We start from the raw sequence: 72089 nt of genomic DNA, 5'->3' as shown, positions 1-72089 counted from the left end.
TTGAGCATAATTATTAAGCATGAATCTTGGTATGATATATCGGTATCCATGAGTATGTTAATTGATACTTGAGCATGAGAGCATACGTGTATCCATGAGCATGTTATGATAATGATATAATATTGGTATTATTCTTGCTATTGGTATCCATGAGCACTTACATGAAATAAATTAATATTCGAAGCATGGCATAAAAGCATAATTGGTATCTTCATAATACATAGTTTTTACTTCAAATAAAAGTCTGAATTTATTGAATGTGAAATACATTTCATTTAGGGGGAGTTAGACTTAATAAGTAATAATATCATGATTTATGTTCATTACTGAAAATCATTGAAAATTCTGATAAATCTTTTGTATTTTCTTGTACTACTTTGAAAATTTTTTAATCTTATTATGCATGTTGAATGCAAAAAATTTGTTTTAAACCTTTACTAGATCTATACTTTTGCTTATGGTTGCTCATTGCCTTAGTATTAATACGTTTTTCTTGATATCTTACTCTTTTTGATTGATGTCAAAAGGGGAAGAAATTTTGGACAAAAATTGAGCATAATACTGCATACTTAAGTTGATATATTGGTATTTGATCTTGAAAGATGTGATTTTGATATATGACCATGATATTGAAATTAATATTGAACTTGATCTTCATATTACAAATATTGTTAAGTTGATGCTTATTATAAGGCGGAGTCTTTTTAAAACTTACTTAATTTTTTACTCCTTGTTTGTCATCATCAAAAAGAGAGATATTGGTGGCCTTACAAGGTTTAAAATATTGTTTTAATGATATCAAATTAGAGGAACTTAACATATTTGGTTAAATAATGATGTGACAGGACTCAAGAAAGAGAATGCAAGGTCAAGTGCTCACAAAGATCAATGAAAGCTTATAATCCAAAGAAAGATGATCAAATGAAACTTAAAAGGCATGGATTCAAAGATGATCTAATAAAACTTGAAGATACATGAGAGCATGAACGAGAACTTGCTAAAGCGTATTGAAGCTTGGAGATAAGATGGAGCCAAAGCAAAAATATCATGGAAGACTTCAAAGCTTAGAGTTGTAGGCTTTAAGAAGTATTATGTAAGTACTTCATGTTTTAAATATCTTATGGAAATATGTTGAAAGCTCTTTTAGGGTTAATTATGGACTTAAAGACCTTATTTCAAAATCACGGAAAATGTTTTATGAGAAATCAAAGTAAGAAAGCAAAAAAGATTTTTGAAAACTAAAATGAAAAATCTGAATTTAGTCTGGCTAGACGACTGAGGTGCACCCTCATAAAACTGAAGATGTACCTCAGAAGACTGAAGTTTTACTTCAGTCTACTAAAGAATTAGTTCAGTCTACTGAAGATTTTTCTGAATGAATATAGAAGAGACTATACACCCTCAAAAGATTGAACCCTCAATTCAATCGTCTAATCTGGAACTTCAGAAGGCTGAACCCTCAGTTCAATCGTCTAATCCTATGTCCAGTTCAAATTTTTCAGTGTGTTAAGGAACATCAAAAGACTGAACCCAATACTTCAGTCATCTGAATACTATTAACAGCTAAATTTTTTAAATGTTTTAAATTTCAAATAAAGGTTTCTTGTGCCCCAAATTTTCCAAAAACTTGGAAGACACTCCAAGTAATCTTGGGTAACATGAAATTACTTTTCTAAGCCTATAAATACATGGTCTTGTAAATCAAATTAAATCAAGAATTGAAATTTTTGTTTCAAATCTAAAAGCACACTTGCTCACTCATTGCAAAATTTGATTTGTTGAGAATACTGAAGTGTTGATCCATCCTACTCTGATTTCTACTGCTGATCCTCATATAGAGAAGGATATTGGTGAAATCTTACTAAAGTTTCAATCTTATTTCAATTTGATATTTAAATATTGAAGTATCTAGTATTTGAAATTGTACTAATCTGTTCTATGTGAGAGTGTCATTGTATGGAGAGATTATCTATTGTTTCTTGTAGTGATTGACGATTCCAGGTTGTTGGATCGTTAGACCAAGCGTGGGGTATCGCTTGGAGAGGCATTGTTCTAGCCTATTGAAGGAGTGACCGAGCGTGGGGTATCGCTTGGAGAGACGTTACTTTATCCTATTGAAAGAGTGTCTAAGCATGGGGTATCGCTTGTAACGGTTTGTTCCACTCGAAAAAGAACAGTATAGTGGAATCCTTAGGTGGTATTGGCCTAAGACGAGGAAGTAGGCTGGGGATAAGTCGAACCTCGTAAAAAACGTGGTGTCACTCTCTTTCCTTACTCTTTTTAAATTCCAGCATATATTAACTGTGTGGTTGAATTTAATTTTTGATCATATACACTGCGTGGATTGGATATTAAATAAACTAAACATTAATTTGATTTTAGGATTTTCGGAAACCGAAAGGAATTACGTTGGTTGATCAATACAAATTACGAAAACCATAACGGAGTACATTAATTGGTTAACACCCAAGACTCATTAACTGAAAGTTTATTTAAAGTCCAAGCTCTTGGAAGGAGTGTTGGATTTCATATTGTGCATCATATTAAGAAATCAATTTCATTCAATACAGGGCTTGAAACAAACTCATATATTCACAGGGCTATAAAAGCTTAAACTTGTCAAGAAGCTGCATACCATATCTTAATTTGGTATTTTATGGTTGATTACTTTAATTGAAAATTGGTTGGTTGAATTTTTAAGTTGTGTTTACTTGTGGTGTGTTAAGTATTGGTTTGTGGATTGATTAAGTGATTAAATAGCTTTGTTGTGTGTTTGTTAAAGTAACAAGTGGTTAAGAACTCATAAAAGGTATTAAAAGAAATTTTAATAACCCAATTCACCCCCCTCTTGGGACTACACCTCAATTTTCATAAAGAAAATGAGTTGACTATGAAGAACATTATAAAATGAGATAATTCTAAAAAAAAAAGGAATATAGATAAAAAATATACTATAATAAGTGTGGGCATTAAAATTGTTGGGATCTATTTATGTTAAAGGAGTACTTCAAGCATTTGATAGTATATATTAGCAAGATTTTGGGGGGCAAGTATTAGGAAATGTTCGTAAACTCAGACTTGACTTGGGATGGGTATCAATAGTTGATAGGAAGATTTTTTAAAAGACCCTTTAATATATCAATTCAACCAACCCTATACAAATATATTTGGCCATGGTGCTATTTTATCCCTCTTTCTCTATCTATTTCTTTTAATATTCTTTGTCTTTGACCTTAGTCTTTTTATGTTTCCCTATCTCCTCTAATTTGAGTCTGTTCATCTCCTTTATTCTCCCTCCTACTATTTTATACAACTTCTTTGATTTTGAATCTCCTATTTATAGGGCAATCCACTATGCAATAGGACAACTCTCACACACCTTTAACAAGGACATACATAAGATCCCCATATCACATTCAATTTTACTAATTACCCTCACATTCCACATCTAAAAAGTATTTGCAGCTATTTTACACAAATAGTATATTGTTGTCTCTAAATTTCATTCCTTTCACATTGCCCTAATTGCCTTCCTTCAGCAAAAAAATGTGAATTACCACTACTACTACACATGCAAATTTTTTGCCTACATAGGTGCTAAAAAGAATTCAAAGAGCTAGATACTAGACTTTAACTTTTAATTGATGTTTTAGTTGTGCAACCATGTGAGCCACTTTAGGTTAAAAAAAAGTAAAAAAAAAATATCTTTCATGTCTTGTTAATTACCCTTAATTTTAGGATTGGGTATTTTGCAAAACTCTTTAGTGGCCTTTGAATACCAAGGATAGTCAATCCTAGAGACTTGCATTAGCTAAATTAGTTTATTCTCGCTATTAGCCTTTCGATTATGGATAAGAATTCCATCATGATTCACAGTGTAGCATGATTAGATTCACACCAAAACATAGATCTTATATGAATTTTAGCCTCAATCCCATAGAATTGAAACCCCATTCTAGAAAGGAATAAGGCAAAGGAAAAGGAGGAGGGGAGAGAGGCTTAAGAGAAGGCTTATGTTTCTTTCTCCTACTTTTTCATTACAAGTGTTTAATCTAAACATTATTCCAAGGCCACAAGGACAGTAGAATAGCTAAAAGAGAAGGTTTGCCAAAATCCATTATGTATGCCCCCAATTAAAAGGGTTCACCAAATGATATTACCTCCTATATAGTACTTGGGGAGACCCACAATAACCCAACTCATTCTTAACGTAGTGCCAAGGCATGCCAAGCTAATAATAATTAAGCAGCAAAGGCTTTGCATTCTTTTGAGTGGTTTGAAGCAACAACAAAGAATCTTTGAATTCAATAAACATCCTTGCACATTGCTTATGAGCAAAAGGGCTTCAATTTTGTTAGGGCAATACATACCCCTCCACAAAAAGTACGTTTTTAAATTCTATTCTCTCTTTACTTAGAGATTTTTGTTGTTAATCTGCCACAAAAGTTGAATTTCTCAATGAATTTGCCCTCTCCTTCCTTATATGGAAAGGATCCACAATAGTTAAACCAACAATTTCTTCAATTGAATTTCCCAAATGAATCATTTGCTCCTTCATTTGAACTTCTTCCAAACCGAACAGTCCATTTTGACTTTACAGTTGGATGAGTATATGTTTTTAAAGCTAGAAACATATAGTGAATTGCATTGTAAGAGGCCTACCTATAATTCAATAGTCCCTTAAAATTTAAAGAATGTAAGACTTTCTACAAATAAATTCAAACTCTCTCGTGTCATTTTTCATTAATTAAAATTCCCTTGCTCTTGATATGAGATATTATTTTCCATAGGCTTGATGAGTTTTCCCAATCTCTTGTGCCAAGATGACTCCACAACCTATATTGTATTTACCACAATTTTATTTCTCTAGAAAGATTTTTTTTTTTTTTTCTTTATCAAACTTCCACCATGAACCATCTCAAAACTAGTCAGAATTTCTATTTTCCAAGTTTCCCATTCCTAATCCTCCTACTCTTTTTTTCCCACTTAAAAATTTGCCTTTTTCAATTTTAGGGCATTGAAAAGCGGCATTAATATAAAGGGAGCTTTCAAAAGGAAACCCTAACAAGCATGATCGTATATGATATTGTGAAGTATCCTTTTTCTAGGAAACCTATTTCCTCTTCACTCAACCTCTGCCAAACTCCAAATTTAGTGACCTTGAATTCACACTCAAATTAAGGGAGGCCCAAACAAGAGATTTCAGCTATAGTGCATGTCATCTACAAATTGAAAATGTGATATATGTATGTCTCCACCTTACCCTAAATGTGGTTGCGCTTAGCATAAAAATATGAATTCCTTTAGCCAAGAAAATTGTTGGCCTAGATGCATAATTGTGTTGGGAAGCATTGAGAGAGCTAGGTACTAGCCCTTATTACCTTTTTTCATTGGCAAGTTTGCCATGAAACCATGTGAACCACTTTAGGTTGAAAAAGTAAAACATCTTTCATTTCTTTTCATCCTTAATTTAAGGATTGAATGCCTAATAAAACTCTTCAATGGCCTTTAAGTACCAAGAATATCAATCCTAGCCAAGAAATCATAATTAGATTAATTGATTATCATTTTTAGCCTTAATTTGGATTATAAGAGTTTCCTCATGATATATTTGCATTGTGCACCATAATCAAGTTTGCACAAAACCTTCAAACCTTTTTGACTTCTAGCCTCACCCCTTTTAGTCAAAATGCCCTTCAAGCCTATTTTTTTAGGGGAAAAAAGGCTAAAATTTAATCTAATTTGGCGTCAACATAAAATATACATACACGTTACAATGTCAATGCATACATGTATTGATACATGAAAATTCATGTGAACATGCAATTTTATATGATATATCATATAATGTACAAAATTATAGACTTATACAACATATGCACATACAGCATAATTTAAAACCATATTGATGTTGCTTCTTGTATTCAATTATATTCTAATTTGCAACAATAATATTTTTGGTTTGATTTTTTTGTCAAATTAAATGTGAGAGAGGATCCACTAATTCATTTGTGTTTGTAGTCATGAACACATTTCTAACTCTAGTGTTCGTTTGATCACTTGGCGCTAACTAACTTTCAGAACTAATATTTTAACTTTGAATCAAAAGATTATGTACAATGTTGTTAAGAGCCAAAAGGGTCTCAATTTACTAGTCTCTTAATCGAAGTAACATAGAAAAGTTCAAATACCCCACCATTACCTATATATGAACTTCCCTTTTCTCATACATTTTTTTCCCAAATTATAATTATTTATTTATTTTGATCCATTAGAAGTTGATGGTCTAGGGCTAAATAAGAAAGATCACTCACCCTCAACCCAGGCCAATAATATGGAAATCTCATGCTCTAATCATTAGGAGGATGTTCCTTAGATAGAATAATAAATTGGGCTATTATTACTACAAGTCATTAATCAAAATATGTTGTATAATATACATCAAATTGGAACAATAAGATCCACTTGAAATAATTTCCTTAATGCATATACAATATACTCATTTTTTTTTCTTTTTAGTTAATTGGAATGACTCCTCCTGTGGTCTACATGATAAAAGATTACTTACAAATTCTCCAAGCTAATAAATCCTCTCCTCACTTTTTTTTCCCCATAATTTGAAATTGAAACCTCCAATAGAATACCTCTTGAGATGTATTATTATTATTATTATTATTATTGCACTAGGAAGCATTTCAAAAATAGGCAGGCAGTATTGTAGCCCTAATTTCCTTTAGTTTTAGCATAAATTTTCAGAGAAGACAAGGGCATAACGGCAACTTCGCATCATATCCCGAGGACGTACATCAGCATTAATTCCTTCCCTTTCGATGCTATAAAAGTCATCCCATAGCTATCACAGAAATCAAATCTTACTTACCATTCAGAGAGAGATAGAGGGAGGGAGAGAGAGATGGCGGCTAATGCTGCGCGAAGGAGAAAGATTTTGCAAAGAAAGCTTCATATGCTACGAACACCGCCCACCATCTCCAAATCTGTAACACAAAATTTCATCATTCTTTCTATTTTTCTTTGTTCTTCATGCCCCCTCTTTTTAAGTCTGCAAATTCAACTATCAATTAAGTTCATGTTGACATATATAATTAAGTCTTCTTGTTTGTGCAGGAGAACAGCTCCATCACCATGGATGCTTCTCTCGATATTTTCCATCTGAAACTCCAACTAGAGGCCATCAGAACACAATACTTAAACCTTTTGAAACATCTGCATGTGCCTAAGGTTAGCTTCCCCATAAATCTCAATCTCTCTCTCTCTCTCTCTCTCTCTCTCTCTCTCTCTCTCTCTCTCTCTCTCGGCACTGATTGTGTGTTACTGTTCGTTACTGTGCATGGGATTGATCAGGAAGATGAGGTGAAAGTGGAGAAGATGGGGAATGGATTTTCAGTCAAGGTTACCAGTGGCAAAGGAAGAGATTTGCTGGTTCCAATCTTGGAGGCCTTTGAAGAACTGGGACTGAATGTTCTACATGCTAATGTTTCGTGCGATTATTCTTTTGTCATGGAAGCTGTGGTCGAAGCTCAAAACCAGGCTTTGGATGTGAGGGAGGTGACTACTGCTGTTCTTGAAGCCGTTGGAGACCCTTAAAAGCTTGCTACCTCTCAAAACATCTCAAGCTAGAGCTTATAACAGCTGAAGGTAATTACTCATGTGTTCTGACGAGCTGGCTATATGTGTAACTGATCAGAACACTAATGTTGAAACGAGATGAAATGTTTCAAGATCCAAAAATTAAAAAAATGTAGAAGGGCTGTGCATCTAGATCATGACCATTAGTTGTCATTTTCATTGCAAGGGAAAAAAATGGCTGAGGATGGAAAGGAGTGATGTTTCTTTCCCCTTTTTCTTTTTTCTTTTTTTTTTTTTTTTTGAATAATCATTTTTTTTCAGCTCAGAAAATGATTATTAAAACAAGAAGAAGAAAAAAAAATCACGGTTTTAATTTTTAAACAAAAAAAGATAATAGGGTATGTGTGTGGGTGTGCGTATATATAATTTGTACCTGTCTGTCATGTCTGATACATAGAGAGCATATAAGGTCGAATGGGTGGGTTCCACAATTAAAACTTACCCAGAGTCATGAAAGTCAATTCTGAAAATCTTGAAATCTAAACCTATATGACGAGTTAAACCTGGAAAGCTGGAACCCAAGCCAACCTATAAGTCCCGCATTCATTCCATATGTTACCCTAAAACCATGTAAATCCAAGAGATCAAGCTTGGTCTATCCATAGCCATATCTCTCTCTTTTCTTTTCTTTTTTCCTTTTTTTTTTTTTTTTGTGTTTTATATGATGGTTGCAAGAGCCTTTGAACACTTAGAGCCCGAGATAATTGATATCTACCTTTTGTTTTTCTCCATCTAAACACTACTTCTATATTTTGAGAGACTTTAAATTTAGAATTATATTGGATTTGAATAAAATGAAATATATAATTATATTGAAAATATTTTAAATTTACTTAAATCTAAATTTAAGGTTCAAAATTCATACTCCCAAACACAGCATAAAGTACAACACAAATCCAAATAAAGTCTTAAATCCATGTTGGTAAGATTTGATCTCAACCAGAAAATCATAACATCTAACTAAGAAAACTTTGGATTAAATATATTTTTAGTTGTTTTTTTAAAAAATTTATGATATAATTATTTACATAATACAATACAATAAGAGGGTCCGACCCCGTGAGGTACACGGATGTCCTATACACATACACATATACATTCATACTCATCAGTTATGCAACGAAAAAAATCCCTCGGGATCTCCTCATCGACGAGATACTGAATTTCGTCGCCGAGAACAGAAGAGACTTCGTTGACGAACTCTGGCTTCGTTAACGAAGCTTGCCCAAATTACCACTTTACCCTTCTTTCAAATATTAAATTCATTTATCACGGGTCGGGTTCTTACATTAAAGTTATTCAAATTTGAGTAGAATCAAGTCAAATTGAGTTATAAAGCGAGTTAAACCCAAGAAACTTATGAGTAGGTTTGGCTCTGACCTTTGTTATATCCCTGGCATTTCCAAGTTTCCAACTTCACAAGATATATATCCATGAGGGAGAGGCATAAGCAACTGTTCCATGTGTATTAGAGATAGGAAAAAAGACTAGATAGAAGTGGAGAATGAGTAGCTATGGAGGAGCAAATGAGTGACATCCAGCTCCTTTTTGTAAAAAAGATAGCAATGGATTGCTAAAGACCAGCGCCTCTTGAGATTACTTAATATTACAAAATTGTTCCTAATCCTAACTACATATCAACACAAAGAAGCAAACTTTGGACGGAACTCAGAATTAATCTTTTTTGAGAAACCAATTATAGACTCAACAATTAATGCGTGAAGTATGGTATTCTAAAATATGAAAATGCATTGATTTCACAATGTATATGCCTTTCTATGACTAAGGTATCACCAATTCTTTTCTCTTATGCTTTCAAAATAGACTGCCCATCTAAAGAATGCGAATCTCTCTAGGATTTCTACTGAAAGTTGGATTCCATACATAAATGTAGCCTTTTTAGGTGAAACAAGAACAAAAAGCTATTTGAATCTACAGTGAAAGGAGAAGCAAGCTACCAAATGTGACATTCCAAAATGAAACAATGTAGCCTAACCCTACTTTGATAAATGTTGAGTCACTGTGTCTCTTTTAATAAAAATTTTCCTATAAGAGGTTTGTGACTACTAAGCTACGTATATCCTTTGGGGATCAAGAATCTTGACAATCGGAAATCATAAACATGTTTCAAACATACATCTATTCAAAAGAGGCTTTTATAATCAAATGAATAAATGCTAATCATGATCTTCATTTAAACAAAATGAATCTTAAATATGCTTCAATTCTTATAACAACTAATTCATAGAAATTGTACCCTAGTAACAACAAAAAATCCTAATCATGCTTCTTGCTAATTTATTCATGCAAATAAATTAAAAGAAGCAATATATTATTAAGCAAATAAGAACATCCCAAACATATGCTTAATCATGCACATTAGTCAGAATAAATTAGGCAATCAAAAAGTATACTAGCTATCGGAAGTGAAGAAAGTCCTAAGAGTAAGGGAAGGATCCAACCAAGAAAACTAGTGAAAAATAAGTCTCACAAAGTTACACATGAACGCTTCAAGAAAAAACAAGCATGCATTTTGGTAGTCCTTCCATGTGTGCATATATAAACAACGCTTTAGTATATAGGGCTCTAGCTTTTAAGGATAGTCTTTCTCCTAGGAAACTTACCATCTAATGGCCAATGATTATCTTGGGTTTAATAGTAGGGAATTTAAATGGGAACACAAATGTTAGATCATAATATGACAACAATGAAAATTAAAGTAAAAAAGAGAAAGAAAAACTAGCAAGCAAAGGGTGCCTGATGAGCACTTTGGCATGCCATGGCACCATGGTTGTCTAGGGCGCCCAAGGTAGTGGCTAAGGGTGCCGACCGTATGCTCCTCTTACCTAAACACCTTTTTTTCTCTTTCCTACTTTTTTGTGCTTCTAACCTATTTTTTAACTTCTTTATATTGTGATAAAATTTTTGAAAGAGTGTCCTAATTAATTACAAGAAAAAAAATGCACTTCTCTTCTCCAAAATAACCCCAAGTTATTCTAAATGCATGGAATCTTGTTACTATGTTTTGCCAAGTCACTCTTATGTAGAGTGGAGGAATGAAATGGTCTTCTTATTAGACTTCCTCGCCTCATCTGGGAAGGATAAAATTTTGTCATTACACTACAACTAGTGACACTTATTTTGAGTAAATGAATGCATAGGATATTTTACCTTAATTTGGCTCGTGATTTGCATTAATTAGAAATGGGTGGAGTCTTGTCACCAATCATTGGTTAGTGATTCTAATCTAAAGTAAAGGAAAGGGTATATAGGATCTTATTAACTTGCTAAGGCTATATGATCCTCATCTAGGATGGATGGAGTATTACCAAACTTTGGCTAGCAACTCTCACCTAGAGCAAACCCCATAACCTCCTTGATATAAACTTTTAGTAGCAACTCTTGAAAGACCAAGAGGAATAGGAGTAGCCTTGGTGCTCAAACCTTGCCTAGCTAAAGGAAACGACCCTATGTATACTTTTTGGTTGGCAATCCTTAATTAGTGTTACCACACTTTAGCTAGTAAATCTCACCTAAAGCATAACCTTGTAAATTTGCCTTGGTGTTTAAATTTATCTAGTTGTTCTTGTAGGAATAAAAAGTGGATAAAATTTTGTTGGTACCTTGGTGTCAAAACCTTGGCTAGTAGAAAAAGAAGACCTTGTTAATGCTCATTGGCTAGCAATCCTTATTTAGAATAAAATGAGTCGACAATCCGTATTTATAATAAGTGGAGTGTTACTCGTCTAGAGTAAAACCTTGTAACTACCTTAATGTTTAGTAGAAAAATTTGCAAAGAGAAAAATGATAGAATTTTTTTCATTGCTTTGGTGTCTAAACCATGGCTAATTGAAAGGTATAACCCTGTTACTTTCTTTGGCTAGTGATCCTAGTCTTAAATTGTTGGATTCTCACTATTTCCCTTTGCTGACAACTATAATAATCTAGGTATGCATTTGTAGAGAATGAGTCAAGATTGGAGGATGAAAACATGGGATGTAGGTTGATGAGCATCTCACGACCAAGTCAAGGTCTAAGGTTGACCTAATGTTGGAATTAAGATGACAAATAGATCAAGGGGTTTATGGCTATCTCACAATTGCAACAAGTTTTGAGGTTGGCCCAAAACATGAGTATTGGGTCAATGTTGATGGATCTCAAAATCTAGTCAAGGTCAATGGCTTAGTACCTTAAGATTTAGACCAAGTCAAGGTCAATGGGTACACCTCATAATGTAATCAAGGTTTCAACTTGTCTTAGTGTCAAAACATGATAACTGGGTTAATTAAGGTCATCACTAGGTGTCATCTTCTGGTTATAGGCCAATCTTTGAACTTAAACCCAGACATAAGACACTCATTGATCTTGACCCATAGCCTAAGGTCTATAGGTTTATAACATCATGTCAAAGTTCAAGGTTGCTGTAGACGGCCTATTTTGTGCGAGACTTATATAGCAGAATTTGAGTTTTTTAGATTTAATTTTAGTACCCATTTGGGTCTTTTTCTAGTCCAATTTGAATTTGTATATGGGTGTACAAATATTCATTAATACAATGAAAATGGAAAAATACATTAAAAAAATTTTTTTTTTTTAAATTGAATACATGGAAATGAAAAAAATAATTGAATACATGGAAAATGGAAAAATAAAAAATAAAAAAATAGAAAAAACAAGTTCAGTGGACCAACTTCTTCATGCCTGCACCTATACACACACGCAAGAGTTTCAATTAGAATAAAAAGAAACTAATTGGTTTTAAATTTGATTGAACAAGTAAAAATTGATTAATCAAATGGGTTTAATATTAATAAATTAGTTTGAAGTTTGGTTGATAGATTTGAAACTGATTAATCAATAAAATTTAAATGGAGGTTCTTTTCTTAGCCTATAAATAAAGAAATTTAGAGAGTTGTGGAGGAGAGGAAATTTTGGGAGAGAAGAGCTAGTTATTGAAATGCAAGGGAAATTAGAGAAGGAATTTGATATTAAACAAGTGAGAAGAGGAAGATATTGAGTGAGTGAGATCAAAAGGAGAAGGACTAAAAACTAAAGGATTCGAATTGCAAAAACTGGAAAGGGTTTGGCAAGTGGAGACCTAAGAGAGTTTGGGTGATGAAAGAGTAAGTTTGCAAATTGGGGAATTTAGAAACAGAGGTTGATTCTTAGTTTTTTTATTAATTATTTAATTCTATTTCATTTTCTAGCATGTTTAAAAATTGCTAAATTTTAAATTCAAGATTCTATAATTGGAGTATAAATTGGGACAAAACCTTGAACAAAATTCAAATTTGACCCAATTAACCAAGAATTCTTGCCAAATAAACTCGGGTATTTGACTTGGATCCAAAAGCCTAGACCTAAAATTTGGATCTGAAAATCTCATGTCTAAATACCCATATCCAGTAGTCGAAGTCTAAATACCCTAGGCTCAACCCCGATCTAAGACCATTGGCTCGAAAACCCAATACCCAGGTTAACTTTGACTTGGGTCCATTGACCTATTGACCCAAACCCATTAGGCCTTAGAATCCATTAGACCCTAGAATTGGGCTCAAACCAAATAGAGCCCACGTTGAATTGACTCATTAGCCCGTTCACTGAATTCCATGGGATCCAGCCCAATTAACCAAGCCCAATTCCCCAAATTGAGCTCAGCCCAGTTAAATTAGATTAAAAATAAGCCTAGTTAGGTCAAACCCAATTAATCCAAACAAGGCCCAAAACTTAATGTAATTCCTTGCCCAATTGGACCTAGCCCAATCTGACTCAATTTGGCCTTGGCCCAATCATCCTAGCCTAACCAAACCAAATTGAGCTCAATCCACACAACCTAGCTTAAGTCCAACTCAACCTACCAACCTGCCCTAACCTAGAACCCGACTTGGACTAATTCCAAATTTTTAACCCCAACCAACTACCAAGTCCAAACTTGACCATAGTCAAACCTTGGTCAACCTTAGCCCCCTCAAGAACAGCTAGCCAATCTTCAAAGCAATCTCAGAAAAATGTAAAGGAAAACAAAAAACAAAATAAATAGAAATAAAGAAATCAAAAAGGACTACCTGCAAATATTTGATTGGAAGGGTGTGGTGGAGTGCTCAAAACTCTGCCATGGCAAATTCATGTCCCCATCTGCAAAGCAAAAAATGAAAATCAGAAGGTGAAATGAGAGAGAGAGAGAGAGAGAAGAGAGAGGGAATTCAGTGAAGAATGAAGAGAGAAAAGGAAAAGAAAAGAAAGGGAATAAAAATTTAAATGCATATTACTTTTTCAAAACATAAAGTAAGTGGCTTTTTATTTAAGTTTGATGAATTTGCTTGATCATTTCATGTATTTATTATGTGATGCGTGTGTCCAGTCTAAATGATTAAACAAATGGTAAAGAGATATTTTAGACCTCACCTATATTAAGTTTTGAGAGGATTATCTAATAAAATCCTCTCCTTTGGAGGTCTTATTATACCTTCCTAAATCACACCTTATTTTACGTTTTCTTTTAAAATTTTCAATACTCATTTGTTTATTAACGAGCTAATTAAGACCCATTTAATTTAATTTGGGGATAGTTTATAATTAAATAAGTATCATTTATATAACAAGTGTGTAGGAGGTGCTAATACCTTTCTCTCACATAACTATACTCTCGATCCCAACTTTGGTAAAAGCAAACGGAGACTACTAGTTCTTTGGTCTTAGAATTAGTCTAAATATCAACCAATCAACGAGTAGTAATTAGGTGAACTAACTGCACCTAGATAAATAATAGGTTAGTGGCAACTCAATCGAACCTTCAATATATTATCACCCCTTGTCATTTCGCAACCTTCTTTGTGATGTTGCGACAACTGGATTAGGGTTGGATGATAGTGATTAGTTCTGCATCCATGGGTGCCTCAAAAGTCACTCAAGGTCATAGATTGGCTCAAGACTAGAAGACGACAAACTAGGTCAAGGTCGAAGTAAATTGGCTTAGAACTAAAAGATAATGAAGAGTTGAAGGAAAACAAATCTCACCATTGAGTTAGCATCCAAGATTGGCCTTTTTAACATATTATGCATAGCATCGTGGTCTCAATTATTATGTCTATGGCATCAATGTATATACTAATATTTTATGGAAGAAGAAGCTCTTATGAAACATGGATTCAACTATGTCAATGTTATATACATACATTGAATGTTACCATGACTATATAACATATCCAAACTAATATCCAAGTGGCATTGTGGCAAATGAGTGAGTATAATTCTTCAAACATGCTAATGTTTCCTCATTCTAGAGTGAGAATACACAACAAACTCTTTACTATAGTAGAACACCTAATGAGCTTCATTCTTACCATGCACCTCACTGCCACGACAGAACAAGAGCAAAATGGTGAGCTCTTGACATCCATGATGCTTTCATGTGAGATTTAGAGCCCTAGGGACAATAACATAGAGTAATGCGTGCACAAATCGAGTAATGTATGCATCACTTTTGGGTAGAGATTGAGACGTGCAATTGCTATGTCCCTAAGATTTCCATCATATGGTGTCGTCATCTACTAATTAAGCTATCAAAGGGGATCAAACCTTCATATATATGTCTATCTCAAATGGTGTAAAATGTTGTTTCAAGAATAGCTTGGCTTATAGATGTTTAGTTGCATTTATAAACAATATGATTGACAAGGCACTCAATACTTGTACATGGGACATAAGTACAACACCATTATCCTCCAAGGTATGCTTTATTGGTATTTCAGTTAGGACGTGTGTTTTTATACATACTATACCTAATTGTCGAACTATGCAATTTATTCAATGAGCTTGGTTGAACAAGACTTGGTATAGTCACATCGTCTCATAGGTGTGCTTCCGTAGAATATTTAGCAAGGAAAGATAAAGACAATTTTTATGGTTGTAGGACTCTACCAACCTAGTGACATATGTAGGGAAAGTGAATCAAGCTTACTAATGATCTACTCAAACTCAACTTGCACCTAACTTGATTAGACTCAATTCTACTTGAATTTGAGCTACTCAAATATCTTTAACAGGACAATTTCAAGTTCAGTAATAGTACTCGAATCAAATTTCAAGCCTAATCTAGCTTTTTAATCTTATTATTTTTATATTAATGTATGTCATATAATGTATATTTTAAAAATATATTTAATATTATATGTACAATATACATTTATATATACTTAATATTAATTTATAATCGATTTAATCTCGAGTGTTATAAACTTACAACTAACTAAAATTTGAGTCTAACAATTATGAAATCAATCAAGTTCAAGTCGAGTTTTGATCTTAACATTTTTCAGTTGAGTCTAATTCAAGTATTTCATTTTTGACTCGACTCGACTTGAATACCCCCTAAACACATGGCCCACGCAAGTAATTACTTAGCCAAGCAACCAATGACACTACTCAGTCATGCTTATTTTTATCAAGTATACATATATTATATTTATATTGTACAGTTTTTTGTTTTTTTTTTTTTTTTTTGATTGACTTGATTCATTGTGCATTAATTCAAGATGAATGCATCCCACTCGTGCATAAAAAATATCTAGTTTTGTTATTTCATACTTCTGATTTGAGTAATCTCTTATTTACTAAATAAATAAACTGGTATTTAATCTAATTCGTTTTACAGCCTAAGCATATTTGTGTTGTTTTTTCTACCAACATTACATTCCATTGCCTTCTAAATTATGCTGTACAACATATTTATAGGTGAAAAGAGCTGTTTTTTAAAAAGAAAATAATAAATTCATCCTAAAATTAGTTTGTATTTACAAATTATACATTATCAATCGTTTTTCAGAGTGCCTCCATTTATGATACCATATTTATATGTTTTATCAATAGAAATAATTTATAATTAAATTGAAATATACAAAGCTAAACATGGCCTAATAGAATTAAGGCCAATTTGTGAACAATTCAACATAAAATGCAAGCTGAAACTCCCATGTTTTTGTCAAATTACTAACTAATACCCAAAAAACATTCCAAAGAAAATGCATCAGCAACCCAGCAAGAAGGAATTCATATAGGTTGTTTTCAACACTGATGCAACTGCTATGACATAAATTTCAAGCAAATTCATGTCCCATCCACTATCCAGAAGAAAGCAACGGCGCAACAAATTCTCTGATCAACCTCTCTACCAACTAGCAATAGTTGTCGCCGTATAGAAATAGACAACAAAAGGAAAATAATCCTTGCCCATCTCCTAGTGCAGCCGTATTCTGAGAAGATTTTACACAATTAAGGTTTATCCAGAAACAGATGAAGCAAAAACAAACCAGCCACACCTCATTAAGATGAATCAAAATTTACCTCGTAACCCTAATTTGAGCAGCACCCCACACTCTTCATAGCAGACACATCTTTTCCGACGTCAATTTTTTCCCCTTTGGAGGGAATAGCTGCAGCTGCACCATCATCACCAGTTTCCATAGCTTTTTTGCTCACAATATGGTAGATCTGGGTGAGAACTTCAGAAAATGCATTGTCCACATTTGTTGCTTCCAGTGCAGAGGTTTCCATGAAGTAGAGAGATTCCCTCTCCGCAAAAGATTTCCCATCAGCAGTTGAAACAGCCACAAGGTGACGAAGATCTGATTTGTTACCAATGAGCATAACCACTATGTTTGGATCTGTGTGATCCCTTAACTCCCTTAACCACCTCTCAACATTCTCAAACGTGGAGTGCCTAGTGACATCATACACAAGTAGTGCACCTACAGCCCCTCGATAGTAAGCACTCGTAATTGCACGGTACCTGTAAACTCAAAGAAAAAGCAAAAGCATATTAGTAAACCCAACTGGGCAATTTGGTAATGGGAGCCAGATGTAAACACAGCAGTGAAAATGCATCATATGCAAAAGAAATCCATATTATCAGTCTATGTTACAGTAACAGTAACAGAGTAATCAAGCCTCTTATTAGACAGCAAACTCATTACACATGCTAACATGTTAAAGCATCACCATTTTCATCACAGAATTTTTTACGTTACTGCAAGGATCTTAAGTACAATGACATGCCTATTCATAATGTCGAACATGTAAATGTCAACAGATCAATGTCAGTTAAATGTAATGACAGCAATAGTAAATGAAAGCACAACCCATTCAAACAGCCAAACTGTTTAATGGAATCAATGAAGGTAGGGACCTAACATCACCCGGGGAAAAAAAATCCTGAAACAGCACTCTAAATTCTTATAAATGCTAGCATCAACAAGCATATGTTTGCCAATCCCTCCCCTTTTGACATGCTCCAAATATGAAAAAAGTAGATGACATTTAATGCTAAAACTAGTCTGTCTAGTCTGTCTCACAAAGCTACTGCGTCATAGTTCTCAGCATCACCCCAGTTAACATCAAAATGGATGTAACAGGAGTGGATACAAGTCACACAAACCAAGAAATCAAGATTACCCACCAACTCTATATTAATAGCCCATAGAACACCAATTTGGAAAACCTCCCTCTACTAATTATGCGTCTTCTATATTTTATCCAGACAACTATAAATGAACAAATAAATGAAGCAACTCTTTAAAACAAACAAGCAAAAGAAAAGCAAGCAGGGAAAAATAATAATAATAATATTCCAACTGTAATTGCATAAAATTACCCCTCTGCACTAGCAGTTTGTTGAATTGATCAATTTCAACTTGTATGTACATATTAAAGTTAGTATTAGTTATATTATATCGGAATTCTTGCAGGAGATCAACATTAACCTGTGCCAAGATCGGCCATAGAGACATTTGATGGGGACTCTACCAGTCCTAGTCTTGGGATGTTCTCAGGGGTCTAGCTCGGTGGACTCGAGTCAGGGTTTGCTCAAGGGTTCCCTATCCCTTAGCCATTTCTTAAGTTGCAAAAGCGTCTGTATCATTTGGGACATGTTCCTTTTTTTTATTCCTTCTCATCTGAACCATGTTACCGGATTTGCTCAAAGATTCATCTTCTACAATAATTGAAACATGATGTGTAAACTAATTATTGGAAGATAACACTTTACAACATTTTGTCTCTACCCAATAAAAACCGCTTAATTATTCCTCCTAATTACACATGTTCCTTTTTTTTTTTTTATTCCTTCTCATCTGAACCATGTTACCGGATTTCCTCAAAGATTCATCTTCTACATTAATTGAAACATGATGTGTAAACTAATTATTGGAAGATGACAACTTACAACATGTTGTCTCTACCGAATAAAAACCCCCTGATGTGTAAAAGATAACACCTTACAACATTTTGTCTCTAACCAACATTTTGTCTCTCACACCGACCCATTCACTTGCTTCTCATAGAGGCTGTAAGTACACAGTGACCCACAACTATTCATAGTATAGTGGGGTTGAAACAAAAGAGTGCCCCGCCCTTTCTTTCAAGTAGGCCACTTCACTTGACTTTTTGTTTTTCCCTTCTCCTGCCCCTTGGGGAAATCTAGAAATCGCTCAATTCCACTAGTTCAAGTAATCCCCTCTCTCTCTCTCTCTGGATTTCCACTAGTTCAAGTAATCCCCTTCAGCCATTACAATACCTTCACCTGCCACAATCCATGCTCAAGCTCCTTGGGCATTGCCTCTCTCTCTCTCAATTCCACTAGTTCAAGTAATCCCCTCTCTCTCTCTCTCTGGATTTCCACTAGTTCAAGTAATCCCCTTCAGCCATTACAAGACCTTCACCTGCCACAACCCATGCTCAAGCTTTTTGGGCATTGCCTAGCTCTCCTCTCTGCCCCCTCTCTAGAACATCCATTACTTGCATGCAACAAAACTCTTCTCCCTTCTCAAGAACCCCCTCCATACCAACATACTTGCGAACACCAAAACCTCTATCTGGGGAATTTCTTCTCCTATGAAATCCATCCCTTCACTATGTGCAAAATTAAAAATCAAATACAAAAAAATCATGTACCAACTCCAGCTCCCAATCTTGTGCACTACCCTAATAAATTTTGGATCATAATTTCCCTCAACTGCAAATCAGTCTTAAAATCAACTTCCAAAGTACATACCCACACCAAAGGTGCAACCAAAAGAGGATTTTATTCCCACCCAAGTATGCAAATTTCTCAACCCACTTCACCATACTCACCAAACACCACCCATCTCAACAAGCTCACTTTCTCTATCTGCACAACCATTCCCCATAAAATCCCAATTAGAGAACCCAAATTCCAATGTCCAAACCACTTCAATGGATGGAAAAACGCATCAAAATCTAGTAAATGAAATCTCCCTCTCCCATCTAAGGCCAGAGAGACGGCCAATAAAACAAGTAAAACACTAACGTTATCTCAATCGCTCCACATTTAATTCCATTAAAAGCAATATTATCATGTACAAACAAGAGAAATGATAGGCAATCCACCCCTCCAAGGGATCCAAACCTGAAATTCTAACATTTTAAGAATACTCTCCACTGCCACCCTTCTCATTTTTTGTCTAACTAGTTGCCTTGGGAACCAATCATCAGCCTCCATCACCATAGTGAAGATAAAGCTGGAAGGGAATAAAGAACATTCATTAAAAAAAAAATAAAAAAGAGCCCTAACTAGGAACTCAAGAACTTAAGACAAGAGTGCCTCAGCCATGTTTTTTCATTTGTCTCCAAAAGATATATTTATGAATCATAAGTAAAAACCTTCATCTAAAAGACCTATTTATGAATGAATCCTAACCGGATCACATGTTCATTTTTTTTTTTTAATTTTACTAGATGATTTAGTTTTTCCTCTAGCTTCTTCCAATTGATGATTGCGTAGCTGGAGGGCACCTTTTTTTTTATAAAATAAGAAATTAAGGAGAAGAGGGAAAAACAAAACAATACAAAAAAAGCGGATAAGACATCCTCCTAACCACCAACAACCAAGAAAGAGAACAACAAAACAATTAGCAGAACACAATGTTTTAAAAGGCTCAATTGAGGCATGCCTAAAACACCTTGAGACTTAGTCTAAAATACCAAACCCCAAAGGCCCAAAGCCTCACACACCAATTCTTACACATTTGTACAAAAAAACATGCCTTTTGCGCCTTTTTAGTTGAGGATTATGCATTTTGGGTGTGAAAATTTCAAGTTAGATTTTGTTAGAAAAATTTAACTGCATGTCTACATGGAAGGAATGTCATAATATGAGTTGGTATCTAAAAATCTTGAACCTCAACCTTTCAAAAACAATAGTGTTGCATCCCAAATATTGATAACAACTAGGGACTTCATGAAGTTTAGGCTATCTCTTGGCATGATTTACTTAATGAATTCAACTATTTTTTGGATGGCTAACAAGCAATTTACAAATTATATTTACTTTTTAAACATTTTATTTGTAATGTTCTTAACTTTTTATTCCAAAAATTATACATAATTTTTTCATATTTTTATCTAAAAATAAAATTCTCAAAAGGCTTGCCCAAACACCTTAAGGCTCACATCTCGCCTCTTAAGGGTTAAAACACCTCACCTTAAGTCTTCGCCTTTTAAAACATAGGTAGAACAAAGCATTCCAATCCCACTGAATATCAGTTAAGTGCATTGCTTCAAAAATCTCAACAAAAAAAGTGCACAAAGTAGCAAGAAAAAATTGTCCTATCCCAAAGCAAGCTTAAAGGCAAATATTGTCCCTTGAAGATCTAACCATTCCTCTCAAATAAAATATACAAACTCACAGCAAACACAACTCAACTCCACAAAATTCTAACCTGCTTCTCCCTCCCAAAACCCCTAACAGAACCAATGCCCTCCAAACAAACCAAAGATTCCATCCCACATACACAATGCAGCAGTGCAGTGCAGGAAAACATAAGAGTAAAATTCACCACCATTTGGATATATCAAACAACTATTTCAAGATGATGCCTCCTTCTAAGGCCATCAAACCAACAAAAGATGCTAGTGTTAGCTCTAAGTTATGGACAAAAAACCAAAATAAAGCCGTCACCTCATAAGAAATCTTAGGGTTCTGGAAATAGTTTTATTTTCCATTTCCAGTTTCCTAAAGTACTACAAAAAATGCATAGAAAGTTGGAAAACATCTTTTCATTGATTTCTAGGTTTCCTTTACAAAGTCTGTAAAACTGGAAAACAAGGTAAAATTTTTGTAATTCTTTAAAAAACTGGAAATGGAAAATAATAACTGTTTTTCCACAACTAAACAGACCCATAGCTTTCCAAATATGATTCACTAAATAGAGAATTAGGAGACTGACTAATATGAGAATAGAAATCTTTGCAAGCATATATGCGATAACTATCCAAAGTCTAAATCCTACTAACAACCCTAAAATGCTGTTGAAAAGAACTCAACACAATAAGAAGCAAAGTGCCCGCCTACCTGTCTATCATTAGGATCCCTGAAAAGAGAGGAGCTTTGTACTTAAAACTAACAAATTTAAGAGTTCTTTGTATTGATAGATCTAATCATAGGCTTGCTTGATTTTTCAGTTCATTTAAACTACATGTAGTTTTTTTCCCCAAATTTCTGTCATTTGAAAATATATGTTAAATGAAAGAAATTAAAAAGTAACACATTTCACAGAATAGAACAATTTTATTTGATGAAAACTAATTTATTAATTTTAAAAATTAAAAAGGGCATAGAGTGAGATCGTTGTATTTATTTGCTTCTATTATGTTGATTCTAGCTTGCTAAATAAACCATTTTCAAAAACCTAATACACATTATATGCGCATAAATAACTTTTTCAACACTAAGCATTATAATTAGCATACATGAATTTTAAACCATTAGGATTATAAATGAAATAAGCCAGGCCAGAGCTTAAGTGTCCAACTCAACTCATTCAGCTTTGAGGGGGATCAAGCTGAGCTTGATTCATGCACATAAAGGGCAGGTCATCTAGGTTTTTCCAATCTCAGGTTCGATTTAAGCTTGGCTTAGCTTGGTTAATATAAACAAACTAAATTACACAGCTCAGTTCATTTCTAAAAGAAGTGCTCAATTCATGCTCAGATCATTTACAAACAAGCTGTGTTCTACTCAGCTCACTTACGTAAACAATTCAAACTCATTATCTTGCTTTGACACATTTAGCTGAGAAATCAAACAATTAGAATCATTCAATATCTTGACCATTAGATGTAACTCTCATTAATGACTAAAATGGATCTGTGAAATTATAAGGCCTGATACAAAGCCCTTTACACAATTGAGTTCAAAAGCTTTCATGACTATGTACGCAAATAAAACCAAGGCTCATGCTCATTAAAAAGGTTGAGGCGCCCTGTACATATATAAGAGTTCCCAACATGCAAGAAGGGAGAGTTCCCCACCAAATCCTATGCTGCCTAACTCTGTCTAAAGGTCAGAACATCAGTTCCTCTATGTGAATTGTTAAGTCTATAAATGCTCCAAAATTGGGATGTCATTTAACTTTTAGTGTATTCAAATATAGACACGTACAAATACTAATTGAAGTTATTATTATGCGGAAATTTTAAGATTTATTATAGCAGTCATTGTCGTCATTGTGGTTACTGATTGCGATTCTGATGTTAAACATGGATTATTAATAGATAAGGAATTATAACAGTAGGATAAGAGAACAAAAAGAAGCTGAGACACATACAAAGATAACATTTAAGGAGTATTTAGAGATTTCATCGAGAGCTTACCAAGTGGTATTCATAGGCCAACCATGACTATTTTACTTCACAAATAGATATTTATATCGATGAAGATATAAATACTCCTTAAATGTTACTGATTGCGATTCTGATGTTAAACATGGATTATTAATAGATAAGGAATTATAACAGTAGGATAAGAGAACAAAAAGAAGCTGAGACACATACAAAGATAACATTTAAGGAGTATTTAGAGATTTCATCGAGAGCTTACCAAGTGGTATTCATAGGCCAACCATGACTATTTTACTTCACAAATAGATATTTATATCGATGAAGATATACAGGTGTGGATACAGACTACAAGTAGTCTGGACACTTGGATATTTAAGAAATTACACAAATTTTTACATTAAAATTCACTTTTCAAAGCTATACAGATCAAAACAACAACAAAAACCAAGTCAACTACATAAATCCATTTCTGCCATTCCACACGATCTAAGGCAATATCCTCCAAGAGTTGGAGTGTGTCAAATCCTTAATCGCCATCCAAATCCATGTTAATCTAGGCCTTTCTACCCCATAATACTCCCACTAGCATTAACTAGTTTGCTCCTCCTCATTACTAGTGCATCATTTCGCCTACGTTGCAAGTCCCCAATTAATGCCCTTCCCTTATACTCTACAGGTGCTATGCATCACTTATCACATGTGTTCATTCCTTTATATGAGTCAAAATTTTATTCAAAAAGTATTCCAACACTTACTTAAAAAATTTCAACAATATAGCAGTATTCAATTGTTCAACATCAAATACAAAGGGTGGGTGTTTGAGTTTTAGGCACTATATTATAAATAAATAAAGAAGCTTAGAAATTCAAAATAACTAGGTAAAAACCCACACAATGTGCGGGTATCGCTTATAATACACTGCATTTGGATGAGAATAATTTTGAATTTTGCAATGAGACAGAAGAAGTTATAAAATGCAACAACTAGTGCACAAAACTCCTAAGCCAGACATGCGAAAGACCATGTGCCCCTAGTCGTTACACACAAGCTTAACCAGTCAGCCAAAACTAAACCGCATACTCACCACAGAAATATGCTTTTCACAGGTATCAATACAGAATACATGCTAAGCAGTATGCAAGCATGAAGTAAGCATAACAGCCAAGCACTGAATAGTAAAGCAACACACATCATCTCAATACACTTCCGTAGGCAACAAGTGTTTAGGGAGGGCGCAAGTAGGCTAAAAACATTTACAATTGCTAGTGAGCTATACAAAGGCTAAAGAATACTCACCCTCACATAAAGGACCTTCTATGCAAATCTAGCTTTGGCACTACAAAACATCACTATGACCAAGGAGTTATACTCTTTTTTTTTCTTTCCTCTAAGGCATTACTATAGTCAAAGAATAAATCTTACACTATTTAACATGATCCTTACCCATCCAATGTGCACAAGCAGTCACTAGCAAGCATAAGGCCCTCAACAAGCTTGGCTCATGACAAAGGGTTAGGGAAGGAATTGATGTACACAACCTTACCTCCACATTTGGAGAGGTTGTTTCTCCAACTGAACTAGTGACCTTTAAGTTTGCATGTAAAGTTTGGATGTAACACCCTTACTACTAGGCCAAGGCTTGCACTCCATTAAAATCATATCATAAGAATGACAAAGCTAATGCAAATTTAAAATTCATAGAACCTCTCAAACAAATTCATACTAAAGGTTTATTCATTTGTTGATTGAGATTACAAATGTGGAAAGTAGATCTCTAAATAAAGAAGCGTTCAGGCAATTGACTAAAATTCTAAAGAACCTTCGTCAATTGATCTCATTAGTCAGGCACAGTGTACACAATAAATGTAACAGACTGCAATATAAGAGGTGTGCTCCAGTGTCATGCTTGTTGATTGCAAACCAAGGCTCAACCACTCAAAGTGTCATATGTCAATAGCTTGTTCAAACTAAAATAACAAACTGAAGACAAGTAAGATTCCATGAGAAACGTACAGCAAATTGGGAACAATGTATGTTGCCTTAACCCCACGAGTGGAGTGGATGTTTCAATTACTTGAACCCAACATTCAAGTTTGGCTTTGGGTGTGACTAACCATTAACCACTTGCCCTTGTGTGTGTGTGTGAGTTTGTGTGCGCGCATGCACGGATGCATGTGTGCATCTGTGTGTATGTGCATGTGTGTGAGAGAGAGAGAAAGAGAGAGAAGTGAGACAAACATGCAAAATTCAATGCATATTAAATAGTAAAAGAGAGAGGAGAGGAAGAAAGATACTAAGAGGGGTATGTTGTAGCAAATAGGAAAAGGAAATAAGGGGAGAGAGAGAGAGAGAGAGAGAGAGAGAGAGAGATAATTAAAGAAGTTTGCGTGTGCATGTGTGTGGGAGAGAGAGAGAGAGAGAGAGAGAGAGAGAGAGAAGGATTTTACTGGTATTTGAGTGGTGTTTAATTGGAATGTGCAAATGTCAAAATACATAAAGCGTGGCTAAGGGTAGAATAATGCGTCAATGTTTCATACATTAAAGTAGATTTGTAACTTTCAAAGGATGCTTAGTCCATAAAATAATTTGTGAACCGTTGTACATATTGTATAGGCAAGTATATGAAACCAAATGATGCTATGAAGACCCTTTATATGAGCTTGTTTGTGAGCTAATACGTGAACATATTCACAAGTCTATCCACAAGCTTATACAAGAGACAGCTCACGAGCTTATAAACAATGCTATTCCAAGTCAACAAACAAGCCACCTTAAAAGCCTCTAAATAAGCTCAAGTTAAACTAGATCAAGCTTTACTCCTCTTCAAAGCGAGCTTCAAAAGCTTCAAAATTCGCTCAAGTTAGGCTAATCTACCCTAATGAGCAAGCTTCAGCAAATTGACAAGTGGTTCACTAATTTGCAACTCTAAGCTTGTGCAACATCAAGGTCATCCGTCATCAGAGATGATCCTACATAGAAAATCTATTTAGAATCATTGCTGGTGCACATATCACATGTATTAATCTAACATTCCTAAACTACAAAAAGATAATAACCTTTTCAACATGTTTTTTCCTATTTAGTGTTGAGGTATATCTATGATAAACCTCTTCCCTTTAATTGGATGTGTGCAAATAACTGAAAGAAAACCCAGAATTTATGTAGGGTAGCCTCAGCTTAACTGCATATAATGATATACAATCTAATTTAATCAATAAATAAGGCACAACTTGTACTGGCAACTTAGAAGGATGAGGTGGTGGGAAGCAATGTTCTTAGTGGCAAGAACATGGCAGTATGGGAGTAGTGTGACATGAAGGTGAAAAGCATAATGGGTGGAATTGACAAGGTAACACTTCCAACTATTGATGGGATCTTAATGGTTGTGCAATGACAATGGTGGTTGCAGCATTAATTACATTTTAGCCAAATTACAACTAAAAAGGCTTTACAATGTAGTAAAAACCAAAATTTGGGTGACAACTAAAATAACCACATTGCACAGAAGTAGATATTGAGTCGCAACAGAAAACTTTTGAATCATTGATATTATCAAAAAGAATCTTTTGAGTGGAACAAATTGCAATTAAATAATAAAAATTATTTTGCTCTTTACACAATCTCTTGAGAAAAAATATTTCAATATTTTCATGAATTTCCTATTAACTTTGTTCAATCAATACTTATAGAACTTTCAACAGCTTTTTGTAGGCACCAAACCATGCATATTGCCGTCAACAATGACCAATTCCATCAAAAATAGAAAATTGTAATGCGGAATGGAAGAGTAAATTTTGTTAGAAAATGTACACTGTACACTAAAAAACACATGGTGACATCTATGACTATAAATCACCCCATATGCTAGCACATACCAATTACAGTAAGAACAATGATAAGGAATATAACATTCCTTTTAACATCCCACCATTTTAACAAGAGATTACCTATACTGCTATACAGTATGAAAAGGAAACTTGGAAGCCAGCTCAAACCTTCTTTCCAATAATGTCCATATTTAAAAAGTAACCCTTATACATAATGAGTGCAATAGTGATTTCAGTAAACTTGACAATTGCTATATTATCAACCTTCTCAATAGTAATTTCAATAAAACATAAACTGTACACCATCCACTGACACCATCACTTTTGCTATCCACAACAAGCTATCACCACTGCAGCCCAACACAATGTAGTGAAAATACCAGCCCAGAAATAAAATCAAATATGAGATGACATATTCAGCTTTCCGTTAGTAATTTTAATAGAACCATTTCTATATCCACTACACTGCATACTACCACAACAACCATGCTACTGCCACCATTGCCACCACCTTCTTTGTAAATTGTTATAATCTGACTAATGCCATGTTCTTATATCGCCAATAAGATTACGATGAACAGATAACCAAGCCCAAGGTACAGCAGACAAAACAAAAAATTGTATAGATCCATGCTAAACATATAACAATATGACATAAAAACATTATTCATTGGTTGATCCAATGTTGTTTTTTTTTTTTTTATATATATTTTGGATAGGAAAAAGAAAATCATTAAGAGAGAATTATAAATAGCAGATAAAATATCCTCTAAAAACAAACAAAATAATCGTCACAATAAAGCCGCTCTCCGATCCTTCTGAAGTTTAGACAGAAAAAACTACCCAAAAGAACCCCACAGAATGAGCCAAAAGGAAGCAAAGAAAATAACTCTATTCCCATAATAAATGCGAGGATGTTATATATTGTTTGATCAAATGTGTATAAAAAGATGAAGATATACTTATATAATGCAAGGTGTTTTAACCCTAACAAGACAAAGCATATGCTTTTCGAAAATTTTATTTTATATATATATTAGATACATATTGAGGAAACAATGATAATTGAGGGAAATTATAAATAAAATAGGGGAAAAAATACAAATGGGATTTGAAACCAATTGTTGGTCATTCTGAGCATACAAATTCCAATTCATTCAAGCCACCCTCATGCTAAAAGATAATCATAGTAGCACAAGGTCCAAATCTAATAATGTATAACTAATTACAAGAGCTCATATGACCATCCCCTATTCCTACCATGTGCAAATATCCTAAAATTTCCTTTTTTTTTCAACTTTTATGCCTTTTTCCTTCTACACATTCCCTCCTCTACTACACATTCAGTCTATTCTCCTTATTCTAGGCTTTCTGTCTTTAATTGTACCCTTTATCACCTAGTCTCTTCATTTCAATCTTATCTTCTCCAGCTCTCAATCTCCATATCCATTCTTCCTAATTTTCCTATTGTTCCACATCTCATCACTATAGCAAAGAAGTGGGCACTCCTCTCTCCTTCGTCTAAAGTCTTGGTAGTTTTGTAAAAACATAGCTCTAATGGGTAAATGATTGTGGTCTTTTATCATTGAAAATTAATTCTCTTTTGCATACAGCAATCAAGAGTTAATTTGTATTCCAATAAAATGAATTGGATGCCAATAATGGAATTAAGAGTTACTCATGAACACCCAGGGAAATTCCTTTCATTGGTACATGCCCTTTTCCTTCCTTCAATTAAATTTTAAGTGGCAGATGGTTGTCAACTTCATGGAATTTGACTTGGGGATTAGGATAAACAACGAGCTAATATGAGTTTTACCATGTCCAAGCTTGTTCATTAAATTTTTAACTAAGCTCATACCATGCTTAACTATACTAATTTAAACTTTTTTATTAAGAAAGTATTACCCGAGTTCAAACTAAACCAACCCGTGCTTTAACATGTTCAAGCTTGTTCATTGAAGTTTTAACCAAGCTTGATTTTCAGTAAAGCTTAAACCAAACTTGAATAAACTTGTTCAAACTTGTTCACTAAAGTATCAAGTGATTTCGAGCTAAGCTTGACCTCACTACTGACCTTTAATTAGTTTATAATTTGAAGACAAGCTTATTTGATAAATTTAAGAAACAGGCATATATAATCATAAACATGGAGTGGTGTGATGATGGTGGTGTTCATGCGTTGACATCCTCTTGTCCTATGGGCAATAGTAAGTTCTTAGGGTGAATGAGCTCACACCTCGTCTCTTGGGTCATGCAAGTCGAAAAAAGAGTTAGCATTAGGTTTTTCAAATTGGGAATTCTGGAAATAGGGAAACTGCGAAAGATAAAAACCGAAAGAGTAAGACTAAATGGGTCGCAAATTGACATCCTTATCACCACTCATAGTCGGACATTTGAATAAGCTTTGCTAGTGAGCTTGGGTATAATTTGAGCCCAAACGAGCTTGAAAAATGGACTATCCACAAGCCTAAATGGAACAAAGTGGCCTTCTTCAAACTTGAAATGTTTATTAAACAATATTTAAAAATAAGCCCCAAAAAATCACTCATTTATGAAAATGAGGAGCCTAAACGAGCTCTTGCCTAGCAACAACCAAGAAGTTCACAAATGTCTTTGTTCAATTGTAGCGCGACGTGGGGATCAATGATTTTCTATTGCTTTTCCGTCTTTTTTTTGCTTTCATTTCGTCATGGTGCACCTATGTTTCAAAATTGTGATAGTGATCTTAATTTTTGGGACTCCTATTCTCGTTGAAAACTGTAACAAAATCAAAAGGATTCTTGTGGTTAAGCTCTTTGGGGCATTGAAGAAAAACTAAACCATGCAAATAATTGCACTCAATTCTTCTAATTGACATTGAAAAAATGGTGCAAGTACTCATCTAGTAACCTAGTAAATCTCTCCATTTAGCCATCAGTGTGATACCTCAAGGAGACCTCAAACTACAAACCAAAGATTCTAAAATGTTCCGACTGGAACTTTCATGTGAATCTTATGTTTTGACTATTGACGATATTTTGAGAACAATCCAATACTGGATGATGTGATTGAAGAAAGTGTGCTATCTCCTCTACTCAATTCTTGGTGTTGGTATAAAATTTCCACACTTCAAAAACTTGTCTATAACCACTGGTGCAGACCCTATGTCTCGACTCTAGGTAAGTCAGTGATGAAGTCAAGGAGGACACTCCTCCACATTCTCATTGGCACTTGAAAGGGCTCCAACAATTGTACACTCTTCTCCTCGTCTTGATAGCAAGAGAGACAAGTCCAATACTCAACCACCTCATTTTACATGTGTGGCCAGCAACACCTCCTTCAACCATGCCAAAGTCCAATGCCATCTTGGCTAACCTGCCTATATGGTGTCGTGACACTCCTGCAACAACATCTTCTTGAGGTAAAAAGAGTTGGTTTCCATGTGTCTCAATAAGTCAACCTCTAACCATTACTAGCACACTTTGCCTCTTCCATCAACTCCATAAGGTTTTGAGCAACTAGATCTTTGACTAAGTTCTCCTTGATGCACTCTCACATCATCATGGTACCTTGTGTGTCAAGTGTATTACCTTAACCACTAGGCTGCTAAGCTCATTGTTCAATGCATCAACAACTTGAGTCCTTCCCCTGTCTTGCACTTGAAGAAGAAATCAAATTCTTCTAAGTATTCTTGTCAATGAGCTTGATTAGGGGTACTTAGGATGTGCAAGGAAATGGCTAACAAGAAGTTATCCATCTTAACCATGAACTTCGACCTAAGAAGATAATGTTACCATGCTCGACGACAATGAATCGCTACCGACATCTCCTTTTCTTACAATGTATACAAGTTCAATTTCACTAAGCTTATGACTCTCATACACAACAGAATGTCCTTCTAACTGAAACTCAAATTAGGGCATGGTTAGATGTATTTTTCTCTACCTCAAAAGGTTTCATCATATTGAGCAAGTACCAAATCCATCAACATGGCTTCCTTTAAGTTGTCAAAGGCTCACTACTTCATTCATGACCCTTCTTCAACAATTTGATTAACAAGATAGTCCTCCTCAAGCACCCTCAATGAATCTGTAATAGTAGTTAGAAAGTCCAAAAAAGGAATTTGGCTTCTTCCATTGGAATCTTCCAATTTTGAATAGCTCTCGCCTTTTCCATAACGATGACAAGAAACTTGATACTCTTCTAAGCAAAAGAGAATTTCTCCTCCTTCACATATATGTTGTTCTCCCTTAGCCTCCTATCGAATAACTTTCTGCACACATTAATGTTTTCAAGATATACTAAGACAAACTAGTTTTTTTTATCAAAATAGGTATATATAAAAATTAAAATACTATAAGAGGGTAGATTGCAAACTGTTTACAAAGTTAGGGCTGCATGCATCTTGACAATGTCCAAGCCCACAACTAGCACAAATGGTCTCTAAGCATTAAATGCAAATTTTGGTTTGCAATCATTGTCAATCAAAAATTTGGTCTCCAAGCATTAAATGCAAAGAGCTAAGCCTATTTACTGCTTTACTTTTCCAAATTTTTAAAAAATACATAAATGCTCTGTTTATCCATGGTCAGTCTCATATTCACATGCAAAATATGTTTGACCAGTGTTCTAGAACTATGTTGCATCCATACCCATTCCCCAGCTACCTTTCCTTAATTATGTCCTAGTTCAATTAAAAAAGGCCAATATTAAATCAAAAAAACATAATTTGATTTATAAATAATATTATCTTAGTTATTTCTAAAAGTATATCTTACAATTATTAGGAATTAAATTACTAAATGCCATTTTTTAGGTAAAAGATACTAACTTCTCTCATGGTTTGGAGGAAGAAAAAAAAAAGACGCAGTTTTTCCTTAAGTTTCATAAACTAAAATTTAAAAATTTGTGAAAGGATCTTAAAATTTACAATAGTTACGGGAAAAACATCTAAGTTTTTGTTATGGATTATTCTAATAAAAACAATATAATTAAATAATCATAATTTTTATTTATCTCATAAATTGATTCAATAATTATTAGTGGTCATTGAAAATTAGTACTCAACTGTTAATAGCAGTTACAAAAAAAGATATTAATCATCTATTTAATTATTTTAAAAAATAATCCATCAATTATTAAGGATTATATAAATTGTTAGTTCACTATAAAAATAAGAAATAAAAATTATTTGTTTGAATTCGGCCGTGACTGCAAATTGTGCCCCTTTACTCCACAAGCCCCACATCTCTATTCTCACCCTATCTCTCTCCAATCCATTTCGTTGTTCAGGCATGTAGATTTTGGGCAAACTTTACACACAAGAATCAAGGTTTAGGAGCGCTCGAACATTAGGTTCGCATAGAATTGGCTAAAATTGTGGCTAATAACACCCATACTGTTGTGCCAACTTGTAACAAAGGTTAATGTATTGTCCCTAGTCGAGGACAGCCTTTCACATGCAGCCATCATACGTTACGTAGTAACTAATATGACTTTCATTTGTTGCATGTGCAAGTGTATTACCCAGGCTAACAATCTACAAATTAATCCCTTTATTCATGTTTCGAGACCGACATGTTGTTTCCACATGAAATATGCCTGATGGTCAGTCAAACATAATGATTTTATAGGCACTTGTGCTCTTTTGCTAGTGTTGAGAATCTCGTAGCTTTGGGCATCCACATGCTCTTCCTTTGTCAAATAGTAGCTTCAACAGTGTTATGTTGATGGTCAAAGTAGTACAAATTTCGATCGAACGTTAGCTAAGCTAGTGTCATGATTAGGAGATGGTGAGCACCCTTTAGAACAATGTTCAACAATAACCATAATGGTTTCTAGTATGCACGCCATGAGTGCTTGCCATCATGACACATAGTCCACATCTCCAACGCAATCATGTTCAACAATAACAATGCATCTGCATTGGCATTGGCATTACCAATTTTCTCCATGATTTTGTTAATTTTTTGCAATTGATGTCACTAGATCAGCCATGTTCAATTCTGTCTTTTGGGCTTTCAGCCCATCTATAAGGGTGGTTCCAACACTATATGCATGTCATCACAATCGATGCAATGCATATCTAGAGGAAAAAGTGCAAGGGTAAGATGTTAATCAACAACAAGGTCAACAACAATAAGCAAATATTCCCATTAGCCTTTGCGATTATAGAGAAAGAACAAGGACAATTGGGGTTGGTCTTTGTCATGCATTCAAGAGCACGTGAACATCGGACCTAGCATATGCTTAATATCAAATCAACAAAAAAAAATATAAATAATATCAATAGCCAATAATCCACATGCATATGATTGGCATCTTTCGAATGCCCATGGTTGGTTTTACATTCAAAGCATGGAAAACACTAATACAAAACTAAAGTTTAGTCATGTAACATCAAAATACGTGCCTTCAAAATTAAGACAAGAAAATTGGAACAAAAGTTGATAACAGACAAAGTAAATATCCTCTTATTCAATTTCCTTGAAAGTAGATTTAATCAGGAGATGGTGAGAACCCTTTAGAACAATGCTCAACAATAACCATATTGGTTGTTAGTATGCACACCTTATGTGTGCCTGCCATCATGACACGTTGTCCACATCTCCAATGCAATGTTCAACAATAACAATGCATCTGCATTGGCATTACCAATTTTCTCCATGATTTTGCTAAATGTTTGCAATTGATGTCACTAGATCAGCCATGTTCAATTGTATCTTTTGGGCTTTTTGCCTATCTATAAAGGTGGTTCCAACACTATATGCATGTCCTCACAATCGATGCAATGCATACATAGAGGAAAAAGTGCAAGGGTAAGGTGTTAATCACCAACAAGGTCAACAACAATAAGCAAATATTCCCATTAGCCTTTGTGATTATAGAAAAAGTCCAAGGAAAATTGGGGCTGGTCTTTGTCATGCATTCAAGAGCAAGTGACCATTGGGCCTAGCATATGCTTAATATCAAATCAACAAAAAAAGAATAATATCAATAGCCAATAATCAACATGCATATGATTGGCATCCTTCGAATGCCCATGGTTGGATTCACGTTCAAAACGTGGCAAACACTAATACAGAACTAAAGAATTTGGTCATGTAACAACAAAATTCGTGCCTTCAAAATTACGACAAGAAAATTGGAACAAATAATTGATAACATACAAAGTAAATATCCTCTTATTCGATCTCCTTGAAAGTAGATTTACCGATTTAAGGGCTCAAGAAGCATGCTCCTAAATGAGGCGACGGTGGATCTTCCGAACGGTCAATTTGAAAATTTGTAGAAGATATATTTGTTTAATCTTTGATTTATTTTATAAGATCTGCTGATTTGAGGACCCTTGGAGCATCTTCCCAAATGAAGCAATAATGGATTTTCCGGAAAATGAATTTGACAATCTAAAGATGTTTGATCTTTGATTTATTTGATATGATTTGTAGATTTGACAAAATTGACAAGTCACCTAAATATAGATAATATCCAATCTTCATGGGCACAAACTTGATCAAGGGTGATGAATGTCCAATTGAAGAATCGATCACACAAGATTGATCAGAAATTTGAATGCTCTTTGATCTCCGAGATTGTCGAAGAATGAAAAATTGATTGTTGATTTTGTTGCTTGTTCTTTTCTCCAAGCAAGCCCCCCTTTGGAAAGGTTATTGAGTGTAAACATAAATTAAGATTATGTGAAACTCTAGAAGCTTGCATATCTTGATATGTGTCCTCTGTGTAGAACTTACAGAATGGGCCAATTGCATTTTGCTACAAGCCCAAAGCTCTTCCTTCTTAATTAAGCCCATCAATTTTTTATTGAGCTAATTAAAATAATTATCCAAATTTATTTTATTTTGATTAATTAAATTACTTTTGGAGAACTATATTTTGATTGGTTAAGCCCATATATTTTATTAAGCCCACAATTTTCTTCATAAATAAAAACCCAATAAGGGATACATTAAAATATTAGTCAAATAAATTTATATTTTATTTTGACTAATAGATTAAATTTAGACATTTATTTGTTTTTTCAATGTCTACAATCATCAAGTCAAGTTTTACAACTCCAAAGAAAATTTGACAAAATCTTGGAGAGAATTGACAATTCCAATGTGGATCAATGCATTGCAATGGTTGAATAGGATTCTAGTAGAGGTGCGTATGATGGTTGGCACAACTATGGTATGACAACTTATGGTTAAGTTATTTAACAGTGTTCTAAGGGGGGCTCGCCAACTCCAGATCACTCCACTAGCTCAAATAACGTTCTATAAGATTATGACTACTTCGATCATTGGCATAACACAGCTGAAGCAACTATCAAATATGAGAAGAGCATGTGGACATCCCATGCCACGAGGCTACAACACAAAATAGTGCAAGTGCCAATAAAGTCGATAAACTTGACCAACCATCGAGTGTATTTCATGTGAAGAACAGCATGTGACCTTAAAACATGAAGAGAATAATTTCCAAAGTGTCAACTTGAGCAAGTGCACCTACACATGCAACAAATGGCAATCATTTATGTTACCCTATTCAAGTACAATGTCTGCATGTGGAGACTACGTTGACCCTAGTTACAAGTTGGCACAACAGTTAAGTATTACAACCACAACTCCAGCCAATACTGTACAAAGATTACTCTTGTGAACCTATTGTCCCAGCTTTGTATCCCAACCCTTGACTACTACACGCAAAAGGTTGTCCAAAGTAAAGGCACCAGGCCAATGAAATGGACTGGAGAGGGGCATCAAGAAAACAAACATGTGGAGCATGTAAAGTGGGGATAACAAATCATGCCCGAATTCAAATAAATGAATTTTATTACGATTTTATAACTAAATGAACAATTTCTATAATTGTTAACAACAAATGAGATAATTTATAAAAATAATAAAAAATATTATTCATATTTTTTTCAACTGCTACAAACAACTGAAGTAATAATTCTGATAACCATTAATAATAATTAAATTAATTTATAATAATAAATAAAAAGTATAATTACTAAATTATTTTATTTCGTGTTAAACTATCCATGATAAAAATTTTGATGTCATTCCACAACTATTATAAAGTTTTAAAAGTCCTATCATAATTTTTTAAAATTTTTAAATTTTAATTTTTGAAAAAAGAGATCTGCATCTTCTACCAAGCCTTGGGAGAGGTAATTGTCTTTTATACCTTAAAAAACTATAACATTTAGTAATTTAATTACTAATTATTTTAAGATAGAATTTTAAAAAAAAATTAAGATAATATTATTTATAAATTAAATTATGTTTTGTTGATTTAATATAGTTGGGACATCATTCAGGCAAGGTGACTTGGAATGGGGCTGAAGCAGCCTATTTCAAAAACACTAGTCAAACATATTACTGACCATGGGTAGGCCAAGAATTTCATTTATAAAATAAATAAGCAAATGAGCGGATTGATAGCAAACAAAGAGATTTCATTAATAGGAGAAAAATTTATAGAAAGGAGAATTAAGATATCTTCTTGAAAAAATTATGGAACAAACCAAAAGGAAAAAACTAAAAAACAGCAAAGAAAGAAGTGAAAAAATAAAGTCAAAAGATCCCCCCAAGCTAAACTTCCGAAAAAAGCTAACTCCCTTAAAAGACCCAAAATTAACACATCAAAAAGAGGCCAAGTAGCATATCCTTAAATCAGCTGCCAATTCAATTTTTTTTTCCCCAAAAAGATCCCTGCATTATGCCCCAACCATATCCCCCACAACACAGCAAAATACCACATTTCCATAACAAAGCCCTATATTTCCTCCTTCCAAAACCCTCAAATAAAGTAGCCAACAATTCCTCCACTGATGCAGGACACCACCCAATTTCTCCCAGAACATCAAATAAATTAATGCTTGGAGACCAAATTTTGCATTTAATGCTTGGAGATCATTTGTGCTAGCTGTGGCCCCTACTTTGTAAATAGCTTGCAATTCACCCTGCTTTAATATCTTAATTTTCGAATATACATGTTCTAATAATAATTTTAAAAAAACACCAAAAAACTAGATGAGGTAGTCTTGAAACATCTTCTTCATCATGGTGCAAAAAAACAACGCCGCATTCGCTAACTCGGCATCACCATTAGCTTTATTCTGCGTCACACAAGTTGTCTTTGGTTCGTCACCTTCTATTGCCCTTACCCAATAGTAGCCTGACCATAAGTCAAGTTTAGTGAAGCACTTGACACAACTTAGCCGATCAAACAAATTACCAATGAGTGCAATAAGATAATTATGCACAATAACTTTCTTAAGTGCATGTAATCCACGCATAAACACATGCTCCCATCATATTTCTTCTGAAACAGCACTAGTGCTCAAAATGGTGCTTTGGAGAGTCATACATAACCTACTTCCAATAAATCAACCTTCTTTCATATTTCTGCAAACACTAGAGGCACCATCTAGTATATGTAGTAAGGGCTTCACCCTAGTAACAACTCAATCTCATGTTCTACACTTCATCATGGAGGGAATTTGTTCAATAGCTTATCTGACATTATAATCAAATACACTTTCAACACATAATGGATGATAGTAGGCCCTAGCTCTCACCCTATGTCTTCATCCACAATCAACTAGACAAGATAAGTTTGGTCACTCTTCTCAAAAGTTGAATGGCAAAGAGGAACTTCTTATTGTCTCCTTTCTTCCCCACAACTTCAACTATGCAAGAATGATCACCCATTAACAAAAGGATTCAATGAACGCATTGAAATTCCAGTCTCCCATAAGAATTCCATCCCAAGTATCACTAAAAAAACATCCATCGAAACAGCAATGAAATTTGCATGTCCCTCCAACAGATCAAGCTTCACACACCAACTTGGCTACTTCCAGTGTAGGGTATGCTGTGGAGTTGATCACTTCCATGCATCATGAGTATTTTTCCAGCTTCATTGAGTTTCTGCATTTTACTTTGTGAGACAAAGTAGTAGGTAGGCCTAGCATCCCTCGTATAGAGGGTGCTTTTCGCATTAATTCATATATCCACAAGTATTAATCCTTGAGCTTGGGAAACTTTGTCTCTTTCCTCTGCTTCACTGATGTATTGAGTAATCGCATTGCATGCATGCTCGAGGTTTCCTCATCATCCTCATCATGTCCTTGTCAGCCCTCAGCAATGCTAGGCATTAGCAATGTCTTGTGAGGGCAATTAGCAACTCAATAAGGGCCTCAACATAAAAAGCACACAATATTTTCCTTACCATCAGATGTGGTGGATGTCTGAGACAAGGACAACTCCTTTCAAGATGAATTTTAGTAATGGTATCGGCCCCCTAACTCCTTTCAAGATGATGCTTTAGTATGGTATTTGCCCTACTTCAAAGACTTTCAATTGTGCCCACCAACAAGCCACTTTTCTTAGGCATAGAGGAATTTTCTCCAACATACTTAGTCAAGTGTTTAGCAACAGCATGTGCAGTAGGCAAGTCTTAAAATTATTTTCAATGAAGTTCAGCACCTGTCAACAATTTCAAAACTTCAAGGAAATAGAATAGCTTGTCTTTCTCTACCATGTCCATATCCAAAATCAAAGCAAAGAAGTGTTTCACATATTGTTTTCTTGTCCCAATGTGGAAAAGATCTCATAGTTTGCGCCCAACTCAACATTATCAGGAAAGACTTAGGCATTGAACTCTCTTCCTAAGTATCAATTGTACACCTAACATTCTAAATCTGATCATACTTGGTACGCAATCACAACTTCGGATCCCCACTCCAATTCATAATAGCCATGGACATTTTCATCTGGTCTAAGTCAGCCCTAACAACACGGAAGTACTATTCATGTCGAACAAGAACTTCTCCAATTTCTTAGCATCATAAGCATTACCAAATGCCCTTGGTTCTAATACCCTCACACTACCATATTCTACTCCCATAGAATTGGCATCCCTAAAGCATGAACCATAAGACTGGCCATAGCAATAAACTCTCCTATCCCATGTTGTAGAGCTTCCACCAAACCACAAAAATCTTTTGACAAACTATCAAATGTTTTTGGGATCATTATCATACATTAACTGGCATGTAATTGGACCACCTCTATGTCCACTTGGTTGACGGTCTCGACCTACACCTTAGCACATGGAGTCTCTTTGTCTCTTAATTGATGCTTCACAAGCACCATAGTCTGAAGACAAATAGTCATGAAGTAATTAACCAAAGCTCTAAGACCAAGTGTCATAAGGCAAATGCTTCAAACAATGTAGGGGCCATGTGGCACTAGTTGTAGCAGACAAGCTAAACTAGTAAGTCAAAAGCAAATTGCAAAGTCGCTACACAAACATGTAGTAAACCCAAAAGTCAAGTGATAAATGGTAAAGCAACGCAATCCATCTTATTACACTTCCATATGCAACGTGTGTTTAGCGAGGGAGACAAGTAAGCTAAACATGTTTAAAATAGACACTAAGTTATAAATGAACACACACCCTCCACTAAAGAGTTTTTTATGCAAATCTAACCCTGGCACAAGGAAACATCACTATGACCGACGAATCATACCCCCTTTTTCACTAGGGCATTACTTCCAAAATATACCCTATAGTACTACATACATGATGGTTAACCACTCAATACACTCAAGACAAGCATATGCAAATAAGCATAAAGCCCTAAACAAGCTTTGCTCATGACTGGTGAGACACATGCTTATGTCATTCTTCATTAGCTCTTGTGGCTTTGTTCTTATCGAACAAGCTTTTTGGTTTGAAGAGTGTTGGGTGTGCACTAGTTCCTTAAAAGATTTTCTAATAATTGCATCTAGAGGGTTTGGGTGGTACAAGATTGTGTGGAACTTTAGCAACATGCAATTTTTCTGTTTTATAGGTGCTTTGGGCAATGCTCTTTTTTTTTCTTTTTTTTTTTTTTGATAAGTTTTCATCCATTGATGTGATCTAGGACTGGATTGTCTTTTTTGCTTTGCTATGGATTTATTCATTAGGTTACTTTGATAGTACGGGATTTTACAATATGCAATGAGATTGGTTGGCCTTGTTAGCTTTTTAAAAAAAAAAAAAAATTTAAGATAAATAAAGGAATATTTATTAAAAAGGCATCAAGGGGATGCCAGCCTGTAATACAAAAATTCAACCACCCTTAAGGGTGTCACAAAGATCAAATATTGCATTATAATCATTTAGAACAGTCCCACTACACCAGCTACTGACTGCAGTAAATCACTGCTCTTTGCTGATCTGGAGTGCTGAGGTTGAATTATAAAACGTTCTCCTATTCCTCCTTCTAAAGGCACCAAAAAATTGGGAGAGGAATGAAAGATGTAGCCTTTCTCTTCTCTTTTGTTGCCCAAATCTCTTTCGAGGCCCAGAGTTCCCCACCCACAGAGTTCACAATAACCTGCGTTGTCTAATCAAAGTCAGCACCATATTCCAAAGATTCCTCGTCCAATTGCAATGAAGGAGGATGTGCTCTACGGAGCAAAGGGGACATCTGTTGGCGGCAGAATCCCCCTTTATTGCAAGTTATCCAAAGTCAAAATTTTATCATGTGTTGCTTCCCAGGCAAGAAAGGCAGTTTTTGTGAGGGCAGCTGTCTTCCAAATCTGAGTCCAAGAGAAATTATAGCTGTTGAGACTCCAAAGGAAAGAGCTTCCTGTAGAAGGATTTAACAGAAAAGACCCCCTTTCATCTAATGTCCAAACTAGATGATTAATTCTATTTTGATGTTGGAAGTTGTATAGAAAGCTGTAGAAGTCTGTGAGCTGGCTGAGTTCCCAATCTTCCACATTTCTAAGGGGATGTTCCAAAATAGCCCCTGATGCAGGCATCTTGTTGGAGGCCAAGTTGTAAATGGCTAGAAATAAGACACTGAGGGCCTCTTGATTGCACCACACATCATCCCAAAAATAAATATTGTCCCCATTCCCCACTTGGAATCTAAAACAAAACAAAAAAAACAAAAAACAAAAAAAACCATTCCAGCCTTTCCTGATGAAATTCCTCACCCCTACACCTTGTGGTCCTCTGCTAGCCTGGGAGATCCAATCATTATGTCCATGCCCATATTTCACACCCCGCCAAATGATATCTTTCTCAATCATGAATCTCTACAACCATTTCCCTAGAAGGGATTTATTGAAAATGTGGAGGGACTTCAAAACGAAGCCTCTTTTTATTATTTTTCATTGATTTTTATTTTCCATTTTGATCAACTCTTTTGTTTAGGAGGAATTTTTTATTCTCTTTGTACTTTCTTTCTTCCCTTAGTTTTCTTTTTCCATTAAAAAACATTAATACACATGACAATGGCAACTAGCACAAAATAATTGTAGAAGCAGATAAGAGAATAAATATATGAGTTGTCCATATAATGAACTATAAGACTTTCTTTGCCATCTTAGGGTCGTTTATCCACTTCTTCCGGTATAAACTGATCTTCTATACCAAATAATGGAAATGATTTTTTCAGTTTTAGTACTAAATGTACATCCAGACTACCCCATGTTTTAATATTTTGAACTGAGATCACAAGTCCACTTGTTTTAATACTTTGAATTGAGGCTATGGTCTATTTTGAATTCTCGGAGGCTCCAGATATAGATTTGAACATCTGCAAGTCAGATCCCCTACTCACCATTTAACCTAGAAAAAGTTGCCAATAGTCTAACACATAAATTAGAAAATTTTTAATTAATGAAATATAACATAAAAAATGCACCCTGGTGATATTCAGGCTGCAGTATCCAAGTATGCTATAAACATGTGACTTTGGGGTATATGAAAAGATCATCAGCATCATACAGGAAAACGGCAGAGTGTGATGAGTTGAGCAAAATGAAGGGTAAACATGAAAAAAATATTATATGATCAGATGGCTGCCCTCTCCACCCTTTACTTTCTCTCATCGCTCTTAAGTATGCTGCCACTTGGAATGACAAAGATTCTCCAAAAAACAGTTCAGATACAAGGAAAATCCTTCTTTACCTAAGACTGGACTCACCAGAGAGGGTAGGAGGCAATTTTGTTTGTTTGTTGGAGAGAACCCATGTTGAAGTCAATGGAATAGGGTTTCTCTGCAGATAGCAAGACGGATCTATCATTGCTTCGATGGTGTAGGGATTTGGATGTAAAATTTCATTTGGCAAAGGAAGTTTGAGAGTATTTGGCATTGACCAGTGACTAGGTCCATGGAAGTGGGAAGATTTTTGGAAATAGGATAAAGTTTGAGAGGAACAAATTTTGTGATTTTCAGCCATAGGGCATGAATGAAAGGGGTCTGTTGATACTTTGTGAGTGATTTTGGACAGGGGTCAGAGATGCAGGTCAAAAGTTCAAATGATAAGTGTCGCCAATAGAATGACGCAGTAAAAGGGAGGTGTTGATTGGAAGATTCTAGGGTCAATGACATTGAATGCCTTTGCTCAAGTCATTGCCCCAGTTGTAATGGCACTCCAGCTCCAGTAGATGGGCAGGTGTTGATTGGAAGATTCTAGGGTTGATAACGTTGAAAGCCTTTGCTCAAATCATTGACCCAGTTGTAATGGATGCTCAAGCTCCAGTGGCTGGACAGCTTCACAGGTGAAGCATGTGTAGTCGCATGCACTGGTGCGGTTGTTCAATGAAGCATACCTAGTCTAATTAACATATCACTGAACTTGGGCTAGCTAAGTAGAACTTTTAGCCATTTGCTAAGTAGTGGAGGATTGCCAACAAGTATCAAATAAATTGTCATTGGTGTTCAATATTACAAAGCTCAAAATTATGCTGCAACCAAAAATTTTACAGCTCAAGGTACTTTTGTGGCACAAAATTGACCGCTATTTCTGCAATTAATGGCGATTCATCTCTCGTCAGATCAGTTGGAACAGGTTTCTCAGCAGCAGGATTTGGATTATTCTTCTCCAGAAAAGGAAAAATTGCAAGCAAGGTACAACCTGAATTCAAAAGAGCAGGAAGAGAGGAAGATCGTGGCAACCCAAGCTGGATCTCAAGGAAGTCTACAACTCTACGCAAGGGTTTTGAGTCATTCCATGAATTTAGATGCTCGATCTAAGGAGGATTTTGCTCATGAAAAGGCAGTGAAATATGGATCTGAGATGCAAAAGATCTTTGAGAATCAAAAAAATCTTCATCGATAATTACAAACAACAAAGATGCCCAGAAGGAATTTTGATGAGAGTTTCTCCTTGGTGGAGAGTTAGCTGCAAGTGAGTGGCTTCGGAGACACAGCTAAGATGGATGAAGTTCAGATAGGGAAAAAAAACTGGGGAGATGTTTCAGATGAAGATAATGCTTATGATACCTTATCTTAATGTGATGAAGGCATAAAGACTAGTACATGGATTCAAGTGTTTCAAAAAACCAGTATGGTGTGTTAGAAGGGGTTCTAATTTTTAATAATGGGGCAATATTTTACATGTAAGTATTGATCAAGGGACAATGGCACAAAACACATATTTCAAAAGAGCAGGTATTTTACAAACTCACTTCACTGCGGATCTTGAAAGGTTGCATTAATTATAATGGAAGGGGTTGAAGAAGGATTTTTGAAGAGGGTACCTTAATCTTTTTCTGTTTTAGTTTACCTTAGTGGTTTTGAGGACTGCTAGTCCTGTATCTCTTGCATTCTTCCTAAGGGGTTGTTAAGGTTCATGACATCAAAAATATTCCAATGGAATGACACATCAAAAATATTCCAATGGAATGACAATCCCAGGAATCTCATTCCTGGGAATGGGATGCCTGCCTCATGAAAATGTTTTTATTTGGTTCGTGCTGTAAGATTCTTAGGAACATACATGGATGCCCAAGTTAGTGTTTGGCTCAACATCAGAATCCTGGCAAGCATTTCAAGAAGATAACCATATACCCTTTGATATATGTATAAACAATGTATGAAGAATAATAATACTTTCAAAACAAAAACCTACTGTGGATATATACCCAATTAAATTCATGTCCTAAAACTTCTAGTAACCATAAATTAAAAAAGTTCAACATTTACTAATCCAATTATCCAAAATAATTGCAGGTGATATGATCTCGAAATTTTAACCATTATCTTATATTAGTATAACATAATAACACTTTCTTTTTTATTAATAATTACTTTAAATATAGTAATAATGTGTAATAGTAGTATGCCCATGTTTTTTGTAAGAATCCTTCCTTTCCAGGAATGTTAAGATTCTCGCCACATCAGATTCTGGTACCCAAACAAATGTGGGATGATATACTATGAGCATCACACTCCCAAGAATGTTGAAACATGCTGCAAACCAAATGCTTCCCAAGTAAATTCCTTTTGCTAAAATTTTTTTGACAAAAAAGGCAGCTTATACCCCCAACTGTTAGAGACATGATACATGAGTCCTATTTCTGCATTTAGCAAGATTTAGCTCTATTTGTAGAGTTAAATTAGATTCCTACAAGATATTCCTCTAACATGCAGACAAAAACTAAATAACACCAATAATAATAATTGATGTCACCTTCACACCTCTGAGGTTCCCTCTCAATGTCCATTTCACACTTCAAAGCTTTCATTGAGGTCATGTGTCTCAATTACAACCAAACCAATAAAATAAAGACTCCTAAAAATTAGAACTCTCAAAATCTGAAATCCTAGGATTGAAATTTTAATGAATTCCAGAGTACTAACTGAGAAAGCAAAAAGACATATTCTTAGGCCAAACTACAAGTTGCATCCCTCAAAGATTCAGATGCCTAAGATGCAAACTTCAAGCTATACACTTGCACACTGTGTACTAAACCTGAAGTACATCACAAGACACCAAAATCAACACTAAAACTCAGGGATATAATGTATCACCAACATACAAGTCCACAAAATGCCAAGCTAACAATTTTCTCCAAAAAAGTGCAACTTTTTTGCATGAAACTTCCATAAGCATCACCCTCACAGTCTTAGAGCCTGTTTGGTATTGCTATTGTGAGTTGCAGTTGCTATTGCAAGTCACAGATATTATTGTTTCGATTGGAACTCTTGTGGAGATCGCATTTTGTAGTGGTGGAAAAAACTACAATTTAGAGTTTGCCAACAAATAATTTTTGAGATTTTATTAGCTATTGGCAATGTTTTAAAAGGCAGTCAAGCAGCCAGACACAATTGAAAGGCAAGATCCCCAAAAGGCATCTGCATTTCCAGTTCAAGGTGCAGGGCTTTTGGTGAAAGGCACGCATTTTTTACATCCTTTTCTCCAACAGAGCTCCTCCAACCATGAGCGATGATGGTGCTCCTCCATCCACAAGTGTAACAGCCTCGGGCCAACTCCAGGGAGGTATTGTCCGATTCAACCCATTGGCCTCATGATTTTGTCCTATAAAAGGCACCTTACCTAGGAGATTTCAAACAATGCTTAAAAGTCCAAGATTTCCGTAGTACACATTCAATGTGGGACCATGACATGCACTTCCATTCAATCTCTCACGCCCTCATCAAAGTCACCCACACCTCTGCGTAGAATCCATCCATATGATAGAACTTTGGGCCACTAGCCTCATGGTTTTATCCTATATAAGGCATCTTACATAGTTGGAACCCAAACCATCATTATAAGTCCAAGATCTCCTTAATATACATCCGATGTGGGACCATGACAATAAGTCACGACGCCACTCCTTCACCCACAACCTAGCTCCATCGTTAACGAGAGTTTTGCCATCAATGAGGATTTTGCAAGGAGATTTGATGGCTTGGTGAGCGAATAGCAGGTGTTTGGATCAGAGGGAAGGACATGGAGATTCGAAGTCAAAGGCAGTGATAACAAAGGAGCGAGAAATGTGGCGGGGGAGAAACGAAGCTTTGGACAAAGGAAGAAGCCAAGATGGAGGGAGGGAAAAAGATGAAAAGACACGATTAATTACTTTGAATTTTAATTAATTTTAATTTTAAATTATAATTGTTAATCAAATATGTTAATTATATTTTTTAATTAATTTTTAAATTGGATAATATTTAAAATGTCAATTAATAAACATAAATATTAATTAATTTTTTAATAAGAAAATAATAATTTTAATTACAAATATAAATTAGAAATTGTTAGTTAAAATTTTGTCAAAAATAATATTTTTAAAAATTTTAATTAAAATTATTTTATAAAGTTTATTAATTTTTTAAATAGACAATATTAAAATGCCAAGTAAAAATTTTAATTAAAAAATGTAGATATGAATTAATTTTTTAACTAGAAAATACTCAAACTGTTAAATACAAATATTAATTTTAAAAATTTTAATTAAAATATTAACTAGATAATATTAAGAATGTCAACTAACATAAATATTAATTAATTTTTTAATCAAAAAATATTAAATTTTTAATTAAACATATTAATTAGAAAATAATAGTTCAAAATTTTAATTAATTTGTTAATTACACAATAGAAGGGCAGCTTTAGTGCAACAGTAAAATTGTCACCATATAACTTGGAGGCCATGGGTTCAAGGTGTGGAAAGTGGAAACGGTTTCTTACAAAAATACAAGGTAAGGATACGTGCTATAGACCCATTGTGCTCCGCTCCTTTCCTGGACCCCGCATATGAGGGATCTTTGTGCATTAGGCTGTCTTTTTTTTTTTTGTTAACTACACAATACTTAAAATGATAATTAAATTTAGTGGCAAATCCAACATATACTAAATAGTGGCTATCCGCTAAAATTACCAAATGCTTAAAACTACTAAAATAGTGACAACAACTTACAAAAGCTTGTCAAGCCACTAAACCAAACACATACTAAATCCAACAAAGTGAAGCCTTCTAGTAGGCCAATCAGGCTTACAACAAATTTTTTGATGGTCAACTTAACTCATGAAATGAAAATGAGTACAATTCAAATTGTTTCCAACTCATTGCAAGTAAATCAAAATTGTGGAAAGGATCTAGGTAGCCAAAATAAATAACTAAAAAGCTGTAGGAGATGGTGTTCTGGCAGTCTGTACTACAATTCTAACCAGTAACAACTAGAATTTGAGATTCCCAAATTAACAAAGTGAAAGGTACTCCCTCAACATGTAACTAACAGTATAATCAACATGGTATTCAATTCCCAAAGTGAAGATCATTTCCATATCAACATTACAACAAAGAAACCTTCTGAACACTAATTGGCTACAAGTTACATCACAAACATTTCTTCAGATCTATTAAAAACAAATCCATCTTCTTAGCCCACCAAAACATCATATCTCACCCACCCAACTCAACAAAGAACCTTCAGAAAACTAGTTGGCTGCAAGTTACAGCATTAACATACCCCCCAGATCTCTTAAAATCAAATCCATCTTCTTAGCCCACTAAAACTTCATCTCTCACCCATCTAACTCAATAACGCAGAGACCTTCTAAAAACTAGTTGGGTACAAGTTACAGCATTAACATCTCTTCAGATCTCTTAAAATTAAATCCATCTTCTTGGCCCACTAAAAAGTTCATATCTCACGCACCCAAGTCAATGAAAAATAAGAAAACTACACCGGACACAAACATAACTAACAAAGTAGAAATAACAGACAGAAACTCTGTACCTACAAAACCCACAAAACCCAGATCAGAGACACAGGAATCATAAACTGAAAAGTTATCTTTGCGTGGGGGAAATAAACCCACATCTGTAGCCTAAACAAAGCCCTAACTCAACCCACTCAATTCAATTGACAAATCAACAAACAGAAACCCTAAGACAAGAACAGCCAACAAAATATCATGGGCATCACACACATAAAAATCACCAAAATAACATGAAATCCCCAGATCAGAAAATCCAGAACTAGTGTGAAAAAGAAATCACCTCTCTTGCCCAGCAGTGTCCCATATCTGGGCCTTGATGACCTTACCATCAACAATCAAACTCCTGGTGGCGAACTCGACGCCGATGGTAGACTTGGACTCGAGGCTGAACTCGTTCCTCGTGAACCTTGAGAGCAAATTAGACTTCCCAACACCAGAATCTCCGATCAAAACCACCTTAAAGAGGTAATCATAATCGTCTTCAGCTCTGTACCCCGCCATCACTCTCTCTCTCTCTGAAACTACGTCTTCTTTCTCCTCTAAATTCTGCGAGAAGGGAGATGGGTGGTGAGATACTTGAAGTATCACTGCTTTTTCTCTCTCGTCCCTCTCCACCCTCTCTCTCTCTCTCTCTCTCTGTAGTTTCTCTCCGCGACAGTTTGAACTTTGCCAGACGGAAAATTGAAAATGCAAGACTAATGTCTGCTCGGATTGGACTCCGAAAGAATGTGTTTTTCGAAAGATGTGGGAGTGCCAGCTCCCAAGACGGTTCGTTTGGGAAGCAGCGCCACCCCTTTTCATTATTGCTAATGCATGGACAACTCATTTGATTTTTATTTTTTTTTAATCCATTTTTTAAACAGAAGAAAAGATGGATGCGTCTCTAGAAGTATTTGAAATGTTTTAGGTGTTTGTGATATCAAAAATATTTTTACAAAATAATAATTTTGAGAATATTGTTTCTAAAGGTGAGTGTCTATTTCTTTAAAATACCCTTGTTTATTTCAAATTATAAGATTCTCAAGACTTTGTCTTTGAGTTAAAAAGGATTGTTGTTTCTTCATAAAAATATTTTTCTTTATTTCAAATTAAAAGATTCTCAAGAATTAATATTTGATTTTATGTGGAAATTATGTCATGCATTTTAAAAGGATTGTTGTTTATATTAGAAGAACATCTATTTCATGTCAATTTTTTATTTATTACAAATTATAAGATTCTCTGAATTAGTATTTGATTCAACATGGGAATCATGGCACACATTTCAAAAAAAAAATTGGCAATTGGCATTATACTCTTAACATGTATATGAACAAAATATGAATAATATTCACATTTTTAATACAAAAACCTATTTAGGTTATGTATTAAAGTTGATATTTAAATGGACCGAATGATAAGAATCACAAAAACATTAGATTAGTTAAAAGGGTCTTATATTTGTCTACGATGGGTAATTTCATCGATGGTTACTAAATTATTGACTGAGTCCCATTAGAGTCATTGAACTTTAATTTGTTTCAATTGTGACTAAGCTTAACAATGAGATCATCCCTTCTATCAAGATATATACAATGAACGTAATAAAAGGATGACAAGTGTATACGATATTTTTTGGCATCACTAATTTTCTAAGACAATTTTACATGTTACTATCCACTAATATGTATCGTCTTATGTCACTTTTTTTTTTTTTTTTACTCTTTTCACAAATAATTCGTACTACCACACAAAAACATGAGGCGTCTCTAAACCTCTAGTTTTCCAATAAGGCACAACCCACACCATTTCACACACATACACAAAATGGCACACCTAAAACACCTTATGGTTCCTCCACCCCAACCCTATCAATAGGGGAGGGAGAGCAAACTATGTTACCATACATACAGAACCCTGATTAGTTAATTATCTCAGTGACGATTAATCTCTCAACACCCCTAACGACAACCGTTCGTAGAACAGTTACCGCGATTACATAGTTGTTACCTTTAAAAAGAAAATAAAAAAGAAAATGAAAGAGAAAAAGTACCCATTTTGGTCCTCTAGTGATGGTATCATTGTCTAAACACTTCAGCATGGCTCCGAGAAGCCCAAAGTATTGCTCAAAAGGGGTTGGCTTTAGAACCCTAAGTTTTTTATGAAAATGTGATAATGGCAATGGCGATGGTGATGGTGATGCTGATAAATGAAGAAAAGCAATTGGTTTTGAAAATATTGGGCTTATTTTACCAACCTAGGAAACCAAACTTTTAGAAAAAAAAAAAGAAAAAAGGAATTAGGCTTGTGTTAGTGGTGTTTGAGAAGGGCGAATAAGAAGAGTGAGTTTGAAAAGTGAAGTTTGATTTATGACGTGTACTGATATGCATGAATTTCAAAATTCTAGGGCTTTATCATCAACTTTATTGAAAATCAAGAATACGTTGCAAAACATATATGTTAACTTTTTAACTTTTTAAGTTTGATCCCTGTTTTGATGCTAACAAAGCACTTGTATCTTATGTGTGTACTTATCGCGTGAACATGTATATTATTCAGTACACACATAAGGGAAAGGAAAAGTGAAAGGCAAGATAGGACTTAAAGCTCAATCAGGCACATTCCATGTAGACAAAAGAGCAATGGAGAAGAAGAAGAGTTATTTGTTTTATTTGTACTGCGTTTAGTTTTTATCTTTGGTCCGTAATAATGCATGCATCTGCATGATATGATTGAATGCTCAAACTAGCCGAACCATAGATTGACCATAGGAAATCAAAGCCCATTAATAGACCTTAGGACACATAAAATATTTTCAGGAAAAATCTTGCTCTTAAAAGCCAAACTTATACAAAGGTTTTCAAAATAATTTAAGGTCAAAAACAGGGTGAAAATTGATTTTCATAAAAACCTCAGTCGATCAGCCACTTCAAGTTATAAACAGCTCAATCGATCAACCACACATTAAACTAGAGTCAAAGTTTGACTAGGCTTAGTCGACCGACCATTTTTTAACTCAGCTTCCATAGTCCACCGACCTAATAACTTTGCCTTTTTGCCCTCCTCACCCGACCAAAGCTTTGGTTTAGAAATAGCCTCAGCCGACCGGCTTTAGTGGCTTGGCAGGCAGAACCCAAGCCCAGCTAATTGAACCTACAAAGGGTTCGGAATCTCCCTAGGTCGGCTGACCGGCCCTTTGCTCGACCAACCAAACTAATTAAGAAATTCAAATTTCTTGTGTGTGTTCAGCCGATCAACGCTAGCAACGGTCAACCGAACCTATAGAGACCCAAAATAATAATAATAATAATAATAATAATAATAATAATAATAATAATAATAATATAAAAATGGAAAATTGGTTTGGTGCAGGACCAAACCGTCGATGGTTTGGTAAGCTCAGGAAAAATCATCGACAGTTTTGATTTACCGAGTGTTGTTAAAGTAAAAAATGTGGTAAAAACAGTTTAGTTAAAGACCAAACCATCAACGATTTCCCTGAATCCGTTGATGGTTTTGTCTGGGACAGCAGCTTATAAATAGGACTTTAGCTCTTTTTTTTGGGGAAATATTCTCTCTCTTTCTAGGGCTATGAATCCTCTCTCTCTCTCTCTCTCTCTCTCTCTCTCTCTCTCTCTCTCTCTCTCTCTCTCTCTCTCTCTCTCTCTCTTCAAATTCTCAACCAAATTGAAGAATAAACACCATTACAAGGTCTTAGCTCCAATCCTCAATGTTTTAATCGAAGTGGATTCGTCGTTTAGGCATCATAGGCACTACTCCAAGGATAAGGTAAGGGGAATAAATTATGTGAGTTATTTTTGAAAATTTAACTGATTAAAAAGGAGTATGTGATTACACAAACATTATATATGATTTTTCTGAATATTCAAGCATATGGATATGGTGATTTGGAATATTATATATGTATTTGGGAAAAATTAAAGTGAGTAGGGTAATCATCTCACTTTTCTTATTAAACATGTATTTTTAGTTATATAAAATTATAGAGATGATCATACCCTTGTTTTCAGCAAAATATATTTTTCTTGGGCAGTTAATTACATTATACATTATCACTCAAATTGTGTGGCATGGGGAATAATTATGATACGATAGTTTCAAACTAAGATACGATATGATAGTTATGATATGACGGTTTTATACCAATTATGATATGACAATTTTATTCTGAGACACGATATAACGGTTATATGAAGGTTTTATACCTAGTATGATATGACAATTTTATACTGAGATATGAAATGACGGTTATGACAAGATTTATACGGACTTGTGAATATGGCATGCCCTAACCTCAGTTCTGACTCATTTTTACCATCTCAAAACCTAAGCTTTTGACTTTACTCACCCTAACGAGGGCGAAACCAAAGGCACTCGTTGGTGGAGTGACCATAGTGGTGAGACTCCTAGAGACTTTCGAAGGAAATGATCAAAGGGGTCCTTAGAAAGGATCTTTCGAAGCCCGAAAAAGATGATTTCTTCCTCCTCTCTCTCTTTTCCCTTTTTTTTCTTTTTTGACTTTTATTTGTTTATTTTTTTCTTGTGATTTGATGTGGGTGTATGTGAACACTAGTTTGTGGTAATTGTGTGTTGGATATTCTGATGTTTCGGGTGAGGGATTATGCTCTTTGGTTAGGTGGTTAGGGTTTGTATCAGGGGTAGGAGATGAAGAGGAGTCAGCTCGTCTTCGATCTGGTGGGTGAGTAAGTGTTGACTCGTGTGAGTCAACTCAACGAGTTGTGTAGTGACCTAGAGGAATTATAATATTTAAATAATAAAAGGAAGGGAGAAAAGGAAATTAGGGCAAAAGCAGGTTTTTGTCGACGAGAAAATACCGAGAGAGGTTTTGGGCGATTCTGAATTTCGTCGACGAGGAGAGAGTTCGTCGACTTCATGACCTCGTCAATGAGGTGACGTGGCTCGTCGACGAAGGTCAATGTATAAATAGTGTTAAACGCAATTTTTCAACTTAATTTGGCCGCAGAAATCTCTTCTCTCTCTTCTTTGAGTTCCCCTCACTTCTCTCTAAGATCTTGGGCCAATTTTCTGTCGGTTCGACGATCTGAAGCCACCACGATGCTCCTGGGAAAGTTCTCTGCAAGTCTGCAGGAGCAGATCATTGGTAGGATGAGTTTGGAATTCATCCCAGATTCAGGGTAAGACTTTCTACTCAGTATTTAGCTATTTGATAGTTGTAGAAAGCATAGTACGCATTGAAATACTGAAATTTAGTTCTGGAGAATGTCGTTTTCAGGGTGTTGATCGGGAAACCCTGCGGGTGCAAGACTGTTTTCTTAGGGGGCTTTTTCAAGAATCAGGTAAAAGGATAAACTAAGTTAAATTTTTTTATGAAAATGTATGTATGCTATTACAGCATCTGATTTCAGGAAAATAAATATACATATTTATATATGCTTTATGTTTGGGAAATACTGCTGTAAAAGATTATATGTGTTTAATATGTATGAAACCTATTCCGTGTGGCATGAGTAAAAATTATAATGAAATACTATTTTCTAGGAATATGATAAAAATATGGATTTTTATAATAAAAAATCGGCGTAGGGGTTGGAGAATTTTTACATGTATTGCCGGCGTACGGGCTGTGTTGTGGATATGATTTGCCAGCGTACGGGCCGTGCTATAGATACAATTTGCTGGTGTATGGGCCAAGCTATGGTAAAATGTGAAATACCGGCGTATGAGCCGATGATTTTTATGATATACGTATATATGCAAAACGATATGATGATATTGATCCGGTAATTAATGGTATGAAATATCCATGTATCACAGTTTCATTATATGTTATATGTTATCAGAACTTGGTTGACTTGGTCTAGGCTAGCACTTGTACGGTACTAATGCTATGTGTTCATGATTCATCATGATATTTATGTTAACACTGTTGTACGGAGTGGCGTGAGGTTGGATGGTCAATGTGGTTTAAAGAAGTGTAAGCACCCCTAGTGTATGGATCAAGTCTGGCAAACCCATCGGACTTACAGACTGTACTTTTGACTTGGCAGTGGTTGGCCAACCATTGTCAGGTCCCGCCTTCGGGCCACACAACCCAATCATGTGGGGGTAATACATGACAACAGCCAACTAAGCTACTAGGGTTGTTTTCGTATTATATTATATAATATGAATTTTGTTTATGAAAATCATGTATATTCTGCCATTATATGATAATATATGTTCCCAGATATGATACAAATAGTTGTACTGATATGTTTATGTATGATTCTATATAGAACATGGAAATACTCATGTTGTCACACACTAGTAATAGTTTATTTACCTTACTGAGAGGTGTCTCACCCCAAATTACATAAACTTTTCAGGAGCCCCTGATAGGAGAGCGAATAAAGCTCCACTGAGATAGTACTATTGATCTGCCCTCTTTGAAGGGTAAGTTTTGGTAGGGACATATGAATTTTGTGGGAAATGTCTCTAGGACTTTCTTTTTGGGATGTATATACCTAAATACAATGGATGTGGTAACTCTGGTATTGAGATGGATGGTATTATGTGAATAATATTATGAGATGCTTATGATTTTATGTTTCCTGCTACTTAGGCTTCCGCATTGTGTTACTGTTAAATCCCTGGTACCCATGGGTCCAGGTGGATTATGATATGCTGAGTTTTGTGATATTGGTTTTATTATATTATGGAAAAAAATAAATATATATGAAAATTAAGCAGGTCATTACAGGTTGTGTGAACTCAAGTGGTCCCTAGTGAACCCGGCACGTGAGAGCAAACATGTGTGGAACTGGGCTGGGTTTGGTTTAAAACTCATTTAAAAAAAAAAAAAAAATAGGGCCTGTATCGAGTAAATGGGCTAGCCCAATTTACTTTAAAAATAGGGCCCGTATTGAATTTGGAAAACGGACCAACCCAATTTTTTACTTTAAAAACAGGGCTTGTATTAGATTTGGAAAATGGGCCAGCCCAATTTTTACTTTAAATACAGGGCTCGTATTAGATTTTAAATGGGTCGGCCCAACTCTAATTTTAAAATAAGGCTTGTATTCGATTTTAAAAACAAGCCGGCCCAACTTTGATTTTAAAATAGGGCCTGTATTGGATTTAAAAAAAAAAAAATGGGCTAGCTCAACTTTGATTTGAAAATAAGGCCCATATTGGATTTTAAAAATAGGAATTGGGCTGGCCTTTTAAAATGAGAAGTGGGCTGGCCTTTTAAAATAAGTACTGGGCCTCTTTTTTAGATGGAAAACCAGGCTGGCTTTTAAAATAGGTGAGTTTTATTTTGAAAATTTGGAGATGAGTTGGTTCGAAAATCTTCGGATTGGCTTGGTTTGAAGGACTGAAACCGAACTCAAGTCCAGGTTTCAAATTAAGCATGGTTCAGGTTCGATGACTCGATTCAAGGGCTACAAGGTTAGGCCTAAGGGTTTGAACCCAAGTTCGAATTCGGGTTTGAAGATATGGGTATGGGCTTGAGCAAACCTGAGTTTAGGTTTCAGGTGGGAGCCTAAACATTGAAAAAGGGGGAGTACCTGCACCTACTTATCTGACAATTGATACAAGAATTGAACACATTCATTGGGTCTTTGAATTATATCTTCTTCTTCTCACTCCTTCTTCTTCAATTCTCCCTCCTCTGATTGTCTGCTTTGGTATCTGGTTTGGTGACTGACTTGGTGTTGCCTTCTGTTCTGAATTCTGCTTTGCTGCGGCCTCTGAAGGCTGCTCTGAATTCACCAGAGTTTTCCTTTCTCTGTTCTGCTAAGCTCTTTAATACTCTCAGTCTCTACAAAACCTTTCTAACTTCTTCTCTTTTCTCTCATTTTTTATAGGGTTCTAATATGCTCTCTCTAGGGTGTCTTGCTACAATGCGGGAACCTCCTTATCTATAGGGAGGCTGGGCAGCCCATTTGGCGCCAGTTCTCTTAACAAACTTCCCCTCTAATTCCCTGCACTAGCAAGGAATATTTTATTCTCTCCATGTGATTTGCTTTTTATGTTATTTTATTTTGAATTTGTTTTTGTTTCTAACTGACTTTTATTCTATTCACCATGCGCAGGTGATTTGGAATGCCCAGATGGCAGCATAGGAATGGCGGGCATGGCATCTTCTTTGTATATTGGTTATCTGTATTTTGTAATTTTTATTTGTTTTTATTTCCTTGTGTTTTGTATGATAATGTTCCCCTGATTTTTATTTCCTGCAACTTCAATTTGTACACCTAACTAGTGTTATTTTATTTTATTTCCCTGTACTTACCTGTTGTAATTTTTATTTGTAACTTCTTGTTTCACATTCCCTTGTTCTATAGCCTTTTATTGCTTACGTGTATCACTCCCACACGTGTTCCCTTTGCATCAGATTGTGATGCATGCACTTTTTTACAATTTTGACTTTGGGAATTGATCAATCTTGACCAAAACGAAATAGAATATGACTTTAATCTCCAAAATAAACCGTTTTTAAAATTAAGACCTAGTCCGAAGTCGAAATACTCATGATAAGGAATCCCTAGACTCAAATTACGAAAAAGGATTAGGTCTTACTAAAATCAGAAAAACTCAGTTTAAATGGTAAAAACCCAATTGAACCTTATTGTTTTTGTATATATACTTTTTATTTTGACAGAAATTAAAGAAATCAACTCCTAGTTCTAAGAGTTCTTGATTATGAGAACCATTACTAATGAAAGAAAATTAATAATATTTTAGGGAAATCTAGCCTAACAGGGAGCGAATATAGGACCCAATGAAAGAAAGTTGGTTTTGAAATTAACTATGTTAGAGACACTTAGCTCAAAAGGACTCATGTTTGGGCTCCTAAGACTCAAACCCTAATACCTAAGGGAAGGTGGTTTTGGAACTACGGGGTCCTAAAAAATAATAGAGATTAGTTTTGCAACTAAAAGAATTAATTAAAAATCAATAAAGACCCTTCCTAACATACTTGGACTAAACACGTTTTTGACATTTTGAAGGCTTGATTATTAAAAAGACTTGATTGAGGAATTAGGGTCTTAATTTCAAAACTCAGAGTCATTCAAGGCTCAAAGTCAATTCCTGTTTTGTTAGGTTTGGGGAGGCCATGTTAAAATTGTGGTGTCTACAACTCTTTTTTCAATAAGTTTTAGATCTCAGAGCACCGTTGTGAATAGGAAAGTTAATCTCTTAATTCTTTTCAAATAAAAGTAAAGGATTAGCATCCTACAGGCATCCCATTCTAATAAATGTTATCGCTTTTACTGTGTGTGTGTGTCTCCATAAGAAAACTCATTTTTTGAAATTAAATTTTAGGAAGAAAAAAAAAGTGTGCAAAATGAAATTTGACAAGGATCAGTCGACCATCCTTAGAGGTAGATAGACCTACCTTGCTCTTGGGCAGGCTAAGCGAGGGGGCCACAAACTGGGGCCTCGCACCTATATACGTTACTTGGTTTATAGTGGGTTCAACTAAAAAATTTCTTCTAGGCCACTAGTTCCGCCCTTTTGTGTACTGGTTTCTTTGATTGGGCTGTCCCTGGATCATTTAGTTTCCTTCTTCTTTTATCTTTTTGGTCCACTTCCTGGTTGGACCAGTCTTAGTATTACTATCCTTGACCCTACCTGCCTTGATATCGGCCTCGATCCTTCCTCCGGCAGCCACTATATCCATAAAATCATGGGTAGTAGCTCCCCAAAGATGTACCCAATAGAGGTCCTTTAGTGTACTTACAAACAAGGTAATAGCTTCCCGGTCACCTACCGGGGGATCCACTTGAACTGCCACATCTCGCCACCTGTAGGCATATTCCCAAAAGGTCTTGGTGGACTTCTTCTCCATTTCCAATAAGGCCATCCAATTTGGTGCCATCTCCATAATGTGATGATATTGAGCTTAAAAATCGTTGGCCAGATCTCTCCATGTGGGGATCCGCACCCTATCTTGATGGATACACCACCTGACAGTTGTACCGGCTAAACTACTCTGAAAATAGTGCATTATTAACCTTTCTTCCTCAAAGTAAGATGCCATTGCCTGACAGTACAGTCACAGATGGGTTTGAGGACATTGGGTCCCATCAAACTTTTTAAATTTGGGCACCTTGAATTTTAGGGGAAGCACTACCTTGGGCACCAAACAGAGGTCTGCGGGATTGACGGAGTTGGATGCATGGGTTCCCTCAATAGCTCTTAATTGTTCCTTAAGCTCATCATAGTGGTATTCAGCTGTGGATTTGCCTGTGCCTAACCCTGTAGTCATTACTAGAGGCACTCCAACTCCTAGTATCGGTGCAGCTGGGATAAATGTGGCCATATTCGACAGAGGGCCCTCTAGGATGACTAGCGGTGGTCTGGATGCTTGCCCGTGGACTGGTGTGAAACCTAGAGCATGGATGGGATCCATGTTAGCTTCATTATCGTGCTCTTGTACTATTTTTTCTTTGTCTAGTAGCAAGTCCAATATCCTTTTCATTTGGCTACTCAACTCTTCCTATCCTTGCTCTATGCCTAGGACGCAACTTTCCAACTACTCTGCCATGACTTTCACCTTTTTGCAGGTATTGTAAGGATGGTTATGCTCCTCAATTGTCACAGACTGGTTTTGCCTCCTTTTCTTCTTTCCCTTGAACACGAAACCCATGCCTTTAAGACAATGAATGTATGAGTATGCAATGAATGTTTATGCAAGCATGTAGTTAGTGTATGAACATATATAAACAATACAATTATGAATGTAACCTATATGCCTTGACCAAGGTTTTGGGAAAAATCGACATCATTTCATTACAATCCTTCCATACAACATTTTGCAAAAAATACAGGGAGTTTCCGAATGGACTAAACAGATGCATGATTCTGATTCCTCTACTTGCCCCTATTGACGCGACTCGAGCCTTCTTGACCTGGGTCTGACATTTTAGGTGTCAAACTGTCAACTCTCCGCTTTAATGCTCAGTATTGAGCCTCCCAGTACCTAGTCTATTCTACGAATGGTTCCACTTTATCCAGTGCCTGGTTAAATGTTCTCCTCTGTTCATCCCACTGACTATTTAGTTCTCATATATAAAGGGTGTTTCCCTCGATTTTAACCTTGGCGCCTTCCAGCATCTAGGATTTCTGGTTGAGCATGGCCCGAAGCATTCGTCTCTCCTTCCTCAGAGCCACCACTTCTTTTTCTGATTGCATGAGCTGAGTCTTCTGCCGTTTGATTTCCCTATGGTAGAAGGCAACTAGCTCATCTTTCCTTTGCTCTGTTTGCTGATTTTCTATTATTGCTTCATCCTTCGAATATGGCTCCCCTTGCAACCTTAGCAGTGAGTTTTTACTGGGCGGTTTGACATGAGTAGTAGAAGCTCCGAAAGTTCCTCTAAATTGGGGGTTCACCCGATTAACCCGTTATACCTCGTAGCTTCCTTGAGTTGTGACAGTTTTATCACCTGGGTCCACTAAGTGCACATGTTTCCAAGCCACGGTAAATTTTCTGATCTGATTCTAGGCATCCATTGTTGCATAAGCAAAGTCTGATTTCACCAACCCATGGGTTGCCGGCACAAATTGTGATGCCTTGACCTACGTCCTGGCCATCAAAGGTGTGTATGCTACTCCTCCCCATGGACCTAGTAACGTGATCCATGGGAAGTTTCCACATCGATATATCATACTGAAATGGCTCATCCATGGTGCTTGCTAGATTAATCCCAAATCACCCAACTTGCGCAGTTTTTCGTTCCAATCAACCTTGCTCCACTGGACCATCTGCTAGGCCCCTTCAAACTTGGCTAAGGGAATTTCTGAGAGCCAAAAAGGTGTTACGACCCCCCTTGGTTGCCTGGCAGGTGACTGGCGAACCAAACGTAGAGTAAAGGAATGCAACACTTCAATCATTCCTAACCTTTGCTCCTGCACTTGTCGAGTAATCACAAATTTTTTGCCAAAATGTTAGGAATTGGGTTAACTCCATTCTTTACTTGTGCCACAAAAGAAACAGTGGCTTGATCAATGGTTCCCAGTTCCTTGGGAAATATAATCAGACTGTATATAGCCAGGGCTAACAAGTGCATCTGGGTTTCGTTACCTTCCTCTTCTTCCAATAGTGCCTTCAAACATTTCCAAGTGACTTTCTCATTTTCCCTTGCGGTTTGCTGAATCTTGATTCCAGCGACATTATACTGGTCTCTTGCCAAGGAAGTATGAGAATCGGGCGTATAGATTTGGTAAGGTGACCATTGTTTCATCAAATGTAGGAGTGATGTGTACTCTTCAATTGTAGGAACCATGTCTATTCCATTTACTGTAAAGCATGTGTGCCGGGGATTCTAGAAATCGACTAATGCCTTCACCATCTGAAGGTTCATTGATATGTGTAACAGGAAACCGATATGGCCATACAATTGTGAGAATTCCAAACGGCATTGTGGTGTCTAGCCCTTCTAGATAGTTTTTAGTTCATCCAAGGGGTTCGACCGGGTATACACGCATACTTTGGTTGGTAGCTTCACCACTGACTCTTTGCTCAGGCTATCTCCCCATTGCCTCTACTAATTTTCAGAATAGGACTGTACTATAGGCTCAGTTTCTTGGTAAATCGTTGTATCCTCCATGAATGGCTTGGATCCTTCTTGGAACCTCGGTAAAGTGAATGGGATGCCTATATGGATGCAATATGTTAATAATACTACCATGCAATTCAAAATTGATATGTACAGACATGAGATCACCTGGAGAAGGATGGAGCTTCTGTCCTAAACCCGAGGTAGGTATATGCAGGGTTCTCTGAGGCTCTATCCTAGGTTAAGGATTCTGGACAATCATATGTGGTTAGGCTTTGTTTCTTGTAGACAACAGGTTCCTAGTTTAAGATGCAATCCTCCATCATAGAGGTCCGGACAAAGTTCGCACTAAGCGAGGTAGTTTGCGGGTCCCATCATGCTTTAGCTACGAAGGGACAAATGCTATTACACTTATGTCTAGTCCTAATAGGAAAACCCGGGTATAGGGTTGTGATAGTGTGTGAGTTTTAAATCTGATCCCTCTACCCTACATCCATCCATTCATTATTTGCAATTTAACACAAGCTTCATTCAAGAAAACCATGTAAACAAGTAATCACATGCTTTTTATCAACCATGGCAACAAGTAACAGATGCTTAATCAAGGTGTTCTCAACCAGTCACATGCTTATTCAGTCAATGAAGCCATCACAATCAAATTATCGTGATGGGATAGTCTCCAATTAATTATTGATTTGACTCTTAAATATCCCCAGCGGAGTCGCCAAGCTATCGTGACATCTTGGACTCGCCAAACTCGCACGAGTGCGGCTGCGAACTGGGAAAGATGGAATTTTGAAAAGAATATGTTTTCTTGAAAAATAAGGTGTGATGGAGTCGCCACTAACCTTTTAATAGAACACTTGATTACCACCCAATCAAGGGTAGGATCGGTCTGTGTTGCCAAAGTCGGGATTGGTAGTACCATTACGCAAAGGGAAGGTATTAGCACCCCCTACACGTCTGTTCTTACAAATGGCACCAGATTAATTGAAAATTATCTCACAAATTAAATGTAATAAGCCTTTAAGATTACTCCTTTCCAAAAATCGAAAAATGAAGGTACTATATAGGTCTCCCCTCAGAACTGGGGCATACCGTATTCCGAAGAATTCATGCCTTCCTTTGAAATCATCGGAATCGAAAAATTGAGAACATAGGGTACTAACTACACTCCCGTGGTTTTGAAACCTTTATAAAATTTTCTAAGGGAGAAGTAATATTTCGGGAGGTTTGAAGTTTACTTTGAGATGAAACAATGAGTTTCCCAACTCAAAAGTATTTTTTGCATTTTTCTGAAATTTTTCTGAATTTTTATATCAATTTTTCTTATATATTTTTTTTTAAAAAAATTGAAATAACGAAAAGGTAATTAAGCAAAAACAATGAAAATCAAGTCCAAAAAACATTTTTAGATTTTTTTTAATTTTCTATATTTTTTGTGATTTTTCTAATATTTTTATGATTTTTATTGGAATTTTATGAATTTTATGGATTTAAAAGAATTTATTCAAAATATTAAAAATAAAGAAAAGAGGAACCGATGTATCCTAGTTCGGGGGGCAGATTGGTCAAACTTTGACCAGTTTGTGCGAGATCGTTTTAAGGTCTGGGTTAGGATCGAGCGCCACGTGGTGTACTGCGAGTGGACGGGCAGGATGAATGAGGATATGTGATGTGGCAACATCTCACCCTTTGCAGGGAAATGAGGATCAAGCGAACAAGAGTAGGCCATGTAAAGCATCTGCATGTATGAAAGAGGAGGCACCACGCTTTAGCGATCGGGTGATAGGAATGGGTATTGAGAAGACTTCTAGTATGGCTCGATCGTGGCCATTGACGGGAGCCAGGAGATAAAGGACACTTCTCAACATTAATGGTGCAAGGAAATAGTGTGCCACGCGTCGCCTGGAAGAGCGAAGGGGCAGGTATGCGTGCCATCCGTAATAAATGCTCCCGGCACTGTGAAATTACCACCGTTGATGTTGCACAGGGATCCAAGGGTGGTGATTTGATCCGCATAGATATCTTATCGAGGCATGATCTGATCCGTCCAATGAAGGGTTGATCCAATGGCTTAAGGAGTGAGCTCACATGCTTCCATGTGCATTAATTGTTGACTTTTTGAGTTCAATCCCTGGTTTTGATTTTGACAAACTACATGTTACTAATGTGTGTGTCTAAGTTCTTGAACAGGTTAATCATTCAGATCACACACATGAAAGTGAAGTGAAAGCCATAAAGGACTTAAAGCACATTATCTTGACCGATTCCATGAAAAGTTAATAGCAAAAGAAGAAGATATTTGTTTTAATTGTATATGTATTTTTGTTTCATTATTTGGTCTGTAATAATTTATGGTCTGCAATAACTGCATCACATGCATAATAGGTATTTTGGCTCAGCATGACCATTGATTGACCATAGGGAACCAAATGACCGTAGGGCTCAACCGACACCGAATTTTTAGGGTTAACTCAAAGACCTTAGAGAGACCCTAGGTCATTGTATAATCACTTAGGAAAATCCCCTCTGTTCTACAAGTCATCATCTATGCAATAAGGGGTAAAAATATGACTTAGGTTCTAAAATGAAATGGGTTCGGGTGACCGAACCTGTGCACTCAAAACGCCCCGGTCGACCCAACGTGTCAAAATTCAAAATGTTGATTGAAGGTTAGGCGACCAACCGAAATGAACTGAACATTCTCGGTCCAACGAACTTTTATTACTAACTTTTCAACCTTCCTTGGGCGCCCGAACTTCACGTTTATTTTGACCTTAGGTGACCGAATGTCAAAGTTCGGCAGACCAAACTTAGAATTGGGCAACCGATCCTCGAGTACTTTGAAAATCGCCTTGGTTTAGTCACCCGAACAATTCACCGGGCACTTGAATGCATAAAATGCACTTTTCATTCTATGAGTGTTCGGGAGACCCTATGGTTTGGGCGACTGAAACTCTCAAGTTGCTCAATTTTTAATTGCAGTAAAATGGGGTTATTTGGGTTAAACTTGTTTAAAATATTTTTAATTATTCCCACCATATCCCAATGGTCATTTTTTTGTCAAATACTATATATATGCATTCATTTGGACAAATTAGTGGTGATTAGGAAAATCATTAGCCACAAAATTCTCTGAAATTATTTTTGCTCATACTACTCATTTTGAACAAATTCTTTCAATCTTTCAAAATATATTTGCTTACTCTCCTCACTCTTTGATTTGAAAAACTATTCTTGAGGAGAATCATTTGTTCACACTCGTTTTGCAAATAGACTTCAATGTGAAAGGGAGTCTGAACTTTTGAGTATGGTGCATATTTCCATCCATTTCAAGCATATAACTCTCATCTTGCTTAATCTTTTGAAAATTATTTTTGAGAGTTTTCTTAGAGAGTTTTTCCTATAGTATTTTATATTGACAATTATTGATTGGGAAAACTCTAGATTTGCTTAAGGTCTTGCATCTTCATTGTAAGTATCTAAACCTTATACATTTTTATTGATATATATATATATATATATATATATATATTATATTTTTTTGCAAGTTTTTATCCTAATCTTTATTGGGCATTATATTGAAAAATATTTGTTGAGAATATTTGATTAGGTTTTCCAAGTTCCTTTGATTATTTTTAAATTATAATATCTTGAATCAAAGGTCTTACTCACACATATATTGATATACATAAATTGTTGTGTGTTGATATTTCACTTGATCAATCTCACCCGAGCATAAATACCATTATCTGTGAGTGCATTCGTTATTGTTTGAGTGCATCGGTACATATCTGCTTAGTATAGAAGCACTGTATTTGTACACATTGATTGTACTCAAATTGTTATATCTATTGTATTCCCGATGTGTGGTCGGAAGAGGGAGACTAGCCTTGTGAATAGTCCCGAAATTGCTTAGACCTAGTTAGGAAAGCACCAGATTGGTTTAGACCCTGTTAAGAGAACTAGGTGCACCATCCTGGTAAGGTGTTGTAAACGGTGTCGCTCCACCCGCAATTGAGCAACTTAGTGGAATCCTCTTGCTTGTTAGCTTGAGGCGGGGACGAAGGCAGTATTGGCCAAATACCGATAACATTTCTTGTGTCTGCTCTTAAATTCCTACACTTTAATTTCCTACACAAGTATGCTTAGATTTAATTAATTATAAATGTGTGCATGATTTAAATATTGTGAATGATTGGGAAATATTTAGACAGACCCTAGGTTGTGGTATACTGTTGTTGGATTAGTTGAACCTAGGCATAAATTTTTAAATACCCAATTCACTCCCCTCTTAGGAATACACCCATTCTAACATTAATGATGAGGGAGACGAGCTTGCCATGTGTCACCTAGCGAGTGGAGAGACGTGGAGGCACTTATGGTGGCTTCTTAAACGAGATGATCTCGATCATTGCTGATCTGCGAGGATCGGACGGCTACCCAAATTGGTGAGATCTTGATTGTTGATGGGGGATAAAAACGCACGGCCGCAATGGAGCCACATGTTTTTTTCGATCAAACGGTTGAGGTAACACCATGTGGTCGAATCCTATCACTCCGGAAGCGCACATATTTAAACCCAAAATTTTTGGTTTCCCCATTTTCATTCCCCTTTTCTCTCGACCACTTCTCTTTTCTCTCTTTCTTTCACCTCTGTTCTCTATCTTGTCTCTCTTCTAGTTCTCTCCTTCTTCCTTTTTCTTTCTTCTTACTCCTACAACAAAACCTTGGCATCCCTTGTTCTAAAACCCTGAAACCCCAAATCCCCTAATCCTTTCTCTCGATCTTACTTTGTTTCTTTGAAACCTAGATCCTTATTTTTCCACTTCTTCGATCCCATTTTCCAGTAAGTAGAGATCATAACTTGAGAACCCTAACCTTGGTTCTGAATCATCTTTACCATCTCAAAAACCTAAGCTTTTGGCTTTACTCACCCTAACGAGGGTGAAAACTAGAGGCACTTGTTGGTGGGGTGACCATGGTGGTGAGACTCCCAGAGACTTTCGAAGGAAATGATCAAAGGGGTTCTTAGAAAGGTTCATTCTAAGTCCAAAAAAGATGAGTTCTTCCTCCTCTCTCTCTCTCTCTCTCTCTCTCTCTCTCTCTCTCTCTCTCTCTCTCTCTCTCTCTCTCTCTCTCTCTCTCTCTCTCTTTTCCCCTTTTCATTTTTGACTTTTATTTGTTTATTTTTGCTTGTGATTTGATGTGGGTGTATGTGAACACTGGTTTGTGGTGATCGTGTGTTGGATGTTCTGATGTTTTGGGTGAGGGATTAGGATCTTTGGTTAGGTGGTTAGGGTTGGTATCAGAGGTAGGAGATGAAGACAACTCAGCTTGTCTTCGATCTGGTAGGTGAGTAACTGTTGACTTGTGTGAGCCAACTCAATGGGTTGTGTGAACTCAAGTGGTCCCTAGTGAACCCGGCACGTGAGAGCAGACATGTGTGGAACCGGGCTGGGTTTGGTTTAAAACTCATTTTTAAAATAAATAAATAAAAATAGGGTCTGTATCGTGTAAATGGGTCGGCCCAATTTACTTTAAAAATAGGGCCCATATTAGATTTGGAAAATGGGCCAGCCCAATTTTTACTTTAAAAATAGGGCCTGTATTAGATTTTAAAAAAGGGCTAGCCCAACTTTGATTGTAAAACAGGGCCCGTATTGGATTTTAAAAACGGGCCGACCCAACTTTGATTTTAAAACAAGGCCTGTATTGGATTTAAAAAAACGGGCCGCCCCAACTTTGATTTGAAAATAGGGCCCGTATTGGATTTTAAAAATGGGAACTGGGCTAGCCTTTTAAAATGAGAAGTGGGTTGGCCTTTTAAAATAAGAACTGGGCCTCTTTTTTAAATGAAAAATCGGGCTGGCTTTTAAAACAAGTGGGTTTTATTTTGAAAATTTGGAGATGGGTTGGTTCGAAAATCTTTGGATGAGCTTGGTTTAAAGGTCTTAAACCGCACTCGGGTCCAGGTTTCAAATCAAACATGGTCCGGGTCCAATGACCCTGTTCAAGGGCTATATGGTTAGGCTTGAGGGTTTGAACCCGAGTTTGGATTCAGGTTTAAAGATATGGGTATGGGTCTAAGCAAACCTGAGTTCAGGTTTCAGGTGGGAGCCTGAACACTGAAAAAAGGAGGGGTACCTGCACCTACTTATCTGACAATTGATACAAGAATTGAACACATTCAGTGGGTCTTTGAATTATACCTTCTTCTTCTCACTCCTTCTTCTTCAATTCACCCTCCTCTGATTGTCTGCTTTGGTGTCTGGTTTGGTGACTGACCTGGTGTTGCCTTCTATTCTGAATTCTGCTTTGCTGCGGCCTCCAAAGTCTGCTCTAAATTCACTAGAGTTTTCCTCTCTCTATTCTGCAGAGCTTTTTAATACTCTCAGTCTCTACAGAACCTTTCTAACTTCTTCTCTTTTCTCTCAATTTTTGCAGGGTTCTACTATGCTCTCTTCAGGGTGTCTTTGATATGAACCCACAAGCTCCAATTCCACATGATGATCTGCACGTGCCAAGCGAACCCATCACAAGAGCTAGAGCCAAGAAGGTCAAGGAGGCTATGCAAGGACTAATTGAGAAGTTGTTTGAGCAAGAGTCAATGAGGGCCATGGACACTAAAGAAAAGGACTTTCTTGAAGAGTCCAAGATGCTAAATTGTCTAAAGGCGTGTGAAGCTGGAACCTTAAGTCAATAAGGGCTGTTTGGGGAATTTTTATGGATTAAATAGTGGGCCAATTGTGTCAATTAAGCATGACATGTGACTCGCACATGTTTCATTAAATGACATAACACATGGCATGTGACTTGCACATGTTTCATTAAATGACACATGGCATGTGACTTGCACATGTTTCATTAAATGACACATGGCATGTGACTTGCACATGTTTCATTAAATGACATGGCATGCTTAAGGTTATGTGGGATTATTTTATTGGCCAGATTGATGTCATAGCTTAATTCTATTGGCTGAACTGATGTCATGGGTTTCTTTTATTTTCTATAAGTAGTCAACTCTCTATTGTATTAAAGAACATTGATTTTTTCTAAATAGAATTCAAGTGAGGTTATTTCTCTTCAAGTTCTTCATTGAACTTTCACCGAACTTATCAAAGGTGCTACCTTTGTGGCGTTCATCCATTAATTTGATACTCTTGGTTTGTGCTTCACGTCAAGCAATAGGTCAAGGATCCTATACCATTTCGAATCTTATTTTGGGTTTGGGTTTTTGATAAATCTGATTTGGGGTCTCCGGACGTTTATTCTTGGGGTTCCGTATCATTTGGTATCAGAGCTTTGGTTCAAATCAGGTTCTATCTATCTTATTTTTCTTGATTGCTTTAGAAAATTCTTTTATCTTATAATCATTTATCCTTATTTCATATTCTTCTATCTTCCGATCTACCTATCTTGTTTTCTTGTTTTTGAAATTTTCCAACTCTTCTTTAATATTGTCCACCATCAAGATTGAATCTTTTGTGGCTAGAAATTGCAAGAAATACAGCAAGGCTGATTAGAGCACATTAAAAAAAAAAAAAAAACCATTTTGTGCATCCAAAAAAAAAAAAAAAGAAAGAGAAAGGGCAATATTTTGCAGTCATAAAAAAAAAAGAAAAAAAAAAAAAAGAGGAGGCAGCAACTTATTATTCTGATATGTGTTTGAATATATCCTTGGTCGAGTTGGTCCATTGAATTTCTTTTTATTTCGTTTGCGTCATTATTGTTTTTCTTGACTTCTTTTTGTCTTTCCTTCGTTGTTTCGTGTCTTGATTTAGTTGTTTTCATTGATTTAGTTGCGTTTGATTTGTTCGGGATTAGTTCATTAAAGAACTAAAAGAGAAATCCTGAGTGGTAAGAGGCACGAGTGTGTGAGCGCATCAGAGGGAAAAAGCCAAAAAAAAAAAAAAATTGTGTCAAAAACACGAGCGTTGAGTGTCATTGTTTGGAGGGTAAACACGTAAGGGAGTGAGTGAGGAATTTTTTTTTTCTCTCTAATATCCTTTTTGCAGGTTTGAAATTATGAGTAGAAAGGTGGTTGGCGCTGAAACTTCCAGCAAAGGTAGCGAGAATGAGAACCCTCCACAAGACTCATTCTTCACCTTGCAAGCCATTCAACAACAGTTTGAAAGACTCAATATGGTTTTTGGGGAGTTCAGAGATAGATTGGATAGACAAGACGCTGCAATTGATGGACTGAGAAGAGGGCAATCCAATGAAAGGCGGCAAAGGCCACATACTCCTCCGATTGCTGAATTTGAATATGATATAGGTAGCAACGAAGCAAGTGATGATGAACATGGAGGTATGAGAAGATTTTCTTATCGAGGTGCTAGGCAAGAGCGACAACCTCGATGGGAGCCAAGGGGTCTCCGGACGTTTATTCTTGGGGTTTCGTATCAATCTAGTAGGTACAGAAATACCAAGTGTTTTAGGTGTTTGGGGACTGGCCATATTGCATCACAATGCCCAAACAAAAGAACAATGATTATGAGAGATGATGGTACTATTGAGACTGATGATGAAGAGAACGATCATGAGTCCATGCCTTCACTAGAAGATTCTAGCGATGTTGAGTATGCTGTCCATGGTGAGGCATTAGTAACTAGGAGAGCTTTAAACATGCATGTGGTGAAAGATGAAAATGAGGAGCAGCGTGAGAATATATTTCATACTCGATGTTACATCAATGATAAGGTGTGTAGCATGATCATCGATGGAGGGAGCTGCACTAACGTAGCTAGTGCCACATTAGTAGAGAAGTTGGGGTTGCAATGCATAAAACATCCTAGGCCTTACAAACTTCAATGGTTGAATAAGTGTGGGGAGGTTAGGGTGAATAAGCAAGTGTTGATTGTATTTTCAATTGGAAAATATTCTGATGAGATTCTATGTGATGTGGTCCCTATGCATACTAGTCACATCTTATTGGGCAGGCCATGGCAATATGATCGACGTGTCACTCATGATGGGTTCAAGAATAGGTATTCTTTTCTAAAAGATGGGAGAAGTGTGACCCTTGTACCATTGACTCCTAAGCAAGTGTATGAAGATCAAGTGAGATTGAAAAGAGCAAATGATGAGAAAAACAAAAAAGAGGCTGAGAATAAAACAAAAGGAGAGGCAGAGAGCATTGAAATTAGAAAAAAAAAGAGTGGTAAAAATGAGAGAAAAACAACGAGAGAGGAAAAAGTGAGTTTGTATGCAAAAGAAAAAGAGTGTATGAAAGCTTTTTATGCACAAAGACCTCTCGTTGTACTCATGTACAAGGAGACATATTTGAGCACTAACGAACTCACCTCTTCCTTGCCTAGTGCTCTTGTTTCTTTGCTGCAGGAATACAAGGATGTCTTTCCTGTGGACGTGCCCAATGGTTTGCCACCAATTAGAGGAATTGAGCATCAGATTGACCTCATTCCTGGGGCTACGATTCCCAACCGTCTAGCCTATAGGAGCAGCCCCGAGGAGACTAAGGAACTTCAAAGACAAGTTGAGGAGCTGCTTGCTAAGGGACATGTGAGGGAGAGCATGAGTCCATGTGCGGTACCCGTGCTACTGGTACCGAAGAAAGATGGATCATGGAGGATGTGTGTCGATTGTAGAGCCATCAATAAAATCACTGTAAAGTATCGCCATCCTATCCCTAGACTAGATGACATGTTAGATGAACTGCATGGCTCTTGCATCTTTTCTAAAATTGATTTAAAAAGTGGCTACCATCAAATAAGAATGAAACCGAGTGATGAATGGAAAACTGCATTTAAGACAAAGTACGGTTTGTATGAATGGATGGTTATGCCCTTTGGTCTGACCAATGCACCTAGTACTTTCATGCGCTTGATGAATCATGTGTTGCGTGCATTTATAGGCAGATTTGTTGTTGTCTACTTTGACGACATCCTAGTGTATAGCAAGAATCTTGATGATCACTTGGATCATTTGAAAGGTGTACTCGATGTTCTTAAAAAAGAAAATTTGTTTGCTAACCTAAAGAAATGTGATTTCTGCATGGAAAAGGTTATTTTCTTGGGTTATATGGTGAGTGCTAAAGGCGTAGAAGTAGATGAGGAAAAAGTGAAAGCAATAAAAGATTGGCCAACACCTAAATCTATGACTGATGTACGTAGTTTTCATGGGTTGGCTAGTTTTTATAGGCGGTTTGTGAGAGATTTTAGCACCATTGCTGCACCTTTAACTGAAGTAATAAAAAAGAACGTGGGGTTTAAATGGGGTACTGCACAAGAACATTCCTTTAAAATGTTTAAAGATAAGTTGTGTTCAGCTCCATTGTTGCTTTTACCTGATTTCACTAAAACTTTTGAGATTGAATGTGATGCCTCTGGGATTGGTATTAGAGCTGTTTTGATGCAGGATAAGCGTCCCATTGCATATTTTAGTGAAAAGCTCAATGGGGCAGCATTGAACTACTCCACGTATGATAAAGAACTGTATGCCTTGGTGCGGGCATTGGAGACATGGCAACATTACTTGTGGCCTAAAGAATTCGTGATCCACTCTGATCATGAATCTTTAAAGCATTTGAAGGGGCAAGGTAAGCTAAATCGCCGCCACGCCAAATGGGTAGAGTTCATCGAAACCTTCCCATATGTCATTCAGTACAAGCAGGGGAAAGAAAATGTCGTGGCTGATGCGCTTTCTCGCAGGCATGCCTTAATTACTACACTTAGCACTAAGCTATTGGGTTTTGAGTACATAAAGGATTTATATGCTAAAGATTCTGATTTTGCTAATGTGTATGAGGCATGTGATAAAGTTGCGTTTCATAAATTCTATAGGAATGATGGATATTTGTTTAGGGAGAATAGACTTTGTGTGCCTAACTGCTCCCTAAGAGAATTGCTTGTGCGAGAGTCACATAGTGGGGGTTTGATGGGACATTTTGGGGTACAAAAGACTTTAGATATTCTGCATGAACACTTCTTTTGGCCACATATGCGTAGAGATGTAGAGAGAGTGTGTTCTAGATGCATTTCATGTAAACAAGCTAAGTCTAAGGTCTTACCTCATGGCCTTTATACTCCTTTGCCTGTACCTAGTGAACCTTGGGTAGACATTTCAATGGATTTCATATTAGGTTTGCCTAGGTCCAAAGGCGGTAGGGACTCTATATTTGTGGTGGTTGATAGATTTTCTAAAATGGCACATTTTATTCCTTGCCATAAAACTGATGATGCCACAAATATAACCAATTTATTTTTTAGGTACATTGTGCGATTGCATGGCATTCCAAGGACAATTGTGAGTGATAGGGATGTTAAATTCCTTAGCTACTTTTGGAAGGTTTTATGGGGAAAATTAGGAACTAAGCTATTGTTTTCTACTACTTGTCATCCTCAAACCGACGGTCAAACCGAAGTAGTTAATCGGACTTTAGCAACCTTATTGCGTGCGGTCATTCAAGGGAATTTAAAATCATGGGAAGAATGAATACCACTTGTTGAGTTTGCTTATAATAGAACTGTGCATGCTTCTACTAATTTTTCTCCCTTTGAAATTGTTTATGGTTTTAATCCTTTGACTCCATTGGATTTGATACCGCTACCTGTGAATGAGATAGCTAGCTTAGACGGCCGTCACAAGGCTGACTTGGTGAAGAGGATCCATGAACAAGCACGGCAGCACATCGAAAAGAAGAACCGACAATATTCATCTCAAGCTAATAAGGGGCGCAAGTTCGTTACTTTTGAACCAGGAGATTGGGTATGGGTGCATATGAGAAAAGAGAGGTTTCCTACTAAAAGGAAAACAAAGCTACACCCGAGGGGTGATGGACCTTTTCAAGTGGTAGAAAAGATCAACGATAATGCATACAAGTTGGATCTCCCGGGTGAGTATAAGGTCAATGCAACTTTCAACATTTCTGATTTATCCTTTTTTGATGTAGGTGATGATTCGAGGACGAATCT

General features: G+C 36.0%; 2 protein-coding genes across 3 annotated transcripts; one reads left to right on the top strand and one right to left on the bottom strand.

The window, feature by feature from the left end:
• Positions 1-6891: 6891 nt before the first annotated feature.
• On the top strand, positions 6892-7605 carry LOC131143908 (uncharacterized). Its single transcript, XM_058092264.1, has 3 exons — positions 6892-6997; positions 7126-7239; positions 7363-7605. The coding sequence occupies exons 1-3, from the start codon at positions 6914-6916 to the stop codon at positions 7603-7605; spliced, it is 441 nt and encodes a 146-aa protein (XP_057948247.1). The 5' UTR covers positions 6892-6913.
• Positions 7606-16501: 8896 nt separating this feature from the next.
• On the bottom strand, positions 16502-48541 carry LOC131144616 (ras-related protein RABA1d-like). Of its 2 annotated transcripts, XM_058093349.1 has the most exons (3): positions 47904-48541; positions 16990-17434; positions 16502-16898 (listed from the first exon to the last, which is right to left on the bottom strand). In XM_058093349.1, the coding sequence occupies exons 1-2, from the start codon at positions 48422-48424 to the stop codon at positions 16999-17001; spliced, it is 957 nt and encodes a 318-aa protein (XP_057949332.1). In that variant the 5' UTR covers positions 48425-48541; the 3' UTR covers positions 16502-16898; positions 16990-16998. The 2 variants fall into 2 exon arrangements, with proteins under 2 accessions (XP_057949332.1, XP_057949331.1); XM_058093348.1 differs by having other exon boundaries at positions 16502-17434; positions 47904-48445.
• Positions 48542-72089: the final 23548 nt, after the last annotated feature.

This window comes from Malania oleifera, chromosome 12, assembly GCF_029873635.1.
Source record: "Malania oleifera isolate guangnan ecotype guangnan chromosome 12, ASM2987363v1, whole genome shotgun sequence".
NCBI classification, from domain to species: domain Eukaryota; kingdom Viridiplantae; phylum Streptophyta; class Magnoliopsida; order Santalales; family Ximeniaceae; genus Malania; species Malania oleifera.
This window is presented reverse-complemented; position numbering and strand designations above follow the sequence as displayed.

Coding starts and splice junctions, on each gene's coding strand:
- LOC131143908 (XM_058092264.1), top strand. CDS start 6,914: ATGGCGGCTAATGCTGCGCGAAGGAGAAAGATTTTGCAAAGAAAGCTT. Junction 6,998..7,125: donor CGCCCACCATCTCCAAATCT/GTAACACAAAAT, acceptor TTGTTTGTGCAG/GAGAACAGCTCCATCACCAT. Junction 7,240..7,362: donor AACATCTGCATGTGCCTAAG/GTTAGCTTCCCC, acceptor GGGATTGATCAG/GAAGATGAGGTGAAAGTGGA.
- LOC131144616 (XM_058093349.1), bottom strand. CDS start 48,424: ATGAAAAGGGGTGGCGCTGCTTCCCAAACGAACCGTCTTGGGAGCTGG. Junction 17,435..47,903: donor GACACTGCTGGGCAAGAGAG/GTGATTTCTTTT, acceptor TTGAGTTTACAG/GTACCGTGCAATTACGAGTG.